A 70,864-nucleotide genomic window follows, 5' to 3' on the forward strand; every position below is an offset into this window, starting at 1 on the left:
CCCTCAGGCTAATAATCAACTTGGATACGGATACATTTTCTATTTGTCCTACATGTTTGCAATTTTTTCTTTTCCTGGTTTGCGCGGCACACGCACATTTGTTTAGTGAAGTTCACTAAACATTAAGACTCCCTTAAGGAGTTAATGTAATGAAAATGTGCGCATTGAATTGATTCAGTCGTGTTCAAATGATCCCTGAACGTTTGTCATGACATCTCTCTGCTTGCATGATAAATATTATTTTAGAAATTAATAATTATTTTAGTTTAACACGGCATACTTTTTCAGTGATAACTATGAAAAATAAGACCGCCATAACGGTCTTATCAAGTACTGTACGACGTTGTATCTGAATGCTGATACAAAAAATATTGTGATTGATACAGATACAAATACTGGCGTTTTCAGGAAAATTTTAATATGTAATTGTAGCATAAGGCTATCAATAATTAAACGTTTATTGATAAAAAAACATTCAGTAGCATGAAGGAGCTCAAGCCTTGAGATCTTTGACCCAGATTTTGAAGATCTTTGAAAAGGTTGCCTGAAGTAGCAGAAACAATCATTACACAGGTGTCTGATGACACATTTCATAGACCGCATTCAATGAGGTCAAACCAACAGTCACATCCTCCGCTCATTATTTGCTTTCAAAAGAAACTACTTCAAAAAAAGAAAAAGTCAAACAGAGCGGGGAAAAAAAAGTCAAAGATAACATCATATGTTCCTTTCCATCAGGTAATGGTTGCAAATTGAAGTTTTCTTTTTCTTACACCACATCTGCTATCCCTTGAACTCCACGGGAAGATGGACTGAAACTGGTGCTTCAAAAAACAAATGTCCAGGACAAGTACCGCGGTAAAACTTAGTCCTTTACGTCTCTGTCCGTGGTGTGACAGTATATACTGTAGGACACTTGTGGAGGCCTTCAGAGCAGGCAGCAGAAATTGTGTCTAGAAAACATCAAGCACAATTCATAAACACAACAGGACTCATGTAAAGGTTGTATTGTAAAGAGGATTATGACATATGTCTGTACCTTTATTTTTGAATGCATATGCTAAAACCAAAACGACTGCAGCTGTAAACACAATACTCAGCATCACAGACGAAACGCATGAACAGAAGATGGTGCAGACTTCACACATCAGCTTCTCCTCTAGAAAAAAAAGAGAGAAGCATCAAACAACTCTTCATATCCACATGTGTGTCACAAGAGTCCAGTGCGGTGAAGTTACAGGCTGTTTCTGTCACGAACAGTGTCTCTGCTGTCAGTGAAGGCCCTTTTCATATGATCACAGTTTCTGCAGGTTTTATGAAGTTACATTTATGCATTGCATTACATTTATCAGATGCTTTTATCTGAAGCGACTTCTGATCAGGCTAATTTTTTTTATATGTACATCCCATGTACAGTTGTTTTCCATGGTCTTCCGGGTAGTTTGGTGTTTGGAAAGCAACCAAAGAGATTTTTAAGGGAAAGAAGTGGAATGTTATGCAATGGCCGAGTCAATCACCTGACCTAAATCCGATTGAGCATGCATTTCACTTGCTGAAGACAAAACTGAAGGGAAAATGCCCCAAGAACAAGCAGGAACTGAAGACAGTTGCAGTAGAGGCCTGGCAGAGCATCACCAGGGATGAAACCCAGCGTACGCTGATGTCTAATTGATCTCCAGACTTCAGGCTGTAATTGACTGCAAAGGATTTGCAACCAAGTATTAAAAAATGAAAGTTTGATTTATGATTGTTAATCTGTCCCATTACTTTTGGTCCCTTAAGTGGGATGTACATATACAAACTGTTGTAATTCCTACACCGTTCACCTGGTTTGGATATAAATACCCTCAAATTAAAGCTGAAAGTCTGCAGTTAAAGCACATCTTGTTCGTTTCATTTCAAATCCATTGTGGTGGTGTATAGAGCCAAAAAGTTTAGAATTGTGTCAATGTCCCAATATTTATGGACCTGACTGTATATATATATATATATATATATATATATATATATATATATATATATATATATATACTTCCAACTGGTCTCCCTTACTTTTCAGTTCATTTTAACAAAAAAAGAAAAAGGTTTTAGGAACACGTAAAGCCTAGGTTTTATGTGTTTTCAGCTTAAACAAAGTCTCTGCTATCTTTTGCATTCATTATTTTCACTGTTCACATTTCACATCTCAAGCCCAAAGTATATTCACGACCTTTCTATTAAAGTGTCTGGAAGTAAGTCAAGCTACTTTTATGAGTACTGTGAACTTGGACAGACTTTTTTTTTCTCTCACATACTGTTTTTCGCCTATATAGTAGGAAGTATGTGATTTTGTAAAAAGACATATGCAAGACGCATCTCCACTTCCTTCCATTAAAGAAAAGTTAAGCCAAAAGTTTGTAGTGTATTGGCTTCCCTTTTCAGGCCGTGTGCTGCACACTTAGAGTCATGTCAGATAGATCCTAATTTTGTGTTGAATGCACATGAACACCACTACAGAGATATAATTACGATAGGGATACTAGCAAATTTCTTTAACCCTCGAGTTGGGAAATTGCATTCATAAATTTGTTAAAATTAATGAAACGTTATGTTTTTTTCTTCATTTACAATAAAACAAAGTTGCATGTACAGAATGGTGGATAATTATGAAAGGAAACATATTACAATACAATATTAGAATAAAATAATCTAGAAACATAATAATATAACTCTAAACCTGTGGTCAACAACAAACTGTCCCGCCGGCAATAATATCTGGAGTCAGGTTATTTTGAAAGCAGCTGGTTCTGAAATAGATCATGACAGCAACAGTTACTCACAATCACTTCATCTTTAGTGATTTCAAAATAAAACTGATAACTTTTCTGCAGCAATGTTACATTTTGAGATTAATTGAGAGCTTTTATTTTGAAAAGCTTTTAATTTGCTGTGCCTAATATTATATTCTTTGCGAGCAATGACAATTTTTTTTTATATGTCACATTCACAAAACTAGGTAGGATGAATGCATAGCTGTCTTTCTATTCTTCTTTGTATACCCTGTATCTCCAGCATGCAAACAATTAAACAACAATGCAGTTTAGTACGAGAGGATGCCAAAGAGTAAAAGTAGTCTTTCTGTGTACCTTCCCCTTTAAATTTCTGACTGCAGTGTTGATCCTAATTTCCTGTCTTTGCCCCTCCTCTTCCCTTTCTGCGCTGTCTCTGCATGGGAGAGGTGAGTTTCTAATGAGCTCTGATTAATCTAATTACATCTCTTTAGTTTAAATTACTTTTGTATAAATCTGTCTTGTAAATCATATATTTTTCATGTGTATTTGATTATTTTCATATTTTCATCAAGTTTGATCACTTTTCTGTCCGATGTGAACTAAGCACGTGCTAATTTCATTGCACTCTGAATTCCCCTTACATAAAAAAAGGGCGAAACCACACAGTCTAAAATAATATGTCAAGAGTCGAGTCATCATCTGATGTCCGCCTGGTCTTTCCATAAAAAACAACAACGCAGAATACACCGCTTACGTATGAAAAGAGGAAATAAAACCTAAGTGCATGACTCAAAGATGCCATTATTAGGTTTATTCAAGTCCTCTTTTATATTTTGAGTTATTTTTATCCATTCCGCATCTCTAACATATGTTTATTTTAGCAAGGCGGTCTCTGTAGCAAATCGGTGAATGAAGATACTTGCCAGGTTGTGTGTCAGTACTCTGCTTTATTAGTTTATCCAGTGTAAAACCAGGATACCGCCAACCAAGTCTGTCTTTTTGTTTAATGACTGTCCTACTATTGGATTTAACAGGAGTAACAACTCACTGCCAGATACAAAAGACACCGTAACAGTCTGTCACAGGAGATTCTAGTTGCATTTTTCATCAATTTATTCCTTAAATTATCTTTTGACTGTGTTCTGGCCCACCATCTAGTGGCAACATTTTTTTTGGCCTGATGCCAAGCTTAGTTGCCGATCCCTACTCTAAGCCCATTTTTATTTATAATGTTTGAGAAGTAGTGTTATCATGATGATTTTTTTTTTGGTACATTGCCATCTTGCTCCGACCAAAGTGACTTGAATACGCCTGACATGACTGTGTTCCTTTGGCTTAGTGGTAGAGCATTATGTTAGGTTGTGGGTTCAATTCCCAGGGAAATTCCCAAGCAAATACTGATAAAAAAAAATAAAAGTATAGCCTGAATGCACTGTAAATCGCTGTGGATAAAAGCATCTGATAAATTTACAATTATGAAATGCAACTTTTATGACATTACCCAGATAGCATATGTACGTCTGTTAAAGATAGCTTCATCTGGAAAGCATCTGCTGTCTACAAACATCTTTCAGATGTCAGTTTACTTGCATTCTTAATCATAAACATCTTAAAGACATCTTATAAACGTCTATTTGACATCTGGTAGGAAACGTTCTATAGACATTTTGCAGATGCACTCTAAAAAATATGTCTTGCAGATGTAATGCAGACGTCAAATAGACGTATACACGATATATATGTGTGCTATCAGCGTAAGTTGTTAATACAAACTTCTCAGGAGGACTTGAACGCAATGAGTACAAGCGGTTAGAAAATCTATTCCCAGTGCACGTACATCTGCAAAACGTCTGGTAAAGATCTCTTGATCTGGAAAGCATCTGCTATCTACAAACGTCTGACAGACGTATTTCAGATGTCAGTTTTACATTTATTATAAATCATAAACATCTTAAAGACATCTTATAAACGCCTATTTGACATCTAAAAGGAAACGTCTACTAGACATATTGCAGATGAGCAAACACTATAAAAAATACGTCTTGCAGATGTAATGCAGATGTCAAATAGACGTATACACGATATACGTGTGCTATCAGGGTAATTTGTTAATACAAACTTCTCAGGAGGACCCCGGATTGCACACGTACGTCTGGAAGATGTCTGTTAAAGATCTCTTGATCTGGAAAACATCTGCTATCTACAAACGTCTGACAGACGTCTTTCAGATGTCAGTTTTGCATACATTCCAAATCATAAACATCTTACAGACATCTAATAGACATCTAAAAGGAAACGTCCTATAGATGTATTGCAGATGAGCAAACACTCTACAAAAATTCGTCTTGCAGATGTAAATGCAGACGTCAAATAGACGTCTCCGAGATGTACGTGTGCTATCAGGGACTTGAACGCAACAAGAGTACAAGTGGTTAGAAAAATCTAAACTTCCCAGAGAGCGCACGTACATCTGCAAGACGTCTGTTCAAGATCTCTTGATCTTGAAAGCATCTGCTGTGTACAAACATCTGATAGACGTCTTTAAGATGTCATTTTTACATTCATTCTAAATCATAGACATCATATAAACGTCTATTTGACATCTGAAAGGAAACGTCTTATAGACGTATTGCAGATAGGTAAACACTTACATAAAAGATGGAAATGCAGACGTCATGCTGTATATACATCTCCGAGATGTGCATGTGCTTTTAGCATAAACTAAAATATACTTGAGCTTGATAGATTAGTGAAAAAGAAAACATTTAGAGTGGGATCATGGTTGTATGAATTGGTTGAAATGTGGGCAATGGATTTAAAAACTAAGTAGTTTAATTTGAGTTTGAAAGCAGGGATGGAGTTTAAAGGGACTGAATGATTGGAGTCCGGCTAGTGTTTGGAAGTGGAAGTTAATGTAAAGTGTTGGGGAGACCCACCTGAACATTGCACTGTGATTTGTCTGGTCACTGTCTGTTGATCACTGGAGGCAGTGCAGTTGAACGTCACGCTTACTTTCCCATTAAACGATGCGAAAAGAACCAGCGGTGAGTCGACAGCGTTTGGGATTCCTGAAATATACGATCCGTTGAACTCGCCATCGGGCATCCAGGACAAACTGACACTTTGGTTATATGCAGTGCACTCAAGGCCAACATGGCATTGACTGTCACTGAGAGAAAGAAGCGTCTTCTTGATGACTGGTTTCTGGAGAGGTTCTGCAGGACGTTACATAAATTACTCAGACAGTCATTGAGCAAGACTTATTTAGATTTTGACTGTACTGAAGACTGCTTACCTTGAATTGAGAGATGAACTTTAAGTTGTTTCCGTGTGTCGTCTGATGTGACCAAAGCCACGTTATAGATCATGCTATCATCCACCGTCACATTACAGATTGTTAAATCTCCTGTTGTGTTGTCAAGCTGAAGTCGACCCTGGTGTCTCCAAAACTGGTATATAATCACATGGCCTTCCTTTAGACCCGCAATGAATGTGGTGTTCTGATAAATGGACCACTGAACTCTGGTGAGTTTCCATGAGCTGTCCGCTCCAGATTTCAGGACGACTGATTGGCCAGTGTAACCAGAAATATATACATCCTCGCTGGCACGTACTGCAAAATTAAACACACACCCATTGGTTTGCATGTAACACCCCAACATGCGACGGGAAACATTTCTGTCACTTCACGAGAAAGGGAAATACCCAGTAATGCAGGTTAACTTTATTTGATTCTCACTGACAGTTTCTTCTCTTCTCATAAACTGTCCAGTACTCTCGCCCACGAGACCAAACTCTATAACATTAGCTCAACAAACTGCGTGATGTAAGAGTGAAATCTGGTAAACTCACCTTGATGGATGAACACGACACAAAGCAGCACAACTGCACACAGACTCATTGCTCGAGGGCTTGCCGGCGTAAATCAGAGGTCCTTGAAGCCACTTGTCTTCTGACTCCTCTTGAGTCATGCTAATAACACTTCACTTGTTCGAGAAGCAGAAGTAAAGCATGTACCTTGTGATTAACGTTTCGCCAGTTTTGGAAAGTACAAGAATAAGCTTCTGTGTTTTTGAGCAAACGATCCAAGAGAAGCTAATAAAGAGACCTTCCCAAAAAATGTAAGGCCTCCGTCTGTCATGACGCAAGCATTTCTGCAAAAGTTATAAAAGGCAGCATGAACATCCTCTTAGACATGATGCACTTCCTCTTATCACTCACAATGATTTTGTGCGACAACCGTCCACTTCTGAGTGAAACTGGAGCTTTATCCATCGCATTAGTCCCGATCAGTTTTTATTGAAATTATGAAGGGATCACCCCAGAGCTGACCCAAACCTGTGGAACTCAAACTGTGTTTAGCAGAATGTTTGCTGCTTTGCTACATACAAACTGTATATATATATATATATATATATATATATATATATATATATATATATATATATATATATAGTACATATAACTGTTAATCTGTCATGCTTTTACAATGAGCGGTTCTCTAGTACTCTTCCTCTTTCTCTAACATCACGTCATGAGACCAGTGATAAATTAACATGATGTTAAATTCCATTAAGGTCAGTGACATTCTGGTTTGAGGAAGTATATTTGGATGCAGAGCAAACATATCTGTGGCATTGTGAAAGATGTTTAGTGAACTCGGCTTGTTTGAACACGGTTCTCACACACAACTTGATTTCTGAGGAACTGCAATACAGAGACCTTTATGACAGTTTTACTTATTATTATTACTTTTTTGGATAAATGTTGGACTCAAGATGACTTGAAATGATGTCAAATAAAACCAGTGTTAAAATAAGATGCCTCATCCATAAAAGCAAAAGATTAAAAAAAAGTCAAAAAATATGATTAAAATAATTTAAAACAAGCTTGAACCCGTCTAGGGGTCCTCAGATGGCTTTAAAAAAATTGTTCTTATACTTCAATAAGTGAAATTAATGAACAATAATAATTACTATTTTCGAGTTCTATATGAAATACATGCTTTATTATTAAATCCATAACACAAGAATATATATACAGTACAGACCAAAAGTTTGGAAATATTACTATTTTTAATTTTTTGAAAGAAGTTTCTTCTGCTCATCAAGCCTGCATTTATTTGATCAAAAATACAGAAAAAAAATTAATATTGTGAAATATTATTTCAAGTTAAAATAATAGTATTCTATTTGAATATACTTTAAAAAAATAATTTATTCCTGTGATGCAAAGCTGAATTTTTTAGCATCATTCCTCCAGCCTTCAGTGTCACATGTAACATCAGTCGATCACATGATCATTTAGAAATCATTCTAATATTCTGATTTATTATGAGTGTTGGAAACAGTTCTGCTGTCTAATATATTTGATCAATAAAAGCTTAAAAAGAACTGCATTTATAAAAATAAAAAAAAATCTATTAATATATATTCTAATAATATATTTTCTTTACTATCACTTTTTATCAATTTAACACATCCTTGCTGAATAAAAGTATTGATTTTGTTAAGAAAAAAGAAAAAAAAAATACTGACCCCAAATTACTGACCAGTAGTGTATATTATTACAAAATATTTATATTTTAAAAACATTGATGAATAAAAAGTAAAAGAAAAGAAAAAAAGAAGCTATGTTTTTAAAATATAAATATTTTGTAATAACAATTTACACTACTGGTCAGTAATTTGGGGTCAGTAATTTTTTTTTTTCTTTTTATTCATCAAAGTATCCTAAAAAAGTATCATGTTCTGCAAAAATATTTAGCATTCATCATATTAGAATGATTTCTAAAGGATCATGTGATAATGATCCTAAAAATTCAGCTTTGCATCACAGAAATAAATGATAATTTAATAACACACCAAATTTCAGGTTGATGTCACAAAAAAAAAAAAAGGTTAAAAAAAAAAATTCAGAGCAGGTATTATTATTATTATTTTTTTTTTTTACCTTTTTAGCCTACCATTTAACCTTTTTGAATCATGTTCATGTGTGAGTGTGTGTATTCATTCACACAAGTGATAAAAACTATGTTTGTACCATTAACAAATTCTTAAAAACAAAAAAAGGGTCAAAAAGAGTGAATGGCACCAGACGGTTAATCAGCTAAAATAATAATAATAAAAAAAAAAACAAGACATTTCTCAATTTAATTTATACTTCCATCAACTTTCACAAAGGGTTTTTTATAATGAATGTATGCCAAGCACTTTCTCAAATATTTAACTCGATAGAAACTGATTTTTAAAGGATTTTTTTTTTCTTAATAGCACCATTTTTAAAATCTATTGTTATTTGAGGGGGCTTTTGGAAATTGGTGTCCAGAAAAGCAGAGAACAAAAAACCCACCCACATCCTGTTATCAGACACTGCGCTTCATACATGCGTCTATAAACACGAGCCAAACTCTCCAACACTAGAGTCGAGTTCATCATTTATTACAAAAAGCTGCAACATCTTTAGTTCTAAAATTATCAGATGCCAAAAACAGTCTTCACACAATAATAACCGAAAATCTACAAATCTCTTTACAACAAACAATTTCTTGAGAGAAAATGTTAAAAGATTAGCTTCCATACAAAAGTGATAAAAAGTAAAAAAAAAACAAAAGTACAAAACTGCATCGCTCGCCCACATGCATCAGGCCTAAAGGTGAAACGGTCAGAGAGCCACATCGTTTCAGATCCCTCCTGTAAACAAGAAGAACGAGTTTCTATACAAGAAGTGAGTGGGACAACAGGGACCTAAAGCTGGCACACCAGTTAAAGAAACAGGAGGGACTCATCGTCCTTAAACCTGCGCTGAGGCACAGCGAACACATTCATGTTTGTGCATTTTCTGTAAAGCTCACATTTGATTGGTCATCTACGACAGAGTGTGCTGGTGTACAGAATGTGTTTCAACATAAACGGATGATATATAAAGGCCTCTCGATTCATTCAAATAAAGATACAGCACATCTTAAAAACATTCACGACGGAGAGCGAGCTCGAGTTACAGACTGCTTCTGGTGAGCTCTTATAAAGAGTAAAGCACTTGATCGCTCCGCTACATCCTTGTAGTGTTTCATCACCTCAGAGTAATGATCATGACTGCTGGTGAATCGTCTGTATTTAGATACTGTGCAGCACTGAGCTCATCCAGACAAGTGTTAGACTCACAGCTAGAAGTGTTAGCCCTCCAGACGTCTCGAGAGCAGTAGTGTGATGTCTGACAGAAGTGGAGCGGTGGAGTCCTTGAGACGGCTCTCACACTGAGGTCTCTGACTGGAGCCGCATCACGAACCTGTGGCTCTTGGGGTCGATGAACTCCTCCCCCAGGGTGAGGAAGGGGAGGGGGGTGACGGTGACCACCAGAGAGAAGTCGAGGCGTCGCAGGGAGAACACCTGACCCTGCCGCAGCGCTGAGGTCACCGGCTCCTCGCTCACCAGCGTCCACTGACGCCCCCTGCTGGCCTTCTCTCGCTGGTACTGCACGGTGGGCCCCGGGGCCAGGTACCGCTCCAGGAACGCCTGAACCACACACAGAGAGGACACACGCTTGATTATTTGAATGCTATGTTCTTTACACTGGACTTCTTGTAGAAGTGTTTTAATAGGGGTCATATGATGTGATTATTTTTGGTGTAACAGAATATGTTATCATGCTTTAATGTTCAAAAGATACATTATTTTTCAAAATACTGTACATTATTGTAGGTCCTCTATGCCCCGCCTCTCTACTAAGCCCCTCCCCTTGACAAGCACAGCCTGCTCTGATTGGCCAGCTGACCCAGTGCATTGTGATTGTGAATGTAACGCCCCTTTCCTTAATCATGAGCTTCATCTTTCAAAATAAGAGTAAAGACAGTCAATAATGTCCTTAGTTCCTCTTTCAGCTTGAGCTGATGGTGAAACCGAGTCACACACACACAGTGATGAAGCTCGTGTGTGTTTGTGGTACACAGGCCACAGACGGTTAAGACAGCTGACACTATTGTGTGACAGTCTCTCTCTCTCACACACACACACACACACACACACACAAAACTCAGCATTTGAAGATTCAATAGCAAATGGTTAAACTAATAAGAAAACACACTTCCAGTAGCTGATTCAGATTGTCCTAGCAAAGTCGGAATGACCTCCTCTCCAAGATTCACGAAACGGTCATCCATAAAATGTGTTTCTGTTCTGTTGTAAGTAATTTTAAAGAGTCCTAAATGATCTACTTTCAGAAGAACAAATAAAGTGTTTGTTCTTTCTCCTAGATCCACACACATCTCTCTGACACGACTGCTTCAACACTAACTGTTACTGAAACACGTCTCCTTTCTTTGCGTCAACATTTGGGCGGCATTACACAACGTGATATAGAGATGTGACTAAGAGATGAAACTAATCCAGACAGAAAGGAAAACTTGAAAATCACATCATATGACCCCTTTAAAATGACTCTTTTACACCACAGGACCATTTACAGTGAACTGAGCCGATTAAAACTGGTGAGAAAAAAAATTAAATATTGACCATTAAAAGGATGTAAAATATAAACTACAACAGGTCTTGGGCCACGTTATGCCTTATCTATCTATATATATCATTAACATAAAGACATGAACACAATTAAAGAAAAGGCCTGAATGGTTTGTTTGTTACTTACTGAAAATAAGGTTAAAATAATTAAATTATTATAATATATATTAAATAAAATAATAAATGTTATGCTATTAATGTTACACATAATTTACCCATATACAAAATAAAAAAAAAAAAATGAATGAAACACAGCTTCTATATTTATACTTTTATATTAAAGTACATTAATATCAAAAATAAATGCTATAACAAAAAGTGCTTATTGTAACTATACATTTTTTATATATATTAAAATCTTTTTTTTTTTTTTTGCTAAAATGTCAAAAATAATTAAAAAATCAAATAACACAATTCCCTACAGAATGCTGAACAGTATTCACAGATGTAGTATTTGCATCTCTTGACCTCACTCTGATGCACATCTGACTCAGCGTGTGGTGTCTAACTCATTTAATCCAGTTCTGTGACAAAAACAATCTGAAGTTTCAGCAGTTGAGTCGAGAAAGAGAGCGATCCTAACCATGTTACTCACTGTTAACTCTAGACATTACAAAGTGACAGGTCATGCCTGGGATATAAGATCTGCTAATATAGTGCACGGACAGTATGTGATGGGTGGATGGAGCACTGCACTCTGGACACACACACACACACACACACACACACACAGACACACACACCTTGGGCGTCATGTTGTGCGTGATGCAGAACTGCAGGTGTGTGATGATGCTCTCCATGCTGTGGTACGGCTGCTGGCGTGTGGTGCGCAGGTACTTCTGCATGGCCCGAGCCATGGGGGCGAAGATGGCCTGGGCCGCCTCTCGAGGGTCCATCACCTCACGAGGGTGTTTGGGCGACGACGCCTCGTCCTCCTGGAGCCGCTTGATGTGAGTGAAGGCCTCCTCTACTGCCACCACCAGCCTGGAGGAGGAAACACAGCTCTGAGCAAACTGACACCGCAGATACAAGAGTCTGGTCTGTATTATAATAAACCTTGAAAATTAAAAATATATATATTTATACACAGGTTTTTCAGCATTTATTATTAAAACACTTTATTTAAAATAATTTATCAAAAAACAAATATATTATTAAATTATTATTTTAAAAAAAACTGCAAATGTTTAGTGTTATTTACCCATTTACAAAAATGCTTACTTGTTCAAATATAAAAAAAAAAGAAAAAAATATATATAACAGAATGGATCAGTTGTTCATGCAGATAAATATATTTGTGATTTAATGAAAGGGAGGATTTGTATGAATATATTTAATGATTATACTGATATTAAATATTGAATTAAGCTTAAATAATATATATTAAAGAAAACAATATAATGATACAAAATAAATACAATAACATTAAAAAAAAATATATATATATATACACTTTAAAAATATACTTTAATATATACTTTTTATATATACATTAATATATACTAATATATACTAATACTTTTTATATACTTTAAAAATCTTTTTTTTTTCTAAATTCATGAATAAATTAATAAATACAAACAAAAATTAATCGAAAAAAAAATAATTATTATTACTAAATAACATCCATAAGTAAGATTTTCTGCATGGACTATTTTCATAACACTTTCTTCTTTCAATAGAATGAGTTTCCTGTATTGATTAGACAGTCAGTAGTGTAGCAGTAACTGTTCACAGTTTCAGTTCAGAGAGATTCACCCAGGATCTCTTTGGTTTGTCGTCTGGACTCTGACCTGGCCTTGCGTTTCCGCACCCTGCGCTCCATCTCGGCCTCCTCGTAGTAATACTCGTTATGAGAGTTGTCCCGTCTGCGTGCGGCGGCGGCGATCATCGCCCGAGACTGCCCCGTCGAGTTATTAGTGCTGTTCTCTGGAGAAGAGAAGAGAGCAAAGGACATGAACACCTCTCACTCGCCCAGAGCGGCTCTGACCCGATGAAGACGAGGAGTACCTTCTCCCAGAGAGTACACCTTGAAGCCAGACATCTTCTTGGACAGGACGGACTTGGGCAGGTTGAGTAAAGCAGGGTTGTAGACGGGGAAGTCAGTGTAGTAGTGATCCAGGAGCCACACCGCTGCCCGCTGGATGCTGTCACACACACACACACACACACACACACAGAGAGAGCACTGGTCATCACTCACTGCTGTATTACAGGGCGCACACATGTGAGCTCAGCCCCGCTGCTGTACCTGAGGTGTCCCACGCTGTAGAAGCGGCTGGCTCCGTCAGTGCTGCGCACCACCTTGAGGCTGAAGGCGGGTCTGAGGTGCCTGACCTCCAGCAGCACGAGCGCCAGATACTGGATGAACAGCAGCGCGTCCACCAGAGACACGGCATATCCCACGATGCCCCTGTAGTCTCGCTCGCGGGGCTCCAGCACACGCACGCCGTAGAAGAGCCAGTACGAGGCCACGAACAGGAAGACCAGCGCCATCAGCAGGCAGCGGAAGACGAAGAAGCGCGGGAGCGTGGCGCGGGGCGGCCGCAGGAACAGAGCCCAGGACGAGATGAGCAGCACCAGCATCTTGAAGGCCAGAGAGACGTACAGGCCCTCGCACGGGGTCCCGCAGGGCTCCAGAGCGTCCCGCCACAGCAGCTGGGGCAGCAGCAGGAAGGCCAGGGGCGTCAGGAGCGCAAACACACCCAGAACACCGCTCAGGACCGGCCCCACGAACCGACCACACTCCAGCGGAGACGAGTCCTCCAGCTCCTTAGACGCACGCGTCAGGTCCTCGTTAGACACGCTGTGCTCCGACGTCCCCGTCACCACCGTCGTGGTCTCGCCCCAGTTATCATCCTGGTAAATCACATGAGGATTAAACTCACCAAAGCAACACTTCTATTCTTTAAGTTATATCACTAAAACTAATTAAAAAATTAAAGAAAGAAAAAAGAATACAAAAATGGCAAAATAATATCAAATGACTGAAACGTCCACTAAAATAATAATAAAAAGAATAAATGAAAAATAAAATAAACATTAGATGAAAAACTATGAAATACTAAAACAGATAACATGGGGTAAATAGAAAAAAAAAAGAAAATTAAAGAAAAAAAACGACAACAACACCACCACCACCACTCACTTGTTTCAGGCAAGTATTTTAAGTTAAATTACTAAAATTAATAAACAGCCAAATAAAAAATAAAAAACTTCTCACAAAAATTACAGAGGGGCATAAGATGAGTGAAACACCCACTTAAAAAAAAAAAAAAATAAAAAAAATACAAAAAAATATAATAAAAAAACTGAAAGAGCTGAAATAAAATTGCCAAAACAACTTCAAGCTAAACTTTTTTTTTTTTATTGCATTACTAAATCAGATAACAAGAGGGAAAAAAATAAGAAAATGTAAGAACAATTTAATAAAAATAAAAACATTTCAGTCAATCCCCAAGGTGACTTTAAATACTACAATTCTCTAATCTAAAACTGTAATAATAATAAAGATAAATATGAATGTTTTAGCACATAAGATATCTACAGCTCAAACTACAAAAATAAAAGCTATATAAACATGATCAAAACATCACTAGTCACGTGGACTGATGTCATGGCACTTTTATATTGATTTAGTCCTCTCTGTTCATCAAGATATTTCCTTCCAAACAGTGTATTCTAAGGCATAAAATGCAGTCTAAGGAAACTATATCTGTGTACAGTGACAGTCATGAGACGTTTCACACTGCATCCATGCACAGCACCATTAAAAACAAGATATTGACCAAGTGCTATGAGAATATCATGTATTTGGTTCTTCTGATTATAGTCAGAGGTGATTGTCCTTCAGGTCCACAGTGAGTCAGTGTGGTGTGTTACTGACCCGCTCGTCTCCTCGTGTGCTCTCGGCGTCCAGCAGGGGCTCTCCAGGGGCCTGGATGGTCACAGACTTATCTCCTCTGCTGCTGCCGTCTCTGCTCTTGGAGCGATGCCGGTCCCTGCGCTCCCTGAACCACACACACACACACACACAAGACATGTAAACTACTGAGCTAAACTCTGCGGTCTTTTGTTTGTAGAAGTTTGAAAGAAAGAAAAAAGAAAAACTTTGACTGGACTGATTGATTTGTTATGTGTGTGATGGGTGTGCACCTGTGTTTGCGAGAGCTGCGTGAATGTGAAGACTTGTAGGAGTAGCCCGAGTACTGCGACTCGTTGTCCATGTCTGGGGCCGGTGGGCGGGGTTTGTGGGCCCCAGCTCCGCCCCTGGAGCGCTCTGTGGCTCCGCCCAGCCGAGTCTTGCGCTCTGAGATGGATTTGGACGACAGACTCAAGGGCAGCTTCAGCAGCTCCACTTTACTCCTGAGAGAATCTATCTTGGAGGCTGACGGAGAGGAGGAGGTCGGCCCTGTGAGGAAACACTCAACACGTCAACAACACAAACACAAACACACGCCGCTTCAGAGACACTTAAAGAATTACATACTGCATATCACATGATTTTACCTCCCTGATATGCTCAAACAACTGAGTACTGAGACTTTATAGGTCACATTTATCCAAACTGGTTTCCATGTGATTCCATGAGGAAACTTTGTGTCTTACATTTGCATTTCATATGTTTGTGTTTGTCTAGTTCCAGTTTTCTGTTTGCTTTACCGGACTCTTCAGTGTTTTCTAAAGCACTAGTTTCTGTGAAACTGCATGCAAACCAATAGTGCTCGGTATAAACCCAATACAACATCTGCCATTTTTGTTCAGACTTCCCAAAAAACATCTGCATGCACACATTCATGACCCGAATTCAGAAATAATCACCAAATTTTAAGGAGAAATGAATAGTTCAACCAGTATTTGGAGCAGTTTGAAAATGAAGCATGTAGGTCAAATTCCCCAACACAACTGGAGAGTATTGTGTTTTTCTTCAACAACGCCGCCCTAATTTCATTCATATTCACACCCGAAACCCAACACTTGACCTCCATGTACAAACACGTCTTCATTTGTGAAACACAGACTGCAGAAGAAGTGTTTAAATCACGCTCACGTAGACCGTCTCATTCAGCATCACAACGCTGGCTCTGCTCGTGTGAATGAACGACGGCCGTGGTGTTCAGACACCTCACAAACACACACACCATCAGCACTCATCAGTCTGAAATAACCTCAGAGACCGCTGCTGAGCTGGACAGGGATCTCTGAAACACTTAAACACAACTCTTCAACTAATCTCAGCCGAGCGTCCCGCACAAAGACTTCAGCATCTCCATAAAAACCCCATCACACACACACACACACTCACACACATTCCCCAGCCGTCGCCTGGCATCTCCACGGCAACTGAGCTTGGATGTTGCTATGGGAATGAATGTGTGATGGGGCGGGGGGGGTTTATGGCCCCCTAACCTTTATACATCCACTGAATATGAACGCATGAAACACACCAGTGTGAAGAAAGAACTATTTTTGGGTCCATTTCTGCATTATCTTCATCAGCAAACAGGTAAAGGCTCGATCTGATTAACTCACACTTCTGTCTCCTAACAGGACTCATGTGATACGTGTGTGTGTGTGTGGGGGGGGGGGGGGGGTGTTTACAGAGCTGAAGACACCATCTGTCCCGTACGGACGGATCCTGAACATGTGTCACCCATCAGTCTGAGGAGACCCTCAAGCGCCGCTGGAATTCACAATACATACATTTTTAGACTACAAGCCATGATTTAATCATCTTAAACATGCTAGAACTCATCTCAGAGCTCATTAGCATTGAGTAGTGCACGCACAACACATCAGCTCATGCACAGCTAACACAAATCAGTTTGGTTGACGCATTAATTCAGTAAATGCATTCATATGGAGCAGTTTTCACATGCACACGCTTTACATTCGTTTAGACTCTGCTTGTACAGTAAATGAGGATATTAAGGAACACAAGTATAATTTTGTTCTGCTTTCCATTAAATTGAAAGGATTTTGTGAAGTGAGGAGAACTGAAATATTTCGTAAACATTTTTTCCTCGATGCAATTTTGACCCGTGCAACTTATTCACGTGGGACTTTTGGAAATTATGGCAATTATTGGTTAACACTTCCTAAAGTTGAATCAGACTCATTAAACTGCTCAAAATATCACAGATATCGTCTGTTTATTCTAAGCACACACTCGTCTGCCTCTTTAAATTCTCCATACAGCAGAATTGGTTCTGATTTGGTATCAATGTTTTACAAAAGCACTTTTATGAAAGATTGAGACTAACCCAATTTGGTTCTGCATGATCTGATTCATACTTTGTTACAGAAGATAAACCTTCATGCTATCAAAATCTGTCTTACACCTGGGAAGCAGCACTTGTGTTGATGTGGGATCCGCTCACAAACACTTCAGATTCAGATATGATGAGCATAACAACCTGAAACTTAAATGTATAGCTATGAATCAGTGTATGGCCAATAAGTGATACGATGGACATTATTCCAGTTCTAGAAAAGAAAAGGGCTTTCCCAGATAGAAGATGTCTGTTAAAGATCACTTCATCTGGAAAACATCTGTTGGGTACAAACATCTGATAGATGTCTTTAAGATGTGAGTTTTACATGCATTATAAATCATAAACATCTTATAGACATTTTCTAAATGTCTATTTGAAATCTGCTAGGATATTTCCTGATATATTCAAACAAAATCTTGCAGATGTAATGCAGACATCAAATAGACGTCTCTGAGTTGTGCGTGTGCTCTCAGTGATATGACTCCAGGACAGTTTTACTGTAGAGGAGCAGAAGTTGATCTGGTATTCGTTGTGGACGTGTTCGGCAGCTGCAGTGATGGGTGTTGAGGAGAGGTGAGGCGTGGCAGATGTGATTTATGAACACACAACGGTCCCAGGTGTGGATTAGGCCTGCGTATACAGTTACCCATTATTCCTGATCTCATCTGACCTATTTAAACAACAACACAGTTGAACAAACACATGTTCAAGTGTCACAAGACACACTGCAAGCACCAAATTAAGACTAAAACAAATCACCTACTCTCTACTTTCGTTTATGAAGAATGGAACGCATACTGTGAATGTCTAACTGTTTTTAAATGAGCGTCCATTAAGTGTTTCGATGCAGTGCTCGGGTTACAGTCTCCAGGGAGACGACACATGAGACATCTGAGCTCATCGCTCCGCGCGGGCCTCAAAGCCTCGGACTAGCGGCGTCAATCACAGCCGCGTGACATGCGCGAGACCCCGCCGACTGTGGCTACGAGAGTCCGACGCTTTCGGGCCTTCATGCGACCATACTTGACGTGACACCGTAACCTAGATACAACGAAACCAAACAAAACTAAGAAACAAATATGTCGAGTTTGTCTACGTTCTACACGTAAATAATAATAAACAATTTGCAACAAAACCCGCAATTACATATTAAGTAGAACGGGCATTTCTTATTGAGGTCTCGATACCGCTTTAGAAAGCGAAATACAAACAATAAGCAAACAAATTTCTTTTAAAACTCGCATGTTTGTTGTACGATTATGCACTCAAAATGTGAAAATCATGAAGTTCAGATGGAAAAACTATGCAATTATTTTAGTTTCGAGGAAAACGCTTACGATTAAAAACTAAAATCTCAAAAGTTATATATAGTGATTGTATGAATGTTTTATACATTGTATTCACACTACTTACAATCATTACTGTAACAGCATCCAGTGAATAATTATCATCAGCGGTGCCTGACTGGACAACGATTCATTCTATTGAACCGATTCAAAGTGATCATTCAGATGAACAGATTCCTTCCACATTTGTAAATCCCTAGAATGCGTGATATGTGGTGTACTGGAATCATAAACAAACACCTGTTAAGATAACTAGTTAAATATAGATAAACCACAAAAACATAAATCAAACGCAAGAAGACTTCTGGTAGGGAATCCGAACGAATCGGTTACTGGAACGAATCGATTCACTACAATGAATCATTATCCTCCAAACAGAGAGAGAGAGAGAGAGAGAAAAAAAAAACAATACTTTCTTGCAGTTTCAAACTATTGACTGTGGTTACAAAAAGAGATTCAACACACAAAACGTATCAGGCTACAACCAGCTGTACATTTTCTTCCAAACGGCTGAATTTGCGGATCTCTGAACACAAAGAGGAGTCCGAAATAAGCGAAACAAACCGCTCCACAAAACCTTAATCAGAAGCGCCCACAACAATGAAAGATGATCCTTCAACATGCATTTACATGCAAAGTCCACGATAGATTCACGGCCAACTGTTTTACTTCAAACCTCTCATGCAACACTAAACTTACTTAACTAGAAACCAATCCAAAAGAGATATTAATGAGAACATGTTTTAAAACGGAAGTATGATGATACTCTCTGCATCCCGTGAATGATACATGCACCAGCCGCTTCCACTCGCCTCTTTCGATCTCTTTTCCAGGAACAATAATCCACAAGATACAAAACAAGAAGAAACGACCCTCTTCTCTTCGTAAACTCACAGTTTGCAGGTGAGTAAATCCTCTTCTTGAATCTCTTCGGATCAGTGGATGTGAAATGTTCTCTGGCTGCGCCTCTACTCCTCGTCCGGGCTTTTCTTTTTTCTTCTTCTTTTTTTTTTTCTCTCACAGAAACTCACATATTTCCGTCTTCATTCAAACCTGAGCTGATACACGCCCCGAATGGACGCCCGACTCACCCGACCTCCCCCCCACGATCCTGCTCCGCCTTCTCTCTCTCTCTCTCACACACACACACACACACACACACACACACACACACACACACACACACACACAGGTCATGGGAACCACATTAACTTACTGAGAAAACATGTAGGAATGACATCACTTTTGGAACTTTATTTAGAATTTGTTATTTGTTTGAACATATGGGTTTGTTTACTTTTGAAATCTTTGAGATTTGACATCAGTCAATTGTTTTGCTATTTGTAGACTATAATATATATATATATATATATGTTCTATGCATTTAACACTACTCCTTTAAGGGGTTCTCACAAACTTATCAGAAGAATATAAACAGCAGCAAAATGTGATTCTCAAAAGAGCAAAAATCTAAAAGGTAACATTTAAAGTGTGCTTTTGGCCAACTGAAATAGTAATTAATTCACTGTATAAAATTACAGGATGTAATAAAACAAGCGATGGCTTGCCCTGCTCTGACTTTTATGACTCTCTTCCTGAAAAAAAACATCAGTTCAAAAAGATCAATCCTTAAATAATTCCAGTCTTGACATCAGCCTTTTAAAAAATAATGTTATATAAATATATAAAATATCCATACACCAAAAATGGAAAACAAGCAAATTCAATACAAACTGCATTCCTGTATATATATATATAAAAAAACCTTCTAAAATGCTAAACACTATTCGTTTTCATGCTATATAGCATTAGTGCTCCCAACAATATTGACAGATATCAATTTTCATGCTTTCAATCTGTTTTCAAAAGCTATATCAAATTCCAAAGCAGCCTTTCATTCCCTATTAAGAGATAAAATTACTGGAATGTGAGAAGAAAATCGGTCCGGACAGGTTTTGAATACTAGAAACCTCTTAAAATTCACCACCAAAAACACACTGCACAATTAATTTTTTTTTTTCCATTTTTAATTCCACAAAACAAATGAGTTTTAACATGGGTTTCCATTTTCCTTCTGTGCATCCAACAATCGCGCCATATTTAAAAAGAGGAAGAGAAAATAATTTACACATCTTTTCGTTTGTCGTATCTACAAAAAAATAAAATTAAAGAAATGACTAGAGCTTTACAGAAAATGAACATATAAAACAGGCAGTCAACTATATTACATGAGTCAATGTCAATAAAATAAAAACAAACCTTTACGTTCAGTAGTTCGCACGAGTATGGGTTTCTTCGTTGTGCAGCGTACAAATCGTCGAGCCGCATGAATTAATGTAGAACGATGAAGGAATGAAACGGGGAACCAGTCACGATGGGAAGAGTTAAAGCTAACGAGAGAAATCACGTCTAACATTTCTCCACCTGAGTTAACAGTAGTTATCGGTACAAGCAATCACCGCCGAATTCAATCCGCGTTAAACATGTTCTGCACTCACACATAAACTCGCAAAAACAATTAAAATAAAAAATAAGAAAAATTAACAAACTTTAAAAGGAGGTGAGGTAACAATCCTCCTTTGGCAGGTTAGGTGTACAAGTTATATACTTATAAAGACGCTTGTGTTTCAAACGCAAAGTCGCGTCATTTTTATGTTTTATTTTATTAGAGTTCCCGATCCCTTCATTTGTATTTCAAGCACCCGTTGAGCTACGAATGAACTACCGCAAACGAAGAGCGACAAGAGTTCACAGTATTTACACGTAATACAAATGTGTCAGCTTGCAGGTCACATGACATGATGTCAGAATTCCCAGACACGCCCCTTTTTTTCTGTTACGATACAAACAGGATTCCAGTTACGAACTGTGCGATAGTGTTAAACTGTGAGTAGAAACCGAACAAACGTACGTTCGTTTGATATTGGAGCACAAATCTTCAAAATAAAACCTTCATCTTTTTTAGTTTTCCTTCCTTTTTTTTCTTCGCATAGTGTTACGCGATGAAATACAAGCTACGATATTAACGAACGAACAGGGATTTCATGAGACGTCCTTATTCCTCCCACCCATGTGTATTTCCACAGGGGTCCCAGTGCAAAAGAACCTGAATTTGTCAACGCAGTTTATCCGTAAACAGACGCGACTCGCGATATACGCGGCAGACACGTCGCCCGTTTGGATTCACGAGTTTCCTGACGAGGAACAGACGAACAGCAGGTAAAGTGCTCGGTTTCCTTCGTAGAACAGAGTCATGTCTTCAGCCGCGATAGTTCACTTTCCACTTGCATTTTTCCTGTTCTTCGCGCATCTCTTCACGATCACGTTCTTCGTCAATAACATCTCATTCTCTCTCTCGAATGCGCTACTACAATCCTCACTTTCTTTTTCGTCCTTTCTTTTCTCAGCGCTGGCCGAAGTGTCGTCCGTCCCCAGACACGAATTTCTTATTGACACAAACAACACATAATTTAGCCTGGACGGAGCTTCCAGGCGCAAGGCATGCTGGGAAGGGGCTACATCATAGAGTGCGGAGTGTGTGTTTGTGTGAGTCTGTGTGTGCGAGATGAAAGTCCTCTCTCAGGTCCAGTGTAAACCATCAGAAACCAGTGGACTGGATTTCGGGCTGAGCTGGTTCTGTCGAGACGCCCTCTTTACCTGAACGAACAACACAGAAATATTAAATATAACAAACTTTATGAACATTTTCTGCTCTGAGAAATTGACTTAAACATGCTGAAGTGCGTTAAATACTGCACTTAACTCTTAAGGCTGATTCACACAGTGCGAAACACTTGATCGTGTTCTGCGAACTCACACTTCAACAATGCATTTTTCATCAGATTTTTTCTAAAGTTCGGGATCACAACGATTTTTAACAATATTGTAAAATATTATTATAATGTAAAATAACGTTTTTCTAATTTAACATACATTAAAATTGTATTTATATCTGTGATGCAAATCTGTATTTTCAGATTCATTCCTCCAGTCTTCAGTGTCACATGATCTCCAGAAATCATAATAATATGCTGATTTATTATCAGTGTTGAAACTGTTGTGCTGCTTAATATTTATTTGGACGCTCTGATACTTTTTTTCAGGATTCTTTGAATAAAAAATGTTAAAAATTAAATTAAAATTAAACCATATACACTGCCGTTCAAAAGTTTGGGTTCAGTAAAAGAAAAATTTCACTTTTTTGAAAGAAATGAAAACTTATTTAGCAAGGATGTGTAAAATTGTTAAGAAGTGATAGAAAAGACTTTATTTTAAATAAATGCTGTTCTTTTTTAATTTTCATTCAGCAAAGAATCCTGAAAAATAAATTGGAAGAGTGCTTGTATTAATGTCCAATTGTGACCTGAAGTGGATTTAGTTTCTATAAGTCAGACGTGCACTCTTTGTACAATGGATTGAATGCTACATGGGGGAAAAATTGACGTTTAGTGTGAAAAGGCCTTTAAACATCCGTTTTGAGGCTGTTCTCCTCACCATCTCCAGCTCCGCGGTCCAGTGACGGCATTCGGGCCGCTGTGGGAGACTTGTAGACAAAATCACTGGACATTTTATCCACAGGAAGGGGCTTTCTTAACTTCTTCAGGAGTTTATAGTGATCTGCTTCAATGTCCTGCGACATCAGATACACAGATACAGATATAGAAACACACCGAACCTAATAATAACCAGCAGACAACAGAAGGACCGTACTGTGTGTGTGTGTGTGTGTGTGTGTGTGTTACCCGCAGGTGCTGCAGTTTCCTCATCAGCTCCTCCATGGTGCTGAAGATCTCGTCCACGTTTCTGATCACATGACGCTGGAGGCTCGGTGGTGATTGGCCGGGTCTGTCCCTGTGACTCAGGGTCTCGGTCAGTGATTGGTCAGCTGGAGAGAGACAGGGCGTCTCCTGCTCCTCTTCCTCGCTGATGAAGGACGTGTCCTGAGTCTGATGGATGCTGTGAGACGCGTCCGAGTCTTTGAGCTCGTCTGTGCTGCTCTCGTCTGTGAGACCGCTGGACGCCTCTCTGGGCATGACCAGATAAAACATGTTTCCTGGAAGCAGCACAGCAACAGCACTGTGTTATCGCTAACAAAACACTTAAAACACAAACGTACAAAGACATCAAAATGGAATAAAGTGGAGAAAAATAAATAAATACTGATAGAAATGCATACAATTTTATCTAAATATTAGCTGAAAAGTTAAAGAAAATTTGAAATGTTGCCTGGCCAATTAACTTAAAATAATGTTATTTTTAAGTAAAATTACTAAATAGTACTTTTCATCTAAGCCTAAAATACTAAAATGACAAAAAAAATATTTAAAATAAAGCTGAAAATAAATAAACAATATAGATATAAATGTAAGATGAAAACTTGAAATAAATGAAAATCAGATAAATTTAAAGTACTAAACCTGAATATGGAAACTAATAAAAGTATAAATAGAATGATTAAACTAATAAAAAATTGAAAATAAACAAAATTACTACAATTAAAATTAAAATATAAAAAATGAAAACCGATAATAAAAAGAAAAAGAATGAAAGCTGCAGCAATTTCTACTACTTAGCAAATAAAAATAATAATAATTTTGAACAAACAGACAATAATCGTATCATGAATTCCAAACCTAGTACAGTGGTAAGTGTATTTTATGATAGCAGTAATGGGGTAATCAAAATATAATAATTAACTCGTGCTCTTTTGTTTATTTACTTTATTTTTTATACAAAAATTTTATACAAATACCAAAAGTGTAAAGATATGATTTTTTTTGGGGGGGGGGGGGGGGGGGGTCATATCGCCCAGACCTATAATATATTACATACAATGTATGAAAAACATATTAGTCAACTACTAGTAAAAACCAACAAAATAATAAAATTAATTAAAAATAAGTTTATAAAAATGATTCTTTATACACATCTCATTGCAAAGATCTCACAAAAAGAAAAACAGCAGAGAGAGAGAGAGAGAGAGAGAGACTGCATCCAGATCATTCAGGACCGGTTTCCAAAACTGAAACCAAACCTCATCCCGGATTATATTTCACAGTCGGCCGAGACTGAAAACAAGCCACGAAGTTAGAGACCAGTCACAATTGTTTGCAGGAAACCGGCCCAGAATGCATCTGTCAGCGGTATAACATGATAAACATTAGCCCCACCTCCGTCCCGAGAGGACTGGCCAGCAGTGACATCATCGGTGATGTCATCAGGAAGAGAACAGCCCGCACCCACAACTGTGTGTGAAAGACAGCGAGAGGACGTGTGTGTGTGTGTGTTTGTGTGTGTGAGAGAGAGAGTGGAGTGCAGAAAGAGGTGTGCGTGTAGTTAGAAACAGACAAATACAAGAAACCACAGCAGCAGTACACGAGAGAGAGATAGAGAGAGAGAGAGAGAGAGAGAGAGAGAGAGAGAGAAAGTGTGTGTTGTGGAGAAGTAGCAGAGAGAGAGAGAGACAGATAGAAAGTGTGTGTTGTGGAGAAGTAGCAGAGAGAGAGAGAGAGAGAGAGAGAGAGAGAGAGAGAGAGAGACAGAGAGAAAGTGTGTGTTTTGGAGAAGTAGCAGAGAGAGAGAGAGAGAGAGAGAGAAGTTGTGTGTTGTGGAGAAGTAGCAGAGAGAGAGAGAGAGAGAGAGAGAGTGTGTGTGTGTTGTGGAGAAGTAGCAGAGAGAGAGAGAGAGAGAGAGAGAAGCGTGTTAAATCAAATAAGCTTCATCACAGTGAGATCTGAGCACATGCAGAGAGACAGACAGAGACAGAGGAGAGAAGAGACAAACGCTTCAATTCTCTGAAAATAGAGAGAGAGAAATCAAAAACATTTTCATTATTCAAAATAAAGCTGAAATGAAGATCTAAAGGGACAGTTCACCTAAAAATAAAAATCTCCCCATGATTAACTCACCCTCAGGCCATCCTAGGTGTGTACGATTTTCTTCTTTCAGACAAATCAAATAGGAGTTATATTAAAAAAACACTCTGGCTCTTCCGAACTTTATAATGGAAGTGAATGGGTGTTATATTTCAATCGTCCAAAAGACATCAAATAAAGCGCATCCATACATAGTTTAAGTAATCTAGCTTCCGCTAGCTGTCGTACGAGAAGTATAAAAAAAACGAAGATTTGTAAAGAAAAATGTTGAAGGATTTTGATTTAAGCCAAGAGGAGACTGGTTTTCGTTCGCTCCTGTAAACAAACCGGAGCTGTGTGAGGTCCTTATACTAATAATGGATGCGTTTCATTTGACATCTTTCAGACTACTGAAAAATAACACCCATTCACTGCCATAATGTAGCTTGGAAGAGCCAGGGCATTTTTTTTTTTATATATATAAAACTCCTAGTGGATTTGTCTGAAAGAGAAATGTCATACACACCTAGGATGGCTTGAGGGTGAGTAAATCATGGGGTAATTAAAATTTTTGGGTGAACTATGCCTTTAAATCTAAACACTGGATGATAAATGTGATTTTAATCACTGTAGTATTAACTATGATTATCATGTAATATGGTGCTGAGTGTTTACCTTTCCTCACCACCTTAATGGGCGACTGCGGCACCTCTACAGGCGGAGCTTCTACAGACTCCTCCCCCCATTGGCTGGGCCTCTCACTGGGGGCGGGATCAGAGAACTCCACCCCCACTCCGTCGGTCAAAGGACTCCTTTCATTGGCTGTCTCATTAGTGGGCGTGTCATCTGAATCCTGACTCCACCCATCCTCAAGATCTCGGAAGATCAGCTGCCGGAGGGTTTCCACTGAGAAAACAAGAAAAACATTGTAAGTTGCCAGTAAACAAGATATTGAAGAGCTGAACTGTGTTGTGTTTTGTTTTATCAGCTATATGAGCAAAATAGTTGGTACTGACTTCTGATTGGACAGAAATTGTCTATTCCTCTCATTAAGTGCTTTCAGAGTTATTCCAGTATTATCTATACACTATTTATTATTTCAATTTTTTTTGTATTTTTTTAAATAGGTTTTAGTCAATTTTATGAATTCTAATCAGTGATTAAGTTTGTCGATTTAATATGTACCTTAAGTAAAATAAGCTATTTCAGTTAACAAAAATACATATTTATAATAGTTTCAACATTTATTATTTTAATTTGTTTTACTTCATAACAGGTGTTTGGGTCCAGCTTTCTTGGCTCTTTTCATGGCGAGAAACAAGTTGAAACAGCATAAAAAGAGCCATTTAGAAACTTTTGTAAATGTTTCCTTCAGACAAAAAATGGCTTTAGATGAAAAGATTTGATTCAGGGTTCACCCTTAATTTCAGATTAATCTCCCAGAGTTTCATATTTAATACTTTTTAAGACCTGCACAAATAAAATCACTACCATATGAGTGGGGTAGGGCAGTGTATAGTAACATATTTAGCTGTAAAGCATGATTTATAGTTCAGATACAAGTTTTCAATCTACAGGTTTTATAAAATAAACTTAACATTTCAGCCTTTAAACCATTTATAAGAAAATTAATAAAAGTATAAATTATTATATTAATTAAAAAACATTGATTTTCAAATTTGTCTGAACAAAAACTGAAAAGGCAAGTGCATTTTCTACCAGCAGGTGGCGCATTTGGAACAGCAGACATTGTGAATACAGTGGTTTTCCCTGACTTTGAAATGTGCAGCACTCATGTTTATTTCATGAAATCACACATTAAGCCGTAAAATTTTTCATCTTCCTGTCCTCAAATGTAAGACCTCCTGAAATTATAATTAAGACTTTCTTGTATCATTAAATTTGACAATTAAATGTACTCTCATCTCCGAAGCGAACAGAATGGCTCACCGTCCTGGAGAGCAGCTTCGGCTACAGCAGCTTTGGTTCGGGGGGACCCGTCTCCATCCTGATGATGGTGTGTGTCCGATCCGTCTGTCGGTGTGAGAGCGGCTTCATCATCACTGACAGAGTCCTGCTCCAGAGACACGGACGACTCCAGCACATCTGAGAGACACGGGGGAAATCATGTCATGAACTTCTGGTGCATTTTACATCAAACAGCACAGGAAACGTCTGAGCTTAGTTGTGCAATTTAATGCATGAAGTATTATAAAAAACCTTCAGATTAATGTGCACTTTCCAAGAAAATCACTTATGTCTAAAATCTTCAGCCTTTAGAATGAATAAGATTATTTTACACAGTAACTGTTCATTTCAGCAGTTTTGCACACGTAGAATTGTTTGTTTTTACTGAATGTATGAAATTGCATTATGTACTACTGTTCGAAAGTGTCTGGCACCTCCACTCTCAGCGCCGTCAAAATAAAAGTCCCACCTTCAACACTTCGCCCAAGCAGAAAAAGTTATCAGCCGATGCAGTTATTTGAAAAATGACAAATATCGGCCGATATATCGGTTGAACAAAGTCTTCAGATTCACATGATATACAGAAATCATCATAATATACTGATTTACTGCCCACCAAACATTTCTGATCATCATCAGTGTTGAAAACGCACTGATTCTCATTTCTGTGAAAAAACGGTGATGCATTGCATTTGAAACGTATTGCTTTATAATGACCATTTGATCCATTTAATCATCCTCTATAGCAAAAATTTGAATGGTATATATGCTGTCATTATTTTTGATTTCCTGATTTTGGCAGTTACAACACACAGTTCACACACTGCTCTCACCTAAAGCATTGTCAGATGAGCGCACACCTGAGGACCTGAAACAGAGCAGACGTGAGTTCATCAGATCTAGTGATGATACGGCTGTATGTCAGTGTTTGTGTGCAGATGTGACGTACGGCGCTGGCGATCCTTGTTTGCTCGATCCTGCTCCTAGACTGGCAGCAGCGATCGTCTTCTCCAGCAGATCTTTCCAACTGTGAGGAAACATGAGGGAATAAATAAAGCTCCCTGATTGGCTGCCATCCTGTCAATCACACGAGCAGCCAATGAGGGCCGAGCGGAGACTCACGTGTTCTTCTCTGACGACGTCCCGGCCACCAGCTCATAGATCTGACTCTCAGAGGTGCTGATCACGTACAGAGCTTTATTGTCTGCAAGACGGAAATGAGTTCATCAAATACTTTTAAGTAACACAGAATCTTCTCAATACATCCTTATTAAAGTACACTCAGTGAGTGTAAAACATGAAGCAGCTCGTGAAGCTTCCACTCTCACCGGTGGCAACCAATCGGACGAGGGCGGAGTCGAGGCGCAGGATTGGGCAGAAAGGGATCTTGAGGTCTGGAGCTCCGCCCAGCGAGCGTGACGGACAGCGCAGGACGAGGCGCTCGTCTGCACCCCTCTGAAGGAGCACCAGCAGATCTGAGAGCAGCAGCGCCTGCACCTCTGGGACGGCCCAAACATCACACACACGTTATCTCACGTCTACAAGCTCTGAGCTCAGATATGTGCTTTTACACTTCACTCAAACCATTAAACACTTTCCTTAAATAAAAAATAAACATTAACTCAAAATATAAAATGAAAAACAACTTATTTTAGCTTTCCTAAGGCAACACTTGATTTACTAAAATAATTCAATCTAAAACAGATTTTATCAATAAATATCGAACTTCTAATAAATAGATTTGCTTAATAAAAATTAACAAAACACATAAACCTACTAATAAAAAATACAACACAACAAAATTACTAAAGCATTGCCTACACTAATGAAAACGAAAAAATATAATATATATTATTAAATTTAATAATCATATTTAAAATGTTACATTGAAAAGAAAATATTTAAATAAAATGTATTAATATTTAATATAACAAATAATATATTTAATCAAATGACTTAATTTAAAAGTTAAAATATTTTAATATAATAAAATATAATTTAATATATTTTTAAATAAGAATATAATAATCAGGCATGTAATGTGCAATTTGTATTCTTATTTAAATAATAAAAAGTGAGCAAATCAAGTAATATATTGTGTGTGTGTGTGTGTATATACACATACACACACAAATATATAATGTATAAGTATATTTATGTATATGTATTTGTGTGATATATATTTTGCTATTGCGACACAGCATGATTGAATAATATATTTTTATATATAAACTGCACATCTTCAAGTCAACATAGGAAAGGAACTGCCTTTAGATAAATGTGCATTTATTGATTGTAGCAAAAGCTCCTATATGGAGTAATGCATCTTATGGTGATTTTGAGTTAGTTGCACTTTGTTTCTGTTCTGCTGTGTCTGTGTGCGTCACACATCTGTACCGATGGCCTTGTCCTTGCTGACCCTCCAGGTGAGCGACCCCTCGTGGATCATCCTCTTCGTGGTGAGATCCAGGCTCTGAGAGAGAAGCGACAGCATGAACATCGCTGAGACTGTGAGTGATGATGATGGGACGGGGACGGCTCTCACCTTGAACTGTGCTGCGAGGGGATTGGCCAGCCGCTCCAGAGGCGTCAGGTCCAGCCTGCGCTGGTACTGTCCGAGCCGATGCCGGTGCTCCGTCTCTCTGACCACCTCATTGACCGCCTGCAGTATACCACGACACCGGGCCTGAGCTCTCTGGAGCAGCGGCAGGTCCGGAGACGACGCTGCACACAGATATAACACACAGAGGAGGGTTAGCGCCAGTCGTTCTCATGATCCTGACGTGTGTGTGTGTGTGTGTGGACTCACGCTCGCTGTGTTTGATGATGTTGTCCAGCAGAAGAGGGTATTTAGTCAAGCGCTGCATCTCAGCCACCAGCAGATCCTTCAGCTGTAACCTGCGACAGTGAGGACTGGCCTCACACTCCTACACACACACACACACACACACACACACACACACACACATATGAGTCACGGGCGACTGGAGATGCACCACAGGGCCCTGGAGCAGGTCTTACCTGTATGAGGTGAGCGAAGCGAGGGTCTTTTCGCTGTTTGCTCTTGATGAGCTCCAGCGCTTGACTCTGCTGACTGCACAGATGAGACACCTGCTCCTCGAACTGATCTCCAGCCTCGCCCTCCAGCTGCACACACACACACACACACACACACAAAACCATCACTTTTGAAGGAACAGCTCACCCCAAAATAAACATTTCTGACAGTTTCCTCTCCCTCAAGCCATCTAAGATTAGGACGAGTTTGTTTCTGCATCAGATTTGGAGAAGTGTAGCATTGCATCACTTGCTCAGGATGCTCTGCAGTGAATGGGTGCCGTCAGAACGAGAGTCCAAACAGCTGATAAACACATCACAATAATCCACACCACTCCATCAGTTAACACCTTGTGAAATGAAAAACTGCATGTTTATGAGAAACAAATCCATAATTGAGGTGTGTTTAACATCAAATGAGTTGAAAGTCCATATATATAAGTATTATAGTCCATAATTAATAATAATGCTTCCTACAGTATAATAGTCCTTCATCTGTGTTAGCTTGTAAACGTGGCTTGATCTGTGCAGATTTCTCTCCTGATCCAGGCAGAATGACTTTTCAAGAGAGGCAGCGTTATTATGGATGATGGAAGCAGCAGTTGAAGGTTAAAAACTCTTTAATAACGGATCTGTTGCAGCTTTTTTCTTCTGAATGCATTAACTGATGGACTGGAGAGCTGTGGATTACAGTGATGTTTTATCAGCTGTTATCAGACTCTCATTCTGACGGCACCCATTCACTGCTGAGCATCCATTGATGAGACACTGATGCAGTGCTACATTTCTCCAAACCGGATGAAGAAACAGACATCTTGGATGGCCCAAGAGAGAGCAGATTTTTGATGAACTTTTCCTCAAACTCCTCTAAGACAAGAGGAGCGAGGCACTCACTCTGGCCAGCATGATGTCTCCGATGCCCTGAACGACCGGCGATTCCCTGCGCTTCTTCATGGCCTCACATAAGCTCGCTGGGATAGAGAAACATCATCAGACCTGGAGTATTACATCTACACGCATGCATACATGTGTCTTACAAGACTAAATATACAGCAGTCAGCGCAAACACAACAGTAAAGGATCCCAGTGTCTGAGTGTTTGACCAGCACTGACCGTGGAGCTCGTAGACGTGCCGCAGGTTCAGGAAGATGCAGGACAGCTCTTCAGGACTGAGGACGCTCTGCATCTTCTGATAAAACACCTGGTCCAGGACCCTGAGCGTCCGCAGGTGAGACGCCTCCGTGGTGTACAGCTCTGAAGAACAGAGAGTTAAACACCTGAGCTACACACACACACACACACACACTCTGATCGCTTCATCTGCTACAACATCACCAGAACCTGCTCAAACCTCGAGCTACAGTTGAAGAGGTTTAACTATTCTCCACATAAAACACACCGAACCTGACGAGGCTCTGACAGCGTAATCTCCTCAGATCTTCTCACGTGTGTCTCAAAACATCCTGAGATTTGGGTTACAACTTCTTAAAATTGTTCATGTTCTTCCATTTAACCCATAAACGCACTGAAGTCTGAGGCTCGAGGCTATCTGAAATCACTGTATTAGTTTTCACAGACGTATCATCTTAAAACAAACGAAACATCTCCAGCGTGTCTGGGATTGTCTTGAAGCTCATTTCTCCGTCCCGAGGAGAAACACTGATCATTACAGAGACACAGACGCCTGACGGATCTGATGAAACTCTCTCGTATTACACTGTTCATGCTTCACCCTGAGCTGGTTATTACTTGGAGGAAGTCATGCACTGAGATTTAATATCACTTATTAAAGATGTCCAGCGTGTGACAGACACAGTCAGTGTATTAAACTGTTGATAGTTGATGTGATATTATAAAGCTCTTCACAATCCTGCCCCCTGCTGGCCTCCCTAACACATCTCACAACACCAACCTAGTCTTAAACTGCTTCGTTTACAACAGTGAACACTAACTAGATTCAAGTATTTGAATGTTTATTTTCTTCTTATAAAAATGCATACATTTGCTTAAATACATATTCCATTTCTCGGTGAACTAACCCTTTAATGAAGAGTTTACGTATTGTTTCTGTACTTTAAATCAGTGATTAGTGTAATATCTCCCATTATAAGTGTCTTAAAATGAGCTGCAGTGACTGATGTCGTGTCACAGATGCTGTAAAGTTGAACTGAACGGGAAATATTTATTTAATAAATGTTTCTTTTAAAGCAGATGTTTAAATAGAAGCGAGTTGTTTCTGTACCACAAAATGACTGTTTTCAAACAGGTTTCCCAGTGTCCTGTCTTTGCTCAGTTAAGCGTGTGTGACGAGACCTGACTTCAGTGTGTGTCTGTGTAAGTGTGTACCGTAGATGACGGCCTGTCGGTCGATCTCCCGTGAGCTGAGAGACGCCAGGACGTGTGGGTCCACCGTCTCCTGCCAGTTGTGTGAGTCAACCACGTCCTCGTCCAGAGCCGGAGCGTCCGGTAACAGAGCCACCGGAGCGTCCAGCATCCTGAGGACGGAGAGAGAGAGAGAGAGAGAGTGAGACGCACGAGACAGAGCAGACCAGAGCGAGAGCAGACCAGAGCAGAGCGAGGGAAGATAAACCTCACCTGCGCTGAGAGCGAGGTGTGTACGGCGGCGTCGGGTTCTCCAGCGATCTGAAAGAACACTAATAAAGTTAGAAACTCAACACAGAAGAAAATGTCATTTCATTTAATGGATTTATTTATTGAATGTTGCTAGGGCTGCAACAACTAATCCATAAAAATCGATAATGTAAATAGTGGTCGACCGATATATCGGCCGATATTTAGACATTATTTTAACTGAGTGTCTATTTGTGTCCCGTGTGTGTGTGTGTACCGTGCCGAGCTGCTGGAGGCTGAAGACGAAGCGCTGTGATGTAACAGCCTCAGTCCAGGCCCCTCCCTCTCCTCCACATCCTCCATATCCACATCACTACGAGAACGAGGGACAGACTCCGCCCCCGCCCCGCCTCCTCGTCGACGCCCCTCCCCCTGAGCCTTCAGAGACTCGCTGCGAGCCAATCGCACCGATATGGTCGGACTGAGGAGGAGAATAAACCAATCAGCATCAACTCATTAAAGCTGGACGTCCTGGATGACGTGTAACTGTGTTGTGACCTGTCCATGCTGTCCTCTCCAAAACTGCTGGAGGACAGGGTCTGTCCCTCACTGTCCCCTTCTTCAACCGAGTCGGAGTTATTCTCAAACTGCTGAATGATGTTTCTCACGCTGCCAGGACGAACTGTGGACACAAACAGTCAGTCATTAATATTCCTGCTCCAATTGTGTACAACACAACACTTTTGTATTGTGTACCATCAATGTTGTGAATATTTACTACTGTGTGTCCTTGAATAAATGAAACGAGCAAAAAAAGGAAAAAAAGAAGTAAAATGACGTCTTGTCTGAGAAACTGATGAAAATAAAATGAGTTTTAAACAAGAACAAAAACCTATCAATGGCCTCAAAACACTTCAAGATCTTATTGACACATTTGTTCTTGTTTCAAGCATAAACTCATATCATTATATATATAATAAAAAATATATTAATATATAACTGAAATGAAAAAACAAAACAAATGAAGATGTAAAAGTGGAGGAGGTGTACCTTCAGCCGGGGACAAAGGAACATGGAACGCTGGAGACATAAACAAACCATGAGAAATATGAACAGAAAATGATACAAACAACAGCGTTTCACACTAAAATAAAGAAAACTAAATAAACACTGAACGACTCAAACACGTGCTGGGTGTGTGTGTGTGTTTACTGGACTGGGACGTGCTTCTGGGTTTGCCGATGTACTTCAGGATGGGATTGCGCTTCTTGTCGTCTCCGTCCTTCTCTCGTCTGGCGCTGCTCAGCTGTGTGTGACACGTGAAGAGCACCGTGAGGATCCAGTCAGACCCAGAGCTGGTCCGATCACTGCACACCACACATTACCTTCTTCGCTTTAGGAAAGAACGGGAGCCACTTTTCCTTCTCGGACATCAAGCCGGGGAACACTTTGGAGTCTCTGAGTTTAATGCCCGAGTGTCTGAGGTAGAGATGAACCGCAGACGCTAGCGGAGAGCTGACAGCAGAACAACGGTCAGCATCCTCATCTAATCTCATATAATCACAGAAATCAGCGCTAGCGCAGGATTGAAGCTCATACCTTCGGTCCTCCTCATGTTTGGAGCTGGAACGAGAGGAAGCTGCTGTTAGACGACTGGATTTACTCAGACACACACCTGAAGAGAGACAGGGTCCCGTGACGGACGCCTCATGCTGTGTGTACAGCGGTCATGTGACCCGTCTGTGGGTCATGTGACTGCTCCGCGTCCAGGCGTGTCCCGGGACCTTTGTATCTCATGCTAGCTCACTTTCAGTTTATTTCGGTCACCTGACGGCTTTATAACCCGTGCTGCTGGTTTATGGTAGATTCTCCCCTTGGTTTTACAGCATATTAACCAGACAGGGTATAGTGTGTGCCTTTTCTCTTCACTTTCCCTGACAAGAAGTGTTTTCAAATATTATCTGAAGTATTTAAGAGGATTTCACTTTAACATGAGGATCCAGAGCTGAACTTTAAAGCACAATTTTTTTTTTCTTAATGAAACCCATTCTAACTTAGAAACCTTAATAGTAAAATTAGTAATTAGTAATAGTAATAAAATTTTTAAAATTAAACCATTGATAATAAAAATATTCTTAGTAAAAAACTATCACTACAATAGTGATACATACATATATATATATATATATATATATATATATATATATATATATATATATATATATATATATATATATATATATATATATATATATAAATGAATAATAACTATTACTACTATTATCAGTGTTGTACTACTACTGTTTAGTTGTATTATAAAACTTGAGTATTTAATAAAAATATAATAATAATAATTATACAATTAAGAAAATAATACCTTTAACATAATAATACCTTTAAAGAAATGTATTAACTAAAAATGTTGTTACTATCAACTTTTAAAAATCTAAACTAATAAATAAATGTATTATTGAAAGTGTTATTCATTTTAGTAATATTAATAATAATAATAATAAAAACTGATTAATAAGAAGAATGAAAACAACAGAAATACTAAAATGCTATTAATATTTTTTTTCCAAAAGAAGAAAGTAATCTGAAGCAGACTTCTGCTGTAATATAATAAAGCCAGTAAGTTGTGTCCTCAGTCTCAGGTGCACTGATGCATCACACATTAGAGAGACACCGTGTGTGTGTGTGTGTGTGTGTGTGTGTGTGCAGGTGTTCTCCACTCACAGGATGTCCCAGAGCGCCAGCACCTGTCTGTCCACCACCGTCCGCTCCTTCACTGGGTCTCCATCTAACTGCTGCAGGTCACCCTCCCCAAACAGAGAGCCCAGCCCCATCGTCTGCTTATTCCTGCAGCACACAGACATCAGACATCAGTGTGTGTGTGTGTGTGTGAGAGTGTGTGTGTGAACTACGAGAAGGGCTCCAGCAGCAGAACTGAGTATTAGGGGTGTAACGATTAACTGAGAGACGGTTGAGAGTCACATCAAATATGTGATGATTAAAATCAGTTGAGATGCTAAACGAATCACGATTCAGTTAGAGGTAGGAGTTTATACGAATGTGTGTCTGAGTCTTTAGAAGAGTTCAGATGGTATTTAATAGTTTCATCTTACCTCGGTATAATGCATAGTAAAGTTGATGAGTACAGAAACCAGGGAAAGGTTTTAAGCTCCACCTGCTGGCAGAGAGTCAATCTGCTGTGTCTGTTTCCATGCAGATGTTTCTAATGTATAGTTTCACACAGCTGAAGTCAAATCATTCTGCTTTCGGTGATTTAGATTAATAACTGCTCATGTTGCATGCAGCAGCATCTTTGTTCGGATCATGATTTGCAGAGGTTGCCTTTTTTTTTTGTTTTAGATGGAAAGAGCTCAGACGAAGCCTTAGTTTGTTTATATGAAGAGATTTAATTTACTTGTGTTATTTATTTGATTTGGGGCTTGTTTTACAATGTACATTTAGTTGTGTTATTTACATTAACATTATATTAAAATTTTGTCATTTAGCAGACGCTTTTATCCAAATGATGACAATAGAGACAATCAGAACCAACAAAAGAGCAAGTGCTATATTAGTGTATTATTATAGTGTTATATTTCAATTTCACATTTAATTAATAATCCGTCGTAAAACAAATTTTGTAAAAAAAAGAAAAAACACCATGAATTGAATCCACCTGAGCGGTGTCAGATAACCTGCTCCTCTGTGAATACTGCGGTGAATCTGGAGGCGCACCTGTAGTCCTGGAGCTGCTCCTGAATGTCTGGAAGCACCTGCTGCTGGAGCTCAGACAGAGGTCCTCTGATGTCCTCCTGAGCGTGCAGACGACCCTCTACACCAGAACAAACACCACACACGGTTAAACACCGGCCCATCAGCCGCTCCAGACGGGGTTTCTGGTCACGAGAGCTCACCTATGTCTGTCAGGATCTCCTCCCGGACTTTGATCTTCACAGGCTGAAACGAATCACAGATCACAGTCACACAGAGAGCTCGGTGAGAGACGCAGCGCCGGTCGACTGTACATCAGACACTCACCGCATCGGGGTCCAGGAAGTGTGAGCAGATCTGAGGGGCGAGCGATCGGGCGTCTTTAGGACTCGAGCCCAGATACGCCTCCACAGACAGATAAAAGAGCTGCATCGACACAAACACACACGTCACACACACATCTGTGCTCAGGCAGACACTGATGCTCACTGAACTGGCCTTTAAGATTTCAGATTAGGGGTGTAACGTACACAAACATGAGGGTACCTCGGTTTTCATCATGGTTCGGTACAGAAGGAGAGGTGAAAAGGCTTTTTTTTTATATTAAACTGGTGTACTGAACATAATCTTGACAAAATACATATCATTGGAAAGGTATGAGTCTCAAGATTTCATATTTAGTGGTTCATTTTGTGATAGAAGTAATATTGAGAGAGAAATTGAAACATTTGTGGCAGAAAAATGCATCCAAAAAAAAATTCAAAGGAATTTGGGTGTCACCTGGTGGCCAAGTTTTGTATAACACCTAAACTAAATTGCATAGGAACGTCATCATATTTAGACATTAACTTCAAACACTTCAAACTTGAAACACTTTATAGCAAATGTGGATTAAAAAACGATTTTGTAAATATTTATTTTATATAAAGTTAAAACAGTACATTTTCTTTACAGTAAATTTAATCTTCTATAACTTATTTTATACTTTCATTTTTTTTTAATGATTCACTTTTGAAATAATCTGATGATTGTTTTGTTTAGAAAGAGACCAACTTTGTATTCAAAAGCGTTCATGAATTATAACAATATAACTTTAAATAGCGCACTTTCACGTTTATGTTTCAAAAAGGGGGGTGAGAGTTAAGGAGTTAAACTGGTGTACTGAACAAACTGCTCTCTTTAAATTAATTTAATTGCAATTAAACTTTTCTTGGGGATAAAAATCCACCTCGGCTTACAGTAGCCCTTTACATTATTATAACGTTACAATTAACCACAGAGACCAAATTTAAATTAAACTGCTATTTATGACTATTTTTACGTCACTGCTTTATTGCCGTCTTTTCACAGTTCAAACTCTGAGCGATTTTGAGGATGATACGTTCATTCATGTTTATTCTGTGTTATAACTAGTAGTAAAGAGTGATGCATGATCGCAAACTGAGGCGTTTATAAAGCGATCTGTGGACACATCAAAAACAATCATTTAGGTTTTGAATTTCCTGAAAAAATTACATAATTTGAAAGATGACACTTTGTTTCTTATCGAAAGTAACAATTTTTTAAACAGAGTTCCGTCCTTGATTCTGATTGGTTGAGCCAAGTTCCAAACTGTTACTCTTCAAACAAACATCTTTGTTTACTTCTGTGTGTTGCTTGGCAACCATTTGTCAGAACAACACCTGTTTCTGAGGAACTACATTGTTTGGCGGAAGAATACTGTTCTTATTAATAGCATTACACTTTATTAACCGGGTTTTATTTTGTGAAACTTTACTACGTATATGGAATAACCATTTTAGAAAAGCAATAATCCCCTAGAAGCTGTTGTTTACAGTGAATTTATAACAGCTTCCCTTCGTGCCTGACAATAACCCCTAGCTGTTATATATTCACTGTAAACCACGGCTTCAAGGGGTTAATAGCTTAATTGTAAAACTGGAAGTTTCCAGTGAAGTTCTGCTCGTGCAGTGGTTAAAGCATCGATGTATTTGTTCGGTACACATGCACACTGAACGTTACACCCCTGTATCATATGAGAAAGCAGGGCTGACCAGAGGGTTTGGATCCAGTAGTTGATTGAACACGTATCTCATGAAGACCGTCATGTGAGCCGGACGACTCTTCAGCAGCTCGATGTCCTGAAACGGCCCGTCCGTCTGTCATGAACAGTGAGGAAGAGTTACAGACACCATCTCATCTACTCCACGGTCTCTGGCTTCACGTGGAATAATATCAGGAGTGCGCACAAACACTCGAAGATTCGATCGGTAATTATTATTTAAAAAATAAAGACACTTTTCGAATTAAATGTGTTGCTTTGCTGTCAGTAAATGCTGAGGATCCATGAAAAATCCTGAGCACACAAAGTCAGTTATAACTAAATGCACTGTGTGGCGCTGTGGAGCACAATAACATTGTTGTCTATAATACTTCATCAGAAGCTTGTTTATCGATCTCTAGCTTTGTGCTCTATGTGCTATAACCCCAAAGGTCGATTTAAACACTGAATTAGGAACAGCACACTAAAGATGTGGCAGAAACAGTAAGAGTAGTGTGCTATTCTAGACTCAGCCCAGATTGTCTTTAATGCATGCATTTAACACGCATATGAAACTCTGATGACTACGCTTTGCATAATTGTGCATATCCAAATAATGTCCAATAAAATAAGAGGGTCTTGGTTATAAAAAGACAATCTCAACAGATAAGCATCGCTCAACTTCACTTGCCGAGATATTTAACACCGTTTCTCAAAAATGAAATGCATATGAATGTGTAAAATATTTATTTGAGAGAAAACAACTGATGACACTAAAATATATCAATTACTAAAATACATATTATTTAATTTATATATTACACAAATATTTTAAGAATTTGAGAACATATCTGTATGCTTACAGGTAAACTATTTACTCAAATGTTTCTAGTTTAAATCCCTAATTTATTTGAATTCTTTCATCTAATAAACCCCTAGCTCTGGGAGACAGTGATAACAGTGAACGGTCTGACCTCATTGATGGAGTACCCATCCTCCTCCTCCTCCTCTTCCTCCGGGCCGATGATCTGGCTCTTCCCTCCCTGACGGGACACAGGACACTCAGACTTCAGGCTGAACACAGAGCACAGGCGAGCGCTACAGGGATCCTCTGAGGGTCTTACCGAGTCTGAGGGGAGCGTGTCGGACCCCTGCCGGCGGATCCTGAAGGTGGAGGGGGACGAGAAGGGGCTCTCACACGCCTGAACACAGACACACATGAGACCGTTAAATCACTCAGAGGAATCTGATGAGAGGAGCTTCCTAAAGTGAACGGTGAACTAGGGATGCTCCGACAGAGAAACTCTTGGCTGAGGCCGAACAAAATTAAACACTGGGTCGAAAGCTGAATACAAAACACGGTTTGGAGTTTTTTTCTCCATGTATTTTTCCTTTCCTTTTTTTTTCCTTTTTCACAGTGGACCACAAAACCAGTGTTAAATTTCAATTTTTCAATACTGAGTTCATAAGCAAGCTTTCCACTGACGTATGTTTTATTAGGATAAGACTATATTTGGCTGAGATCCAAATATTTGACAATCTGGAATCTGAGGGTGAAAAAAAAATAAATCTATAAATATTAAATCCAAATTAATTCTTAAGCAATGCTGTGTTTTTAGAATTTTTTTATATATTTATGGTAGAAAAAAAAAAAAATCACAAAATATCTTCATAGAACATGCTCTTTACTTAAAATCCCAATGATTTTTGGCATAAAAGAAAAATCAATAATTTTTTTTTAATCTATTGCTACAAATATACCCAAGTGACTTCAGACTGATTTTACGCTCCAGGGTCACAACTGAATAAATTAAATAGCCAAAATGTGCTTTTCACCGTTTTGTCTTGCTTTCCAAAGGAAAAATAAAACATCTATTATAATACAACAGTTTACACACAAATAATATGTGTTGGCCGTCAGACTTTCTTCTACTGTACAAATAAAAGCAGTCTTCCTGAGCAGAAGAGACTTCTTTCAAAACGGTTTAAAAATCCTGATTTGAACACTGTGTGAACTTTATAATAAATGCATCAACAGAGCGGTTGTAATTATTATTATTGTCTTATTTTACAGAACAACAGTACAATCACAATACTAGCATTTGAGAATATAAGAACGTAGCTCACCTCGAGGTCTCCTTCGCTGGAGTCCACTGATAACCGACCTGCTCAAAGAGAGAAATCACACCAGCATTACATCACGAGCACGGACCGATCATAAAGATCTCCTCAGCTCTTCACACACGAGTTAATGAATGTATAGTGACCTTCTCCAGCTGTGAGATAGCTAGCGACCGCTTCTGATCGAGTGCCGTCCTGAAACAGAGAAGACATTTCAGATGAACGCTGTGTGTGTGGAAACGACTGATCGACTATGAGAGGACCTGATCACATCAGAAAGCACCACAGAAAGGACACAGATGCAACTACTGGTGCACATGTCTCCATCTTAGACGATGTGAGGCTGAGTGAGTTAGATTATATCGAGCAGCACTCGTACCACATCCTGCTGGATCTTCACCCGGACTTGACTGGCTCTTCGTCTGGCTCTTTCGATCCGCTCCTCTAGTGAAGACGAGGGGTTTCGGGAGTGCTCCTCCAGGAGGTTCTGCACAGACAGAGAGAGAGCGGTGAACATCATTAATGAAGTGTCTGAACACACCTGAGAAGAGCTGGTCCTGCATCACTGATACCTGCAGCTCTGCCTCCTCCTGCTCCAGCATCCTGCGCAGGATTTCTGTGGCGTGTTTCTGCACCTCAGGGTCCTGACAACAGGAGAGACACATCTGAATGATGAAGGACTTCACTAATCAATAAAAAAACCCTGCTTTATATTTCAGAAATGCACTGTTTTCCATCATGCATTCTGACTTATTTACACTGTTAAGAGTATAACTCAAGATTAACATGAGATTGGCAGAAACTGTGTGTTACGTCCCCTTTACTTAAATGTAGATAATCAATTAAATCATAAAACTTTAACAATATAACCACAATTTGAACAATAGTAGTGCCCTATGAAATGTGTTTTAAATAGTTTATATTTTAATTATAGTTTTCCCTGACAAAATCTGTGTTGCTTGTTATACTTGTTATATATTTATTTTTAGTTTCCATTTTAATTAATGTTTTAATAATCAACATGAATGCCTAATGGTTTAGATTCATAGAAATTAACAATAAAAATATTAAAATACAAATATTAAAAATTATATTTTAATGGTTTAATGCAACGCAATTCATATAAAATTAACAATTTTCATTTGAACAATACAACAATTCTATACTCCTATTTAATACTAAGTTTTTATTTTTTCTATTTTTTTCGTATCTATATTAAGGGTTTAATTCAATTCAGTTTTAATAATTATGTTCAGTTTTTTTTTTTTTTACTTTAACAATTGAATCATATATCAAAACTGTAGTGAAACAATGTTAATAATAAAAGGTGTCAATAATTTCTCAAATCATGTGCTGTCGGTTTTATTTTTATCTGGATTCTGTGCGTTAATGAATAAAAACTTCAAATCAAATAAAATTTTAACAATCAGAGCTACAACAATTGTGTGTGATGCTTCTTCAAAAATAATGTATTATTACTTTAAACACATTCTGCTGTAGAATAATAATATATTTCTGTCATAATTTCTTCAAGTAAATCCGAACTTTTATTTTGGCGGGTTGTAGAAGACCTTTAAGTTTGTGTGCGAGTAAAGATGAAATGACTCTCAGAGCAGTTCTTGAGTCTATTTGCGTTTAATACTGACTGGTAATACTCCATAAGGCAGATTGGACGCCAATAATACTATAATATAGTCAATAACAGCTTCAAAACATGGCGCACCTGTAAGGGTTTGGGTCCTGTGATTCTCTGAGTCGGGGTGCTGCTTCCTGTGGGCGGAGTTGGTGGAGGAGGCGGAGCTTCGCCAGGAGCAGTCCTGTGATTGGGCAAGGGGTCAGTGGGGAGTGGCTGAAGCGGGATGGACGCGGCTGAAGGAGGCGGGCCCTGAAGAGTCAACGCCACATACGTCCCAGCTGTCCGAGGACGAGAACAAACGTCAGTGAAGACACTCCTCACAACTACAACAAACTAAACACACAGCTGCCAGACTCACATTTGATCATTTTCACCACTTCCTGATGAGACATCGACGAAACCAAAGAACCATTGACCTGAAACGCAAACAGAGATGACAAATAAGAGATTAGCTATTAATTCAATTACAATCACTTTTGTTTTACGATGGAAAAGCGTACCTTAATAATTCGGTCTCCTTCCTGGACTCCAGCCTTGACCGCCGCTCCACCTGTGAGGACAAAGACATTAGGTTTGTTTCTGGAAGCGGTTTATCATTTACAGGTGTGTTACCCTCGGGCTTTACTACAGGTATTAATTACCTGGCCGGACATTCTGCACTAGTTTGATTCTCTCGCCACACACGGTGAAGCCAAACCCCAGATTGTCCCTCTGCACAACCACACATCTTTGGACTAAACCCGTCCCTATGAACCAAAAACAGAGGACCTTTCAATAACAACAAGTCATGTGATCGTGGTCAGTTGCATACGAGAGCTGTGCTTCACCTGCGCTGTCCGAGGGGAGATCAGACAGTGTCTCCCTCTGCTGGCCGGGAGAAGACCTGCGCTCCGAGTCTCCCAACGTCAAACTGCTCAACCTGAGACAACCACATGTTAAAATCAATGAGACGAGAAATAGATAACTAGGAGAGCAGGGAGCAGGAGATAAGGAGAGAGAACCAGAAAAAATACAAAGTAGGGAATGATGCATGCAACATAATTGATGCATGATGCAAAATAAAACTGAAAGTAGTTGAATTTAACCAGACTGAACAAAAAGTAAAAGGATTTCAGACATGTTCCAGAGTTTCACATCAGTGCTGGCATTAGAAAACAGTGGTTGACCAATATTGTGTTTTCAATAGGGAACTAAAATATCGAGCGACAAAAAAAATGCATTTTACACATACAGTATTAATTAAACCGCTATTACACAACTGGAAAAACTAAGAAACAAATAAACAAAACAAAAAACATACATAATCTACAAACTTCATCCTGTTCTGCCACTAATTATAGCATGAAAATAAACCGGAAAACTCACCAAGCAGCAAAAGGACTAAAAGGAAGCGTGAAAGAGAGAAGGAAGACATTACAGTGAGACAGATGGAAGAAAAAGAGCGAGAAATACAAAGAAAGAGCAAATACTCAACATGAGGTGGACTGTAAAACTGAGTGAGAAAGTGAAAGACGTGTGAGAGAGTTCAGAGCTCGTGTAACTCCTCCCAAATAAGCACATAGTGGAAGAGGCTCGTGTGATTGACAGCTCAAAACTCAACAGTTAAACATCATCATCACTACTACTCCAGCGGAAACCTGTGTTAATGACTGACAGATGTCTTGTGTTGGGCTTGACTTTGACTCGTCATACCTGGGCAGGTGTGTTTGTTTCTTAATGGCTGCCCTGCAGTCACATGACACAAACAGGAAGTGGATGCACAGGAAAAACAAGTCAGTGGGAAAGAGAAACAAAAGATCTTGAGACAGAACCAAACAGAAATACACACACACAAGACAAGTGGACATTAACGAAGAGCATCTTCTGATGGGTGATCTTCTCCAGAGCGACTCATCAGTTAAACACAAAACACACAGTTGTGACACAAACTGATGCACTGAGACGGTAAAAATAGCAACGAGGAAACGAAGGCACACTGGACGAATGGAAAAACCTGTATTGTTAGACAGAGGACACGAGACAGTGATCTGAGGAGGCAGTAACCGTCTGAACTTAATGTTACCCTTGCAAGCCCACAAAGCCTTGAATTTAGCTGGTGTTTTCACTGTAAACAGTGATTTTACCTGTGTGTCCTCTTCTATCGGCTAAAATCTACAGTAAAGTCTGGGAAATAGAGTCTAGAGGCTCAATAACAGTGATAATCTCACATTTATACTCAAATATAAGGTATATGCAAATCTGGTGACTTTTTTTCTCAATCGTTCTCAACAAAGGTCGACCGATTATCGGCACCGATATTAAGCTTTTTATGGTTATTGGTCATTTTCAAAATCAAATTGCTGATAATGATTTAAAAAAAAGTTTGTCAGAGCATTTGTTACTCTTACTTTTGACATTAATTGTATTTTTACAGAATATATATCGGTTATCAGTCTACTTGATCTGTAATAATCGGCACTGAAAAACACAAATCAGTCGATATTGTTTGTTCTGTCACCACATTCAACAAATTCTGAATGTTTATAATTACTTTTTTTTTTGTCTTTTAATCTCTTTAATAATTCTGAATGAATCCGTATATAGTCAGGTTAAGGTGACTAGTATTGGTAGACCGTGTGGTCTTTTTTGGCACTGCAGCTTGACTTTTTACTTACACATGCATAAAACTATAAACAAAATTATATTTTTTCCCTCCATTTTCAAAAATTGTATATATTCATTTATCTTGAAAACAAAAATGGCAGAAAATATAGTTTCGCGAGAACCATCCTAAAACTTAATCATAAACTTGGTAAAATTCTCCTTATTTAAAATGTTCCAAATCTTAATATTTCTCTCTTTATTATACTGGGATTTATGCTAAAATCGCTGAATGTGGCACTGCTCTACCAAGAACTTTTTTCTGATGTATCTTATTATTTTTCGCGAGGGACGTCATGTTGATGTCACGTGATCAGCTGGATACTACACACTCAGTACAGCCCTAATTTCACTAGCTAAACAAATAAATTGTGTGGCTAGCGGGAAATAAAGCATGGTAACTGAAAACAGTTGTTTTTAAGTGATTCTGCATTGTGGAATAGACTAAAGTCAGGTATCACAGACAATACACACAAACACATGCATCTGCAAGATCTGCGGTGTAGACGTCTTTAAGATGTCAGTTTTACATGCATTCTAGCTCATAAACATCTTAAAGACATCTTCTAAACGTCTATTTGACAGCTGATAGGAAACGTGCTGTAGACGTATTGCAGATGAGCAAACACTCTACAAAATACGTCTTGAAGATGTAACGCAGACGTCAAATAGACGTCTCCGAGATGTTTACGTTCTATCGGGGAATCGGTGTGCGTCTAAAGGTCGTTGTCAGAAAGCCTCACCTATCCAGCGTGGAGGTCGGCTGTCGAACACTCATGGCTGTCAGGTTTGTCTGATTACTAGTCTAGTGTTTTCTCTGTCAGTCTGAGATCATGTCATTAGTGTGGAGTGAGTATTATTTCCTCTTCCCACTCCTCGAGATGAGTTTAGTCCTTTCAGTTCTGTAAGGGTCAAAGTTCCTTTCGGGGAAACACAGTGATCCTCCTCACCAGCATCGTCCCATTTAATAAACAAGCTCCTAATGTGCACATACACCGAGTGAAGGTCACTTCGTAGTGTTTGTTAGCTTCATAAGAGCTAGACTCTCTCAGGGGAGCATGCAGGATCAATACACCACACTTCTGTTTAATCTCTGGAGCTTCAGTAAAGAGATTCCTGTGGACTGAGTCATCGTCCCACTTTAGGATCGCTTTAAAACCATTCGATCAGTCCGAGTGCGATCCTGGGGCTTCACTGCTGTGTTTTTGGGACTCGAGGTGATTTACAGTCAGATGCTGCTAGTATTTTAGAGCTACTGAGTTCAGTGCAATGCAAGAGGAGCAGAAAGGCTGAGCAGCTACTCAACACACAGTGATAGGACGCAAATAAAGTGCATAGAAATGATTAATCAGCAGCAAGGTTCCCAGAGGTGACAGCATGCATGCACCATCTGACGCTCAACGCACTCACTGAACAATACCGTGCGACGCGCAAACACACACGATCCCGTGCTTTCAGCGAGACAATCCGCCGGTCCAGTGCACGCGAGGCCCGCACGGCGCGCATCCCCGCCGCCGCGTACCGGACAAGCGCCGCACGCAGAGCGCGGCTCCGACGGCCGTTCACCTTCACGCGCGCGCGGTAGAACACTGGCGAGCCGCGCGTTCCGCTCGCGATCTTCTGCACGCGTGGCGCGACAAAGCCGCCTCGGAACGTCCTCTTTTCGCGGCGCAATTATTGTCCGTGTCTCGGCGACTCGCACACGCTCGTTTGGCGGCCAGAGACATTCATTTGATCCGCAGGCTCTTGAATCCGCGTCTCTCGCGTCCGTCTCTCGGTGTATGCACGGTCAGCGTTGATGTCCTCTCACTGCTTCCCAAAAATGTGTGCTCTGTCGGTCTTTATTGGTGGTGTAATCCCAACGCGCGAGCGTTCGCCATTCCGGAATAACACCATCATCCCGGGTTTATGTTCGGCTGGGAAGGCAAACAGACTCGCGCTCGTCCTCAATCGGTTGGATTGTGCTACTGCGTGTAAAACTCGTGCACAGGTCAAACTGGATGAACAAGGAGAATCAGGTTTTTAGATCAGTGACTGATTACATCTGATCTGGATTACGTCAGATTCCGAAAATTAACTACTTGATGTGTTTACACGTACATCACATCTGTTTGACGTCTGCATTACATCTGCAAGACCTATTTTTTTAGTGTATAAAAATAATAGATACAAAAGGCATTTTCAATCAGATGTCAAATAGACGTTTAGAAGATGTCTGTAATATGTTTATGATTTATAATCCATCTAAAACTGACATTTTAGAGACACAGCAGATACTTTCCAGATGAAGAGATCTTATTTGATCGAGATTCGAACCCACAACATATATATATATATATATATAATTTTACTAGGAAAGTATCATATTCATGTGTGAATGTTGATGAAAGATGACATATATTTTAAACATTTTAAACAAGCTATGCATATAATGGATCTGCTCAGTCATTTTTATTTTCAGTTATTATAGTTAATTAAAGCTAAAACCAAAACTATAAGAAAATTTTCTTACTGAATAAAATAAATCTCAACTAGAAAATAGAGAAGAAAAAAAGAAGAAAAAAAAAATAGTTAATTTCCGAGGCCTCAATTCTCATTTTAATTTAGTTCTAAACATACTTAAAAACAACTAAAACTAAAAACAATAATGACAAAAGCTTAACAAAATTAACAAGTAAATTTAAACATGAAATCAGAAAATCATCTAATTAAAAATATGGACAAAAACAATATTATCTCTCACTGATACTAAAAGAACACAACTCGTAAATTCTAAATTTACCTATTTAGTTTTGGTAACACCTCTTGCAGTATGCATACATTTGTAGTTGTTGTACATGGTTAAAAAATAATAATAATAATAAAAAATCTGACTGTTTGCATTTTTCAGTAAACACATGTAGCTTCTATTTTGGATGTGTGTTCGTAAATCTCACAGTAACAAATCAAATCAATGTATTCAATTTCCAGCTAATCCATTTCAGTAACCATTGATTCATAAAACAAGAAGAAACACATATTTTGTTTTCCAGCCACTGTAAAAAGCAACTGTTCCCTGACCGGGAATCGAACCCGGGCCGCGGCGGTGAGAGCGCCGAATCCTAACCACTAGACCACCAGGGAGCGTTGTGTGCGCGTGCGCTAGAACTCGAAATGACCTGTCTATTGATGTGAACGCGTAAGATCCTGATTTTCAGGGCCGGTAGGGTTGTGGTAGGTGTATACGTTAATAAACCATAACTTTACAGTAGCATTTTTCGTTGCGGAATTGTACTATCCACTGTTTTAGTGGGAGGTAGGAAAATCTGACAGCGTAGGACAAATCGACAGAACACCGGCCCGAGGCATAAGCGAACTAAGCGGCTGCTTGGGGCCCCCTTTTTTTTTTACAATTAAATAACTTAAACAAGTGATATAAATGCACTGTGTGTTCGTAATTAGCACAATGACAATCAATGTATTCACGCTAATCCATTTCAGTAACCCTTGATTCTTAATACAAGAAGAAATAGATATTTTGTTTTCTATCGACTGTAAAAAGGAACTGTTCCCTGACCGGGAATCGAACCCGGGCCGCGGCGGTGAGAGCGCCGAATCCTAACCACTAGACCACCAGGGAGCGCTGTGTGCGTATCTCATAACTGAACACATGACCAGTCACTCCTGATTTATGGGCGCAGGATACATCCTGTTTTTACCATGATTCGGCTACTCTTATATCATTAGATTGTCTAAACGGAGTGTTCTCCCCTTTATTCATTTTCTTCATTAGCTCCAAAACTTTGGAATTCTCTACCGATTGAGATTAGGCAAGCTAAATCTTTTGGTATTTTCAAATCACAGCTTAAAACTCATTTTTTTAGGTTTGCTTTTAATTGATCTATTGTCCTTTATGTTTATTTTACAGTGTATTACGTCTTTTTGTGTGCTGTATTTTCTTTCTTCTTTGTTGTTTTAATCGTTTCTGTACAGCGCTTTGAGATGTACATTTAAAGGCGCTATAGAAAATAAAGGTTATTATTATTATTATATTATTATTCTCATAATATGTCAGTGCACAGTCCTATTATTGTTGTCCAAGTTGTTTAGCACCATGCCCTCAATATGTAACGTTATTTACGTAACCGGTTTAATCCCCAATTTCGTCCCGTACATGAATATCCAAATATTATTATATAATATTTTGTCATAATAATATTGTCATTAGTAAGCCGTTGAAACAGTCAATCTTTTTTTTTTTGGGGGGGGGGGGGGGGGGGTGAAACATTTTATGGTCAGGATAATGTGAGTATAGGCTAAAGAAATATATTTCAAGTTATATATCTTAGTCCAGCTATTTTAAACAGTTTGGTCACATTCACATTCCTACACCCCCTTCTCTGGTCAGATGGAGAAGGAAAGAAAGGCAGTGAATTTGGGGAAATGGGTGTGGAGCACTGAAGTGAGACAAAGAGGGGCTCGAATCTCCTTTATGATACATTCAACTAGAATAAAGCGGAAAAAAAAACTATCACAGAGTAAGTCTGTATCACTTGATTTCTTGATATATATATATAGTATATTAATGCAAATTAAAAAAATGACATAATGAGATTTTTTTCCCGCCAATGTTTTTTTTTATATATATTTTCATTTTAACTACTGCATACTTTTTATATAGCCTACCTGCTTATCAACACTTAAATGCAAACACACTGCTATTTATAAATAGCGTAAATAAAATATATCGCTATTTGCACAGTGCAAATAACAGACTGCTAAATAACGCTATTTTACTCAGTGTATATAGAAGTGAATTACACATGAAATACAAGTTTATTTGAGGGATTCTCATTTCCCATAGAAGTGAATGTGCCAAGATAACGTGTGTGTGGTTTGTGTACAATATCACCACGTCAAATCATGTTAAAAATGACCCTTAAACCGTCTCATGCATTAGTATTGAGGAAACAACACAGTGTGGTAATTGCAGGTTTGCAGGCGCTTTTGACTAATCGGCTGGAATAAAACGTAAACACATTCCTCATCACGATTCTCAGTTGGTCCATAACACTGTTACCTGCTAGATAGATGGGGGACACAGTGCTTCAGTAAAATGTAATCAAGTTTGTAATCTAAATAACTCAGTAAAAAAGCATGTAATATAGTTAAAGTCGGTTTAAAAGGCTTTGAAAACTTGTGTTTATTTTTTTGCTGGCCCCTTGCATCAAAAATTGGTAGTAGCCTAAGCCTTATAATCAAGTGACCCGTAGTTGTGTCTTGTCTGCTGGCTTAGATGGGAAGAGCACATGATTAACTTGTACAATTAAAATTTGGTCCTTTACAGCCAAGTTCCATTGAGAGCAGTTTGGTTGTTTTAGCTGAAGTGTGAACTGTGATTCTCACAGAATCAAAACAATTATTAAAACTGTATATTTATTTGTTACCTTCGGTGTGAATAACACTTAACTCCACTGGGTTCCACAGACTAAAGTTGGATGAGTAAGAAACAATATGATTTGTTTTGTGAGCTTTTGCTTTAAAAGTCATCTTGTTCATTAAATCAGAGAAGGAGTGTGTTACAGTAAGTATTTTCAGACCCGTGTTGCTTCTGTTGTTTCCCTGAGCTATTAATGGGGTAGTTCACCCTGAAATTAAAATTCTGTCGTCATTTACTCACCCTCAATTTGTACTTAGTTATTTGCCAAATAGTTGCTGGTAGCCATTGACTGCAGTAGTATGGAAAATACAATGTAAGTAAATGGCTACCAGGAACTGTTTGGTTACCAACATTGGAAATATTTTCTCTTGAGTTCAGCAGAAAAGAAAAGCATTTGTACAGGTTTGGAACACCATGCGTCTGAGTAAATAAAACCACTCAGTGCACATCTCTCATGTTTTGTTTTGTTTTCTGGATTAGTACGTAATGGTTTTGTAACGAAGGCATGAATGCACGCTGCACATTTTAATAAAACCAATGCAGTGCAGCAAACATGCCACATAGTTCCTTGGTAAAGTGTCGACCTCCTAAACGGGACACATGTTCAAACAAACGGCTGAAACGCTGCTCTTAGCATATAGCGTGCCTTGTTGATCCAGAAGGTTCTTCTGCTTCTCTTTTTTATTTGCAGAGTCACCAGAAGGACACACATCGTTCATCCAATAACTTCTCCAATCATGCTTCAGCTGGTCTTGAAGACTTCCCGTGTCACATGGGTGCGTTTTTCCGCTCTGGTGTTCACTTGTGTGGCGTTTAGCGCGGTATCTTATGGAGGGTTGATCACCGGCGGCGTGGCCGACTGGAGCATCTTCTGCTGGGCTTTCAGCTTCGCCGGGACGCTGCTGGTTTTGGTGGTGGAGCTCATGGGTCTCCAGTCTCGTGCCACTGTGTCCTGGATCGACTTCCCTGGTGCTTTCGCCTGCTATGCCTTGCCTTTTTGCCTGTCAGCGTCTATCATCTTCCCACTGTACTTCCTGAAGGGTGAAGCGAGGCAGGACGAGGTGCGAGACCACCGGATCGCCTCCTCTGTCTCCTCCTGCCTGGCCACCGTGGCTTATTTCATCGAGGTGAGTCTGACACGAGCACAACTGGCTGAATTCGCCACCCAGTACATGGTGAAGGTCCCTGGCCTGGTGAAGGTTTGCGAGACGTTTGTGGCCAGTGTCATATTCGTGTTTGTGAGCGACCCCGTCTCGTATGACAGTCACTGGGCTCTGAAGTGGTGCATGGCTGTGTACTGCATCTGTTTCATGATTTCGGCGGCCATCGTGGTGATGTGCGGCGCTGGATGCACCGGGTGGATGTCATTCGACCGCTTCCTCTCCTTCTACAGTCTGTTGGCGGCCGTCATGTACCTCACTGCCACTATCATTTGGCCGGTCTTTAATTTTGACAGCCGTTTTTCGAGAAGCTCAAGCCGACCGGACTACTGCCGAAACAGTCACGGTTTGTGTCCGTGGGATAAACTGGTGGTCGTAGCCGTTCTCACCGCTCTTAACTTCCTGATCTACCTCACAGATCTGGTGTATTCTGTCCGAATGCTGCTTGTCAGGGAGTGAGAGAGCAAACAGTCATTGTTTCCTGAACATTGATGAAATCTACACACTCAGAAATAAAGGTACAAAAGCTGTCACTGGGGTGGTACATTTTCAAAAGGCACACTTTTGTTCCTATTAGGTACTAATATGTACACTTTATGGACCCATTAGGTACAAAATGTGCCTTTTGAAAAGGTAATGCCCCAGTGACAGCTTTTGTACCTTTATTTCTGAGAGTGTAGTGATGCACCGATGTATCGGCCACCGATAATTATCGGCTGATTTTTCCTCAATATCCAACCATTGGCATATCGGCCATATAAAGAAAAGGCTGATTTAACAAACCGAGGGTTTATGAATTAACTGAAGGCACTGAGCTGTATAATGTCTGTTGTGTAATCCTAGCGCTGCTGTCTGCACTTTAATGTTAATCAAATAGCAAAAGATCGCACACTATTCTTGACTAAATAACTTTTGTAACTTTCGTAAGTGTATGGACCTCACTTGAATGATGTGTTACTGCCTTAACTGATGTTTTATTAAGTTTATTGCTTACTTTATCACTCAAAAAAAAACAAAAAAAAAACATAAGAGCTAAACAAAACTCAGTTTGAGAAGTGCACATTAAACGTGCTCTCTCCATTGCATTATCATCAACATACAGTGAATTACACAAAACACCCATTGCAACTAACAGTTAACAAATATATACCTCGTGCCTTTTTGGGGGGTGCTTAATAAACTGACAAACTTTTAATCTGAAGAACTGTGTGCTTTCAGTACCCATGTTTGTCACCTGTAAGTGTTGTGGAAGGCAGACAGGGCCAAAAGTCTTTAAATTGAATGTGTGGAATTGGACCACAGTAACATGGCCATTTTGAATTTGTCTCTGCATGTGTATGAAATCGCTGAAAAACTAAAATTGTATTTTGTACTAACATTCGAATTTAAAATGCATAATTTCAGTAGGGTGAAGAAAAGGCCACAAGAGGGAGCATCGAGATAAATATTACTAATGCACTTTAGATATAAAGCCATCACCAGGTGGAACCAAATGGAAATATGTATTAATTAAAAATAAATTAATCTCTTTTATACATGTCACAATAACATCAAAATCCTGGAACTTTAGATTAAATACTAAAACAAATTCTGCTGTAGGAAACCTATGGACAACCTTTTTGATTACTGAGCATCAGATGTGTGAAGGGGTTTTTCCTCTCTGACAAATCACACAGATGCATTATAGATAAAGACACAGATAAAGATCATATTACAGCAGACAAAATTAATATTTTATGGCCAACATGTTGTAGATTAATATTTTTTTGGGAAATTTTTTAAGCCGAACTGTTGTAAGTCATGCAGGTCTTCTTATGATGCTCAACTTTGGGAAGACCTTCAGGAGGACTGAAAGAAGTGAATCATGACATATCAGCTAAAAGAATGGCTTCTGTAATCAAAAACAATGGAGAAACAAACTAAATATTAATAGCAGGTTACATTTATTATTTGTATTGATATAAATGCATTTACATTTTCAGTATGCTCTTTGTTATACTATGCATTTGTTGTTGTTGTTGCAATAAATCCCATATTCCATGATATGTTGGAAATTGCTTTATTGCCAAATAACTGTCATTTAAACCAAATGTAGTGTCTTATTTTTTCCCCCAATAGAACATACTCCTACTCCGTATATTTTTATTGTTTAACTGAAACTAGTGTTATTAAAAGCAAATATTGTGCAAAAATCCCCTCCGTAGATCACTTTTGGCCACTATATTTACTGTATTGGCCAAATAAATGTGTTGGGACTAAAAGTTACGGTTATCTGCATCTACAGATTTCCACATAAACTTCACCCATGGCACAAAAACTGCTTTCTGGAAACCCTGCCCAGGCCAGTTTCCACCAGTTCTACAGCATGTTTGTGAAAGTGTTGACAAAATGTATATATGTAAACTTATCTAACTCCCCTCACCGCAGTCTCTTGATATTTAACACATGACAGCAGAAGACTGAGAGCTCAGATCACTGTAAGTTGTGTCTATATTCTTTCAGATTTACTTATTGTGTTATTTTCATGATGTCGTTGGCTTACATTTACATTTTTGTGGTTTGCAGAGTGTATTTTGCTGAATAGGGTCTATAACATGACAACGATGAGTGATAAGACACATTTATGGACACCAATTATGCAAACAAAGAAGCTTCTGTGTTATGAAAAATCTCTATATTTCCATTATTTCAGTGTTCACCATCAGACAAGGACAATGGCAGGTATGATGAAGTGTCACCTATACTGAGTCTGCTGTTACAGTACATTATCAATAAGTAAAACTCAGGATGAATGGGGAACATTAGCAATTGGCTAATAACATGTGTCTTCTTTTAACAGCCAAACCATCTCATGACATTGTAGGAGCGATGGCAGGGATAGTGATCGGTGGAAGTCTGGCCTTTACAGTCTGTTGTTTTCAACTCTGGTTTTTATTGGTGGATCCAAATCACAAAGTTTGAACATCTGTGTCCATTAGGCGCCTGGCCAGTTTTCCTGGTTCTCTTTCTTCTACTGTTTCCGTTTGTAGGAGCAGCTGTAGGGTTTGTCATTGGATTGGACGCCGCACACGAAGCTCATTCGGTGTATGATGCCTTGATCAGGACAATCGTTTGCAACTTTGAGATGGCAATACATTTGATTGAGAATGTTCACCATGTAAAAGCAGATAAATATGTTAAATTACGCAGACCAAATTAATCAAAAATATTTGTACGACCAAAAGTATCAAAAGTCATTGAGCTGTAGTCTGTAATTTACAGTACAAACCTTATGGTGATCAACAGGAAAATATGATTCAATAATGCGAATAGAGTTCATAGAGTTCAAGAAAATAGTGTCTTTGTTAATTCAGTTCCGTTGTAAAGATCATCATTTAATTATTATTTTAATTTGGCTATAAAGCAGTTCTGGAGAAAACAGTGATGTCTGAGTTTGAGTTTATTAGACATAAAAAGTGACAATACAAATGCATTGCACTGCTTTGTCAAAGATAACACAATAAAGTAAAAATACTTATTTCCATTGTAGTCCCTAATATTATAAGAATATAATTTTCCTGACGACAGAACATTTATGGCATTTTTTACATTCAAACACAGACCATAGAAACATAACTACAGTTATCCAAATCAAATTTAAAACAGCCTATCTTAAAAAATTGTTTCACTCTATTACTAAAACCCTAATAATGACATCATCCTCATGTTAGTATCAAGTCATTGTGAAAAAAAGTGTTTAACCATACATTTTTTATTTATTTCGCTTCCGAGTATTAACATGTAATTATCATCTTTTTCTGCATTTGTCTTTTTTTATTTTTTACTTCTGTTTTATTCCTGCCTATAGTCGGTCAGCAAAAATCAGAAATGATTTATTCTGTATCCAGATATTCAAAGGAACAAATAAAAATCGAAAATGAATAAATGAAAATGCTGTGAATTATAGTCTTCCAATCAATGGAATAAACTTATACTTGTAACGAATCATCACTAGACGGGGAATCCATTTTGCAGGCTTTAATGAATAACTCGTGGTCGTACAGGCAGGGATCAGAACCAGCAAACACAATAGTAGAGATAACCAGAATCGTCGTCAAACACAGGCAAAAGATCGGGGTAGCAAGCAATATTCAGAGTCCAATAAACAATCCAAGGTCAAGAGGCAGGCAGCAATGGTTCAAGAGACGATAGACAAACAGAACTGGTAAACAGGAAATCAAACACGGGAAATAACGCTTGGAAATGTCAGCCGGAGCAAAACAAGACTTCGCGTTAAACTGATGTGGTTGTGCAGCTTATATAGCAGTACTCATGAGCTGCACCTGTGTGGTGATCAGAGTCCAATGCACGGGGTAGATGGGAAGTGTAGTTTTGAGTGAGTGCGTGAGTGTCAATATTCCGGAGATGGAGCCCTCTGCTGGCCAGTAGGGGGAATCACGGGGTTCGTCTCCGTGACAGAGCCCCCTCCCTGCGAGCGACTCCTGGCGCGAGATGGTAGACGACGTCGGGGTCAACCGCGTGGTCGAGGGGCCGGTCTCTCCGGATGTAACCGATGAAACTCAGTGATGAGGTTGGGGTCTAGTATGTCGTCAGCATTGACCCAGGATTGTTCCTCCGGACCGTACCCCTCCCAGTCGACCAGATACTGCAGGATGCGTCCCCGACGTCTGGAGTTAAGAAGTTCTCGCACCTGGTAAGTTTCCTCAGTCTCAATCTGGACGGGCTGGGGACTCTGCTCACGGGACCTCCCCTCTCCCTCTTCTCCAGGGGCAACAGCGGGCTTGAGCAAAGATACATGAAACGTGGGAGAAATGCGATAGGTGTCAGGTAATGCAAGACGGAATGAAACAGGAGTGATCTGATGTGTGATTTTGAATGGACCCACGTACCTTGGACTCAACTTCTTGCAGGGTAGTCGAAGACGGAGATCTCGGGTAGAGAGCCACACCCATTGACCTGGTTGGTATACAGGCCCAGGACGCCGACGGTGGTCAGCATGTTCCTTTTGATGACGGATGGCTCATTGAAGGTGTACATGGGCTTGGTTCCAAGTCTCCTCACTACGTTGCAGCCAGTCCGTGACGGCGGGTACGTCGGTGGGTTCCCCGGACCAGGGAAACATGGGGGGTTGATAGCCTAGGATGCATTTAAAGGGGGTGATTCCAGTAGCTGGCTTGACCAGAGAGTTCTGTGCGTACTCAGCCCAAAGGAGGTACCGGGCCCAATCTTCTTGGTTGGAACTACAGTATGATCTCAGGAACCGGGTGAGTTCCTGATTGAGTCTTTCGACCTGACCGTTGGATTGAGGGTGGTAACCGGAGGTCAGGCTCACGTTTACATCGAGGGCTTGGAAGAAGGCTTTCCAGAGACGAGACGTGAACTGAGGGCCTCTATCGGAGACGATATCTTCAGGTAGTCCGTAGAGACGGAAGACCCAGTTACAGAGTAGTTCAGCAGTTTGCAGAGCAGTAGGCAGTTTGGGCAGGGGAATAAGGCGGCAGGCTTTGGAGAATCGATCAATCACAGTCAGAACGACAGTGTTACCTTGAGAGACAGGTAGGTCAGTGATAAAGTCTATTGCAATGTGGGACCAAGGTCGTTGTGGGATAGGGAGTGGTTGGAGTAATCCGGCTGGCAGTTGGCGTGGAGTTTTGTGTGCATCACAGGTTTGGCATTGTTGGATGAAGGCAGTGGTGTCTTCAGGCAATGATTCCCACCAGAACCGGTTCTGAAGCAGATGAATGGTGGCCGTGATACCTGGGTGGCCGGATGCGGGCAGACAGTGCGTGTGGTTGAGTATTTGATCGCGTAGAGTGGGTGGTACGTAAACCTTATCAGGAGGGCAATGTTGAGAGTTGTGTTGCTGGATAAGCGTCATGATGTCCCATTGTACGGGTGCAATGATTACCTTGAAAGGGAGTATGGATTCAGGTTCGGATGAGATCTGTTCATCTTCGTGGATACGGGATAGCGCATCTGCCTTTGTGTTCTTGGAGCCCGGACGGTAGGTAACTGAAAAGTCGAATCGGGAGAAAAACAATGACCATCTTGCCTGCCTTGGATTGAGGCGCTTGGCTGAGCACAAATACTCAAGGTTCTTATGATCTGTTAGTACAGTGAAAGGAAAGTTTGCCCCCTCCAGCCAGTGTCTCCACTCCTCGAAGGCCGCCTTCATGGCGAGGAGTTCACGGTCCCCTACGTCGTAGTTACGTTCAGCAGCATTGAGTTTGCGGGAGTAAAAGGCACATGGGTGGAGTTTAGCGGTAGAACTCTGGCGTTGAGAGAGAATAGCCCCGATACCAGTGTTGGAGGCGTCCACTTCAACGAGAAACGGAAGAGATGGGTCAGGAAGGTGGAGTATGGGAGCAGTCACAAACCGTCTTTTTAGTTCTTGGAATGCTTGGAGGGCAGCCTCTGACCAGTGTAGCCGATGGGTTCCTTTTTTGACCATTGACGTGAGGGGACTGACCACAGAGCTGAAGTTTCTGATGAAACGGCGGTAGAAATTAGCAAACCCCAGAAAGCGTTGGAGTTCCTTTAGTGTTTTTGGTTCGGACCATTTGAGAACGGCGTTGACTTTGCTCTCATCCATGGCGACCCCCTCTGGACTGATGACGTACCCCAGGAAGGTGGTAGAGGTGGTATGGAATTCACACTTCTCCGCCTTGGCATAGAGTTGGTGTTCAATGAGTCGCTGCAGCACAGCCCTCACATGTTGGATATGTTCCTCCAGGGTATCTGAATAGATCAAGATATCGTCAATGTATACGATAACAGTCTTGTTTAACATGTCTCTGAAGATGTCATTGACAAATGATTGGAAAACCGAAGGACTATTGACCAGTCCAAACGGCATAACCCGGTATTCGTAGTGCCCATTGGTGGTTGAGAAAGCTGTTTTCCACTCGTCCCCCTCCCTAATGCGGATGAGGTTGTATGCGCAGCGCAAATCCAATTTGGTGTAGTATTGTGCAGTTCGTAGCTGTTCTAATGCAGAGGGCACCAGTGGAAGTGGATAGCGAAACTTTACCGTTATCTCGTTGAGACCTCGATAATCGATGCAAGGGCGCAAACCTCCATCCTTCTTACGGACAAAGAAGAAGCCAGCTGAAGCAGGAGAAGTGGACGGACGTATGAACCCCTTCTCCAGCTCCTCCTCAATGTACTTGGCCATAGCTTCTGACTCGGGTAATGATAATGGAAATACTCGGCCCCGGGGTGGTGAGGAACCTGGAATTAGATCAATGGCACAATCGTGACTGCGGTGTGGTGGTAATGTGTTTGCTTGTACCTTGCAGAAGGCGTTGGCGAGATCGTGATACTCCTTGGGCAGATTGGGAATGCTGGTGGACTCCGAGTCTAACGTGACGACTTGCACAGGCAAGGGAGAGATGGTCGGAAGGCATGATTTCTGACACTGGGTGCTCCATCTAAGAATTTTTCCCTCTCTCCACGATACATGAGGGTCATGCAGTCTGAACCAGGGCAAGCCCAAAATAAAAGGAGTGTTAGATACAGGGAGCACGTAGAATTGAATGGTTTCTTGATGTAGCAGACCGGTAAACATTAGCAGTTCTTGAGTGAGGTGAGTAATCAGTCCAGACCCCAAAGGGCGTCCATCTATTGTGGCTACAGACAAGGATTTGTACATGACATTAGAGAAATGTTATTCTTTTTGGCAAATTCTTCAGAGATAAAATTCCCAGCTGCTCCTGAGTCAAGTAGAGCAGTGGTAGCCACACGATCGTTGTTAGTCTTGATCACAAGAGGGACTGAGACACAGTTTAGGGGACTGACTGAATTTAAAGATGCACTCACTGATTTAGAAGTGCCAGAAGATCGACGTGACGGGCAAGTAATTCGTTGATGCCCCGGAGCGCCACAGTAGAGACAGAGTTGGTTAGATATGCGGCGGTGGCGTTCCTCAGCTGTCAGATGATAGGAGTTGATCTGCATGGGTTCCGTAGTTTCAGCGGATTGTGTTGTCGTAACGGGAAAGAGGCGTTGAGCGCTGACACGGCGGGAGCGTTGTAGATTGTCAATGGTGATAGTTAGCGAAATGAAATCATTCAGGGTTCTCCCCTCATCACGGCAAGCGAGTTCGGTTTGCAGTTCGTGATTAAGCCCCTTGCGAAATAATACTTTCAGCGTGTCACTCACCAATGACGTTTGAGCAGCCAGTGTACGGAAGTTCATGGCATATTCCGCTGATGTTAATTCTCCCTGCGACAACTCAAGCAGATGCTCACCCGCTCCTTTCCCCTCTCGGGGGTGATCAAACACCTCACGGAATCGCACCAGAAAGTCAGTGAAAGTGGTGAACGCTGTTCCATCCTCGCGCCATACAGCCGTTATCCATTCCAAAGCTCTTCCCGTTAATAGTGAGCAAACTAAGGCGATCTTACCAGCATCAGTGGTGTAAAGGGTAAGTTGTTGCTCGACGAACAGCGAGCATTGCAGTAGGAAGCCCTTACACTTGGTAGAATCCCCGTCAAATTTCTCTGGGTAAGCCAGTCGTGGATTAACTTGCGCTGGCGTTCCTGCCGCGTGGGCAATGGCGGCAGCTGCTGGTGGTGGTGACGTTACGGCAGTGCTGTGGAGGCTTTGAACAGCCTTTACCAGTTCCTCTGTGATCGAAGTCAAATGATTCAATTGATGCTGGTTAGCAGCAACTTGACTTGCCTGGGCTGCCATTGTAGCACACAGATGATCGTAAGCCGCTGGATTCGGTTGTGGCGAAGTCTTCTGTAACGAATCATCACTAGACGGGGAATCCATTTTGCAGGCTTTAATGAATAACTCGTGGTCGTACAGGCAGGGATCAGAACCAGCAAACACAATAGTAGAGATAACCAGAATCGTCGTCAAACACAGGCAAAAGATCGGGGTAGCAAGCAATATTCAGAGTCCAATAAACAATCCAAGGTCAAGAGGCAGGCAGCAATGGTTCAAGAGACGGTAGACAAACAGAACTGGTAAACAGGAAATCAAACACGGGACATAACGCTTGGAAATGTCAGCCGGAGCAAAAAAAGACTTCGCGTTAAACTGATGTGGTTGTGCAGCTTATATAGCAGTACTCATGAGCTGCACCTGTGTGGTGATCAGAGTCCAATGCACGGGGTAGATGGGAAGTGTAGTTGTGACAATACTGTACAATGGCATGTGAAAGTTTGGGAACCCCTTGCGGAATCTGTGAAAATGTGAATAATTTTAACAAAATAAGAGAGATCATACTAAATGCATGTTATTTTTTTTTTATTTAGTACTGTCCTGGGTAAGATATTGTACATAAAAGATGTATACATTTAGTCCACAACACAATAAAAATGCTGAAATTAATTAAAATAACCCCATTGTAAAGTTTGTGAACCCTTGGTTCTTAATACTGTGTTGTTACCTGATGATCCTTGACTGTCTTTCTGTTTTGTGATGGTTGTGCATGAGTCCCTTGTTTGTTCTGAACAGTTAAACTGAGAACTGTTCTTCAGAAATATCCTCCAGCTCCTGCAGATTCTTCAGTTTTTCAGCATCTTTGCATATTTGAACACTTTCCAGCAGTGACCGTATGATTTTGAGATGCATCTTATCACACTGAGGACAACTGACGGACTCAAACACAACTATTAAAAAAGGTCCAAATGTTCACTGATGCTCCAGAAGGAAACAAGATGCATTAAGAGTTGAAAACAATGAAGTTTTCTTATTTTGTTGAAATATATATATTTTTTTCCATTAAGTTCTGCACTTCGTAAGCAACAGAAGATACTTGTATGTTTCCCCCGAACACAAATTAAGTACAATTTACCTTGATCTTCAAATTCCAAAAGCTCTTAATGCATCTTGTTTTGCTGATGTCAATGTTGTGGATCGAGTGGCCCATGGTGGCGGTGGGGTTATGGTATGGGCAGGCGTATGTTATGGACAGTGAACACAGGTGCATTTTATTGAAGTCATTCTGAATGCACAGAGATACTGTGATGAGATCCGGAGGCCCATTGTTGTGCCATTCATCCACGACCATCACCTTATGTTGATAATGTCTGAAAATGCACGGCCCCATGTTGCAAGGATCTGCACTGTAAAATGTAATTAGTTGACCTTACTTAAAAAAAGTATGCAAACTCATTGCCTCAAAAAAATTAAGCAAAGTAAGCTTAAGATTAGTGAGTTAGAAAAGCTTGTTTATTTTAAGTGTGCAGTACTAAATCAAGTAGTACCACTAATACGTTTTTTTTATGTTCATGTAACTTAATAGACATGATTTGTGTTAACTTAATTTTTTCATTTTGTGTGGATTGCTTGATATAAATTTAACCCCACTTAGAATTACTAAATACCTACAACTTAACATTTTTAGTTCTGCGCACTCTTTTTTCAAGTTCACTTAAATTAAAGAAACCAATTTCCTTGAATGGGTCCTTGTTGCAGCTGCCCAGGTTTAGGTCCAACCTGTGGCCTTTTTTCTCTCTTTATCTATTTTTGCTGTTACTATCTGATAAAAGCAAACACACCACAAACATATACTTTAAAAGAACACTCACTGGGTTGATTCAGCTCCATTACAACATTTATTCAATGCACATTCAAGTACAAACAGCAGTTAAACAACAAAGTTGCTGTTTGATTTAACTGTAGAAAATAAAGGAAAAATATAAAAAATAAAACCACATTTCTGTGAGCTAATAAGAGTCTCCCAATATTAAACAGGTAAAAACCTGATAACTACAGAACTTCAGTGCATGGAAAAATCAGTGCATTTCTGATCAAAGCTGTAAGTACAACGAATGCTTTTGTTTCCCAAATTGAACAGTCCAAAGATTAAACCACCACAAAGAAAAAAAATCACTCCTTGGGGTTTGTATTTGTACTACATTAAAACTATTAAAAGTTTTCCAAAAACACAAATGTAAACAGGACAACCTTGCTAGGTTATTTTCTGACATTATCATCTAATAACAACTAACAACACTTTGCAAACAGCTCTATTTCCACCATTAGCATACCTGCGTAACATGGTACAGACTTCAATGGAATTTTTCTTTTCTTTTTTAAAAAGAGATTGTAAATTAGCGTGAACAGTTGCATGAAAGCATCAAACATTAATGGCTGCAAAGCTTACAAAGTGCTATCTGACAGCTGACGGCTCTTTACTGTTCTAACCCGAAAGACTGTTCTTCAGAGTTAACAGTTTTGATGGGAGTTTTTTTCTTTCCCAGTCCAAGCATCACAGTCTGAATGAAGTGGAGTGTATTTGCCATGCATTTTGGGTAATCCAAATGCAATACATATGTAAGCCCAAACAACAGACAAACTGCCTGAGGCAAGTTTTTAATATGATCCATGACAATACCTTCCTCCAGAATGATGGCAGTGGAGATGGGCTGGAGGTCCACTGAGCTTTGACCCTCATGAGGACTATCTTCACTGACAACTGTCAGCACACCAACAGTGATGCATTCTAGGGCCTTGTCTATCGTTGTATCCTACAAAGAAACACATTCTTCAGCATTGCAATTTATGCTATTCTAAAACATTTATTTTTAGTGTTGTAATGTTATCAGAGAATATGGCTTTAAATATGTTTTCACACTGGATTGTTACAATAAAGCAAACAAAAACTTTTCAACCTAGACTCCAACTACTTAGATTTTAAATTAATGAATGTGTATAACGTTTATGTGGAAAATTTTATTTTTATTTACTGGCTGTTTACATATCTCTCAGATTAGTTGTAGAGGTATTGCTATACAAAATACATCAGTCACTGTACAAAATGTATATTGTATATCGAGCGGATAGAATTACATATTCGATGTCAACACAGGTATAGTTTTATATTCATGCAGACAAACTTTTTCTTATGTGCAAGTACTTACATAGCAGGTCTTATAGAATTCACTGGATTCATCACAGAGTAAAATGGGAATGCCAACAGAGTGAAGTACTGTCACGTCTGGTGTCTAATGATACACAGAGAGAGAATAGACCAGTTAACAGAGTAATTTGCAAGACACAAGCAGACAGGAAATAAAATAGGTTGGTCTGAATCGGCTCATTTGATGAACTATCATACAGATCAAAAGCAAAATGAACCTACTTACCTTACAGCTTATGTGCTGAATCAGCTCCCTGAGTTTCTGGCCAACAGTTCCCTTCTTTGTTTTGAAGAGTTCGATGAAACGTGGTGCGTACTGGTCCTGAGCCTCAAAAAAGTCTCCCTCAAGATTCTTACTGGCGATTCTATTAAACTCAGCAAACACCTGAAGTAGAGAGAGGGGTGGGTAGGGATGGAGAGGTGGCAGAGGTATTAACATTCCAACAAGTGTTTGGATTTCTAGCCACACACCTTGAATTTATTTTTGATTTGCATTATTTTATTGGTTGAGAATCAAAATAGCTTACCTGTCTCTCTGTGAAGAGTGCTGGCCATCGTTCAACCATTTTCAACCAGGATTGCTACATCCTCACATCCAGCTTTTCGAAGCTTTGTGCGATAATTGGCCATCTTAAATTTAAGGCTGTTTATCCAGCCATACCATTTGTGTGGTCCAGGCTCAGCGAGGCAGGGGTATTTTCTGATCAGTGCTTGTGCAACACTGCTGAAGTAATCATCTTGATGGGCTATAAGTCGAACCCACAGTATCTATAGAGACAGTCCAGAAATACTAATTACATCAAATATTTGAAATTCAAAATATGCACAAAATATTCTGTATGATGATGAATTAATTTTAACACACAAGAAAGATTTAATTAGATTTTCTTTTGTTGTAATCCAACTGCTCTGATGTAAGCATAACTTTTACTTTAGCATGCAATAATAATACAGTTATTATTTTAAAATACCTTTTACTGCTGGGACTACCTATGTGTGGATTGATCACCATCTGCTTGAGCCTGGAAGGGGACAGTTAAAAAAAAAAAATACAACATTTTAACACAACCATAGCTCACCACAACTCAAATACAAGTACATGTGAAAACTATGGCCCCGCCCTTCAATAGCTACTATTGGCCAGTCGTTATTACACTAAAGTTTTTCCTCAATTTGAACGTGACTAGTCTTTAAAGTTAACGTTACCTATTTTCAACACAGAGGAATTTTTGGATTGAAAAAATAATTAAGTATTGACCAAGTTTCATCAAAATATAGCCACGTTATGTCCATGTTAGTTAACTTAGCTAGCTTTAACCGACATTACTACACACACATCAGTACTAGCAAGCACACACTGACGCTGATTTAACGTACAGAAACAAAACGGTCTGCACAAGGTTAAAATATTTACTCACCAAATGAGTGTGCCAAGCATAAGAATCGCTGTTATGATGAAGATAAACAAAAGCCCAGTTGAAGCGATGTTTAGGTCCAGCTCCACCTGGTCAGTTCAGTTGCAGGCAAGATGTGACATGTCTGCAAAATTACGAATCCCGCCACGCCAAGACCCGCCCTACGAAGCAGCTTGATTGGTTGGGGTTAGGCATTTCACCTGGATTGGTTAAGGTTAGTCAGGGGATAAGACCTGTACAAATCAGGTACGTAAGCATGGACGCCTGGCCAATAGTAGCTATTGAAGGGCGGGGCCATAGTGGTGAACAAATATCGCCGTCTAGCGTAGAGAGGACTGATCTGCGCATGCCCACAGATCATGAACTTACTTTTTCTAAATTAATCTAACTCAAGTAAACTGAGCTGGTAAGATTTTTCAACCTCAAAGTACAAGTAACTTACTAAAAGCAAGTGTAAATAGCAGGTTGATAAAAACTGATTAAAGTCAAATTAATATTTTTAATTAAATAGCATGTTTGCATTTACAGTGTGTACACAATTCCTGGAAGCTGAAAACATCCCAGCTCTTGCATGGCCAGCATACTCACTAGACATGTCACCCTTTGAGCATATTTGGGATGCTCTGGATTGGCATATATGACAGCGTGTTCCAGTTCCTACCAATATCCAGCAACTTCACACAGCCATTGAAGAGGAGTGGACCAACATCCCACAGGCCACAATCAACAACCTGATCAACTCTATGTGAAGGAGATGTGTTACACTGCATGAGGCAAATGGGGGTCACACAAGATACTGACTGGTTTTTGGACAATCACCCCCAATCCAGTAAAACTGTACATTTTAGAGCTGCCTTTTATTTTGGCCAGAATAATGCACACCTGTGCAATAATCATGCTGTCTACACCTGTGAGGTGGATGGATTATCTCAGCAAAGGAGAAGTTCTCACAAACACAGATTTAGACAGATTTCTGAACAATATTTGAGAGAAATAGACCTTTTTTTCATTTTGCGTTTATTATTTTGTTCACTGTATATATGTTGTGCATTACACACACAGACACACACGCATACAAAAAACATAATAGGACCCCTTAAATGTTACATTGTAGACCACATCTCTTTGGTTTTTATATTGTACATTTAATGGCAAGTTTAAAACAAGGTAGATGAATAGTCAGTATTCATGCCCTAAAATAAGTAAATCAGATTATGTTAATGTAACTATGTTTTCATCATGTAATCTGTAATCAGTAATGGATCAAACACCAATCACAGCTAAAGCAGCTGCTCAAGGTTACTTGAAAATCACAATCTGTCTGCAGAAGTAGTTTTTGTTTCTGTAACCTATTGTTTCATTATTAAACGAAACCCCTAGAGTAACCTACAAGCTTTATTGTCCCTAAAGCAGCAGCATCCACCAATCAGTTTAAGGAATACAAGGAAAACAGAGAGAATGGAACTAAATAGAGATCCACATTAAAGTGAGAAAGTGAAAGTCAGTGCTCTGGAGTCTGATGTTGCAGCTGTAAACATCCTCTGCAGCTTCGGTCTTAAATCTTGAGGAGGTAAGAGACACTTTTGAACTCACTGATTCACATCCATGAAGTTCTTGTCACTTGTCTTCTAACAAAAACTTTTTGTATATTAATATATATTTTTATAAAAAATATATTAATAATAATCAAAGCTAAATTAAATATATTTTAACACACATATAAGGGAATATATACAGTAAAAGGCACTTTAAGAGATATGAAAACATACAGACATGGTCTTCTTGACCGTGTTTAGTCTGTGCATATAATTTCTAACTAAAGAAGCACAAATAATTGATCAGAAATGAATTACAGTGATGCCTGATGTGATACCATGATTCAGTCCAGCATTTTCTGATCTTGTTTATTGGCTTTGTTCTCAAGATTCATGAAAATGTCTTCTCAGTAATAGCTCTGTGTTACTAAACCTGACATGAATTGTTTTGCTTGTACTGGTTACCTGGTAGCAGTGATCTTGCATCATGTTTGTGTGGCAAGAAGTGGTCAGGTAGGGGACCCACCAAAAGTGGATATACATCGACTACGCCACCCGGAATATACCGGGACATAACAGCCCTATGAAAGGGCACACAGGTTCGTGGCCAACAGCCAGGGTGAGCATGGAGACAGAGATAGTATAAAACTTGCAATTTATTTATATACACAACTGTAATGGTTCAAACATTTTTTTTTGGATACAATATAAAACATGCCTAATACACAAGTCTACCAGTTACAAAATGAACAGGAGGAGAGAAATGACCAGCAGGGGCCTTTTGGATTATCACCTCACATCATACCACAAACCACTCAATTGTGAAAGGAATACAATTGGCCAAACACCACACTACCCCAAGTGGACACACTGAAAGTATAAAACCCCCGCTTTAAAAGTTCCTACTCATAAATCACATAATTAACTGGTATAAATTAAGACATTCATATCACAACAGTTAAATGGTTACACAACAAACACTAAAACCAAAGCAGCAGTGCAGTCATACTGATGTACATTCATCTTGAACCAAGGTACTGGAAACCCCTGGAAGTGTAGTTACACCTGCGAGAGAGAATTCCAATGTAGCTAAACGCATGGTTGCTTACCACATGAGACCATGGCTGCTAGCATGCTGAAAAAGGACTACTTGCGACACCAACAGGGAGATGCAACAAACCCTATCCTTTGCCCATGACTTTCCACAATGATCTAGTACCCAGGATGATGCATCTTGAGTAATCAAACCACTCCCTTTTTAATAGGATCAATCCCAACACTGATAGGTTCATTGGATTTAACCATTTTAACCAATGACACCAGCCAATCATATCTGGGCTAATACCTTACCCTGCTACATTCGTTACTTGGAAACACTCTGGTCTAAACTATTATTGCACATGAATCTGCACAGTTAAGAAAACACTTTAAATGGTACTGTACAGCAGTGCATCAATGTGTATGTGAAATATAAAGCAATGATGTTTATTACGAGATAAGATCACACATATATTCATCATCAACTTTTAATAGTAATGACTTTATGAATTTCTTCACTGATAAAATAAATAACATTAGAAATACAATAGCCAATGTAGATTCTACAGCATCTAACACTTCAGTTTCATCCATCGCACCCAAAGATAAACTGCAGTGCTTTACAAATATAGGACAGGAAGAGCTAAATGAACTTATCACTGTTTCTAAGCCAACAACATGTTTATCCTGTACCCACTAAATTACTGAAAGAGTTGTTACCTGTAGCCGAAGAACCACTTCTCAATATTATTAACTCGTCATTATCTTTAGGTCACGTCCCAAAACCATTCAAGATGGCGGTTATCAAGACTCTTATTAAGAAACCAAAACTAGATCCTAGTGAACTGGCAAATTATAGGCCTATTTCAAATCTTCCATTTATGTCTAAAATTGAAATTTAAAAAAATCTAAAATGTATGTCTGCTCAATGGAGCTCCTTCCTGCAAAAAAAAAAAACGATCTGTATGAAGAATTTCAGGTTTCAATTGTCAGGTTTCAGGCCCCACCATAGCACAGAAACTGCACTTTAAAATTACAAATTACCTGCTTCTTGCGTCAGATCAAGGCTGCATCTCATTTCTAGTCTTACTTGATCTTAGTGCTGCGTTCGACACCATAGATCATGACATACTCATAGATCGATTACAAAACTATACTGGTATTCAGTGTTGGGTATAGTTACTTTGGAAAGTAGTTAGTTAGGTTACAACGTTACCATCAATTAAAAGTAATCAGTTATGATACAGCATTACCTATTCATAAAAGTAACGCGTTAGAGTACTCATGCGTTACCAAAAATTAAAAGCCGTTTGCAGCGGCTCACACATGACAGACACAGCCCCCGGCCCCTTTAAATGCACCTAGAAGTCGTGACTCCCGACAATGAATAACGTCAGTCATCCGACTAAATTAACACTGCAGGATAACAATAACAGGAAAGACAGTCAGCAATCGGCTATTCCACATAGCGTTTTATTTAATTATCACAGAACATATTATTAATCAAAATTCGCACCTAACGTTACCCAGCCCGGGTAGCCTAGGCTACTGTATATTATGAGCACCACAAGATAACTCCTGATTTTTCTTTAACTTTAAATAATGCAGTTATCAAAGTACAAGTATTCTTACTTGTAAACACTTAACAGGCTTGCAGATTTAAATCCATTTAGAAATGATGAACAACCAGCCAGCCAATGATCTAACAGAAATTAACAGCTGCCTGTCAAACAAAAATGATAACAAACCGAATTAAATCCTTCACTGCCACACAGGCAAATGACAAATCGCTTAATAACCGAACTAATTATTATTAAAGTGTCACTCACAGTCACAAGCCTAAATTCGCTTTAACACAGTCCTCTTACATTTACTCTTCAAAGTAGTGATTAAAACGTAGCGTTAAATTTGAGGTAGAATTTTTGGAGGTCGATAGAAGCTTTTCACCAAAGCAGAGTGTGCATTTTACCGTTATGTTCTTTTCTTTTTCGTTGACAAATTGAAAATAATGTGCGTACTTCCATAAACCAAACGCTGTCCTCTCTGCTATCTTGCCGGGAGTTCGAAAAAAAAAAAAAACCCACACACACACACATAGGGTCAGGCGCAGGGCACAGACGCATCACAGCCATTGACTTTACGATCACAGAGCTTCGGCTTCGCTGATACTGTACATCCGCAGGTGGCACAGTAGACCTAGGACTACTGTCTGAAAAAAAAGCAGGCTGCAGTCGGGATTTTCCTTTGCTTAAAATAACGGATTACTTTTTTTTTAAAAATAACGAAGTTACTGATTACTTACGCACGAAACTAACGCATTAAGTTACAAATTTCAGGAAAAAAGTAATTAGAGTACTCTAACGCGTTACTTTGTAACGCGTTACCCACAACACTGCTGGTATTCAAGGGCAGGCTCTAAGATGGTTTAGATCCTACCTGTCCGATCGCTACCATTTTGTTTATTTAAATGGGGAGTCATCTCATTTATCACCAGTAAAATATGGAGTGCCACAAGGATCCATCCTAGGTCCCCTTCTATTTTCAATATACATGTTGCCCCTTAGTAATATTATTAGAAAATACGGGATTAGTTTACACTGTTATGCTGATGATACACAGCTATATATCTCAATGAGACCAGATGAAACTTTATAAAACTAAATAAATTATCTAAGCTAACAGAGTGTGTTAAAAATGTAAAAGATTGAAAGACCAATACTTTTCTCTTATTAAATTTGGATAAGACAGAGATATTAATTATTGGACCAAAAAACAGTACACAGAGTCTTGTAGATTACAATTTGCAACTAGACGGATGTACTGTTACTTCCTCTACAGTCAAAAATCTGGGTGTTACATTAGACAGCAAAAACTGCATTCTTCCATCGTAGAAACATTGC

General features: G+C 39.4%; 4 protein-coding genes, 1 long non-coding RNA gene and 2 other non-coding genes across 18 annotated transcripts; 1 reads left to right on the top strand and 6 right to left on the bottom strand.

Annotated features, from left to right (window-relative positions):
* Positions 1-674: 674 nt before the first annotated feature.
* On the bottom strand, positions 675-7,137 carry LOC113096678 (uncharacterized). The gene is made up of 5 exons (XM_026262088.1): positions 6,624-7,137; positions 6,067-6,384; positions 5,708-5,986; positions 1,040-1,159; positions 675-953 (listed from the first exon to the last, which is right to left on the bottom strand). The coding sequence occupies exons 1-5, from the start codon at positions 6,670-6,672 to the stop codon at positions 874-876; spliced, it is 846 nt and encodes a 281-aa protein (XP_026117873.1). The 5' UTR covers positions 6,673-7,137; the 3' UTR covers positions 675-873.
* A 2,053-nt stretch (positions 7,138-9,190) lies between these two features.
* LOC113096632 (vang-like protein 2) lies at positions 9,191-20,006 on the bottom strand. Of its 2 annotated transcripts, none has more exons than XM_026262019.1 (8): positions 19,803-20,006; positions 15,443-15,698; positions 15,174-15,288; positions 13,539-14,146; positions 13,298-13,434; positions 13,081-13,216; positions 12,031-12,271; positions 9,191-10,285 (listed from the first exon to the last, which is right to left on the bottom strand). In XM_026262019.1, exons 2-8 carry the CDS (start codon positions 15,511-15,513, stop codon positions 10,022-10,024), a joined length of 1,572 nt encoding a protein of 523 aa, XP_026117804.1. In that variant the 5' UTR covers positions 15,514-15,698; positions 19,803-20,006; the 3' UTR covers positions 9,191-10,021. The 2 variants fall into 2 exon arrangements, with proteins under 2 accessions (XP_026117804.1, XP_026117803.1); XM_026262018.1 differs by having other exon boundaries at positions 15,174-15,297; positions 19,803-20,004.
* A 1,022-nt stretch (positions 20,007-21,028) lies between these two features.
* On the bottom strand, positions 21,029-47,472 carry arhgef11 (Rho guanine nucleotide exchange factor (GEF) 11). Of its 11 annotated transcripts, none has more exons than XM_026262025.1 (43): positions 46,263-47,471; positions 44,572-44,604; positions 44,245-44,259; positions 43,707-43,798; positions 43,521-43,625; positions 43,380-43,429; positions 43,238-43,295; positions 42,967-43,157; positions 41,816-41,887; positions 41,623-41,730; positions 41,390-41,438; positions 41,250-41,287; positions 40,247-40,324; positions 40,097-40,165; positions 39,136-39,240; positions 37,409-37,507; positions 37,285-37,327; positions 37,106-37,202; positions 36,095-36,217; positions 34,958-34,981; positions 34,744-34,873; positions 34,586-34,664; positions 34,409-34,438; positions 33,917-34,040; positions 33,636-33,839; positions 33,383-33,430; positions 33,134-33,282; positions 31,901-32,041; positions 31,682-31,758; positions 30,752-30,877; positions 30,540-30,657; positions 30,276-30,454; positions 30,128-30,203; positions 29,059-29,229; positions 28,853-28,934; positions 28,680-28,757; positions 28,564-28,598; positions 27,713-27,868; positions 26,438-26,668; positions 25,079-25,153; positions 23,651-23,961; positions 23,376-23,538; positions 21,029-22,565 (listed from the first exon to the last, which is right to left on the bottom strand). In XM_026262025.1, the coding sequence occupies exons 1-43, from the start codon at positions 46,295-46,297 to the stop codon at positions 22,507-22,509; spliced, it is 4,326 nt and encodes a 1,441-aa protein (XP_026117810.1). In that variant the 5' UTR covers positions 46,298-47,471; the 3' UTR covers positions 21,029-22,506. The 11 variants fall into 11 exon arrangements, with proteins under 11 accessions (XP_026117810.1, XP_026117809.1, XP_026117811.1 ...); XM_026262024.1 differs by having other exon boundaries at positions 34,571-34,664; XM_026262026.1 differs by having other exon boundaries at positions 23,403-23,538; positions 34,571-34,664; positions 46,263-47,470.
* A 1,098-nt stretch (positions 47,473-48,570) lies between these two features.
* On the bottom strand, positions 48,571-48,642 carry trnae-cuc (transfer RNA glutamic acid (anticodon CUC)). Its single transcript has one exon. It is a non-coding gene; the product is annotated as a tRNA-Glu (tRNA).
* Positions 48,643-49,066: 424 nt separating this feature from the next.
* On the bottom strand, positions 49,067-49,138 carry trnae-cuc (transfer RNA glutamic acid (anticodon CUC)). Its single transcript has one exon. It is a non-coding gene; the product is annotated as a tRNA-Glu (tRNA).
* Positions 49,139-50,250: 1,112 nt separating this feature from the next.
* Positions 50,251-54,141, top strand: LOC113096697 (myeloid-associated differentiation marker homolog). The gene has a single exon (XM_026262110.1). It carries the CDS (start codon positions 51,676-51,678, stop codon positions 52,555-52,557), a length of 882 nt encoding a protein of 293 aa, XP_026117895.1. The 5' UTR covers positions 50,251-51,675; the 3' UTR covers positions 52,558-54,141.
* A 9,636-nt stretch (positions 54,142-63,777) lies between these two features.
* LOC113096677 (uncharacterized) lies at positions 63,778-65,917 on the bottom strand. Its single transcript, XR_003288563.1, has 5 exons — positions 65,395-65,917; positions 64,948-64,998; positions 64,504-64,744; positions 64,203-64,361; positions 63,778-64,061 (listed from the first exon to the last, which is right to left on the bottom strand). It is a non-coding gene; the product is annotated as an uncharacterized LOC113096677 (long non-coding RNA).
* Positions 65,918-70,864: the final 4,947 nt, after the last annotated feature.

Source organism: Carassius auratus, unplaced genomic scaffold (assembly GCF_003368295.1).
Source record: "Carassius auratus strain Wakin unplaced genomic scaffold, ASM336829v1 scaf_tig00216014, whole genome shotgun sequence".
Taxonomy (NCBI): Eukaryota; Metazoa; Chordata; class Actinopteri; order Cypriniformes; family Cyprinidae; genus Carassius; species Carassius auratus.

Coding starts and splice junctions, on each gene's coding strand:
- LOC113096678 (XM_026262088.1), bottom strand. CDS start 6,672: ATGAGTCTGTGTGCAGTTGTGCTGCTTTGTGTCGTGTTCATCCATCAA. Junction 6,385..6,623: donor TGTCGTGTTCATCCATCAAG/GTGAGTTTACCA, acceptor TTAATTTTGCAG/TACGTGCCAGCGAGGATGTA. Junction 5,987..6,066: donor AGTTCATCTCTCAATTCAAG/GTAAGCAGTCTT, acceptor AACGTCCTGCAG/AACCTCTCCAGAAACCAGTC.
- LOC113096632 (XM_026262018.1), bottom strand. CDS start 15,513: ATGGACAACGAGTCGCAGTACTCGGGCTACTCCTACAAGTCTTCACAT. Junction 12,272..13,080: donor GTGCGGAAACGCAAGGCCAG/GTCAGAGTCCAG, acceptor TTCCTCCTCCAG/GCTGGTGGTGGCAGTAGAGG. Junction 10,286..12,030: donor CGCACAACATGACGCCCAAG/GTGTGTGTGTCT, acceptor TGTGTGGTTCAG/GCGTTCCTGGAGCGGTACCT.
- arhgef11 (XM_026262024.1), bottom strand. CDS start 46,297: ATGAGTGTTCGACAGCCGACCTCCACGCTGGATAG. Junction 41,731..41,815: donor AGGAGGAGGCAGAGCTGCAG/GTATCAGTGATG, acceptor CTGTCTGTGCAG/AACCTCCTGGAGGAGCACTC. Junction 30,455..30,539: donor CATCATCAAACACAGCGAGC/GTGAGTCCACAC, acceptor ATCTGTGTGCAG/CGTCGTCTCCGGACCTGCCG.
- LOC113096697 (XM_026262110.1), top strand. CDS start 51,676: ATGCTTCAGCTGGTCTTGAAGACTTCCCGTGTCACATGGGTGCGTTTT.